Consider the following 60,948-nt stretch of genomic DNA (forward strand, 5'->3'; position numbering starts at 1 on the left):
TCTCTGTGATGCATGGTTGGAAACTGCACCTTTGTGCTTGAGCCCTGGAAATGCTTGGTTGATACTTTTCCTTGGTAAAGTAACATCATGAAGACCTTTCTTATTTTCCTCAAGCATTTCACAAGAGAGGATTCCTGCCTGACCAGAGTAATTACAAAACAAGTCAGTAGTGGTTGATGTTCCACATTTCTTAGTTAGATAAGTAGTATGAAAAAAAAAGAATAAGAGAAGGGTGAAGGATAAATTTGTCAGAGAAATAAAACTGCAAGGAGCACAAGGTTTCATAAAGACTTCTGGTGGACAATGAAAGAAGGGGGTGAATAATTCTCATAAGAAGGAACAAGGATAGACAAAGAGGATGAAAAGAATGAAAGAGGAAGTGAAGAGTCTGACAAAAGAGACAGAATAATTGGCAGCTAATGTTTTGAGAAAAATATAATAAAAATTGAAGGAAATATTATGCAAATAACTATTTTACATTTGTAAATTTTCTTAGTCTAGCAGTGCATGTTTGACAAATATTCTTTAACCCCAATTTCGGAAAATTAGAGAACTTAGTTTAAATTTAAATTGATGGATAACAAAAGTTAGGATCACTAAAGTGCATAAAAATGTAGGTTCATTGAATTAATGAAGTTTGAATCAGATTTCCATTATTCTGGCCACACCAGTTTTCAGTGATAGTTTTTTCAAGCATAGTTTTCCATGACCACTATCCCTGATACTTTAGGGACATTCTTCCTTTTGAACAAGTCAATAAAGTGACAAGTGGTAACAGTGGGTAGCTCCTCTGCAACCAGTTGAGGAACTAAAATTGCAACCTCTCTGTCTTCTAAAATAAAGGTAAATTATTGGAGAATCGAGAGACTCACCCAGAGCTTATGCACAGTGATTGATAGGATCACAGAAAAGAGACTTCATGTATGACTGGAAGAGACAAGGATGTGTTTCAGACTATCCCAAAATACAATTCCAGCTCTGCTGGTACTAATTCATACATCTCTATGTAATCCTAATTAGAAATGAAAAAGTATCTGTTGTCCTGAAAAATCCTTGGAAGGTGTGGATAGCAAAGGCTGTCCTGAAAAATCCTTGGAAGGTGTGGATAGCAAAGGCTGACATGTTCTGAGTGCTGTTTTGATTGCACTTAGGCTACAAAGAAATCAATCAAAAAGAAAGTGATCTATGGAGACTTTATTAGTGTTCCCTTTCTTTGCCTGGAGGTAAGAATAAACTGCAATGGATTTTCTTTGTTTGCAGTACAGCCTGGACTTTCCTAAATGATGCAAAGAGAAGGAATTCCAAACCCAGTTTTGTTTGGATGCACCTACAGCAGGAGCAGAATTAATGTAGAATGTCTTATGAAGGCTGCAGAAAGCTTCTGGTGTTGTTTTGAATGAAAAGCAAGCCTGAACACTTACCAGTTTCTGATCCAGGATGGAGAGCTGAACTAGGGAGTATGCAAGGGCTCTAAATGCCTCTCATCACTCAGAATCCTTGATGTCCTCTCGCCCAGCTGACATTCTCCTGGATCAGTGACTGACTCTTGTATGTCTCACTGGTTTTATGTCCTACAATAATCAATCTAGCTGCTTCTAAAATAATAATGTTTTCCCCTTTATTACTTTGCTTTGCTCCTCAGGATTTTTCTTCATTTCTGTTCTCCATGCTTGGAAAAAATCTTTCCATCCTGAAGTATAAGCCATGAAGGCTCTTTCCCAATTTTTATTTTTTCTCTTTTTAGGAGCAGGTTGGTGACTGGGATGCATTTTAGTATTGACAGTTAATTACAAGCCATTTACTATAATAATAATTGCAATATAATATTTTTAACAAAATTCTCTGTGCTATTATCATTTCCTGTACTCCTGATGGACTAAGATGTGTGTTTCTCCAGCACATATCAAGTTTTAGCCAGAGTTAAATATGCAAGCAGTGCATCACTGGTGATGTTTTACAGTAATAATGACCGTTTCACTGGAAATCATAAAACCTGATAAAATCTTTTTGCAGGCTTTGAAATTTAATATCTGAGGAAGGACACAAATATTGATTATTTCTCTGAGAAGAGTCATAGAAACAGGACTTACTTGGAAAGCTGGAATTGTGATGGCTGTCATCTCATGAGTTGAGCTTTATCCATGAGACTTCTGTAGATTCCTGCCAAGAGGGTTATGGTTGGGAAGATGGCAGGGAATGTTTATTTCCATTATGATGAAGGAAGTTTGTGTACAAGAAGGACTAGCAAAAGGGAAAAGCATGGAATGTGCTTTTCACCTAAATCAGCAAATCATGGGAGAATGTCTCAACGTTGTTTTGGACAGTTCAGTCTCTATAATGTGCTGCCATTATGCTGTGTTTGTATGGAAGCACCTGGGCTCACTGCTTCCCAAATGCTTTATTTTGACCTTGGATGAATAATACACAATTCCTTGAATTGTGAAAATATGGATACTTATCTTATGCTTTTTTTCCCTTCCTTTTTTTTCTCCTTCTTCCTCTTGTCCAGGGAAGAATGTATCAGTCACACAGAAGAAGCAGTAGAGCTCTGAAGGATGGATGAAATGTGGTTTGGCCTGAAGGTGACTGCAGCTGCTCCGTTATGGGAAAAAGTGAGAAGTTGCCCTAAGTTGCCATCTGTGCCATTTTAGCCACCTGCTGTAGTGGAAGCTGGCCATGCACACCAACCCAGTGTGTGGTTTGAGTCTGAGTTTTGTTTTGTTTTCTTGGGATCTCAGTATTTGCATTTTAAAGCACTTACTAAGCACAATCTCCTTCTTCATGGGTCTGCTTATGTGGATATGCAGTATCTTCAGCCTTGTGTGGCTTTGAGCATTCCTGAAAGAGCCTTTGATCTGAGTTGGGATGTTTAGTATATCTGAGGATGTGGTACTTGAGGGTACAAACTGTTTAGCAAATGAGACAGAATGGCATTTTTACAAGGGTAAGTTGGAATTGGGAATGATCTTCGTGTGTGCTGAGAGGCACTTGGAACATCAAAGTCCTCTGTCCTAATACTCTGAGTATTTCAACTTACATGAATAGGCCACACTGAATTTAACTTTCAGATAAAGCACTTGCAGGCACACATGCTTCTCCTGAAAGAGGCCTTTTGTGCACTCTGGTTGGCAGCAGCACGTATGACACAAACACATTTTGCAACTGTGCTGCACAATACAGATTAAACACCACAGCCCCTACTATTCACCTTGAGAGCCCTTTGGGAAGGCAGGCACCAGACCTGTACCTAAGGAGTCCTGTGGGTGCCTCCATCCATTCTGTAGCTAGAGGCACAGAGCACTATTGAGTCACTGGCAATACTGGTGCTGACCAGAATGGCAGCAGCTGCTCTCAAACTCTTACATTGTGATGCACTTTCAGTTTTGATAACTGCTTTATGTCTTGTATTTCCCTTTTGCTTTTCTAATGTTGAGCTAACTGCTAGGATGTGCTGTCTTTACAATGTATAGTTGCCCAGTAATGACAGATATCCTTTTAAAGGGAGCAGAAGAAGAATAAACCGTGGAATCCCAAATCAGATTAATGTAATGTGCATTTCTAAATTACAATTAGTAACAGGATGACATGTTGTCATGGTAACATGTGAAGCTTAACTACAAGTTCCTAAAATAAAGCAATGACATATGTGTAGGTTTCTATCCATTTGCATACTATCCACATGAAAACATACATAATTTCTACAACACTCAGGCAATTAAACCCTACTTCTTTCTTCTGAATTAAGTGTTGAACTAAAATATCAGGCCTCTTTCCTGGTATTTATGCAAAATCTCCCACTATCAATTACAAATGTTTATGATGAAGCCATTCATTTTGTAACATCTTAAGCTTTCTGCCTTTGGTTTCATTTTAGAACAATTAGTGTGAGGAATGTAGAGCCCTCTTCGCTCTTTGTGGTTTGTACCACATTGATCTTGAAATTCTACCACCTCCTCATACAAAAATTGTCCAACCAATATTGGAAAAGTCTGCTTGTTAATTATATTGATAGACCAGTGGATGTGTTTCATGTGGCTGAGGATTGGAAAGTAAAACCTCAACTTTACCTCAAATCACTGGAAGAAAGCAGTAAACTTTTCATGTGAGATTGCTAGCTAAAACAGAAAGCCTAGTTATTATTTGCTAGTTGCCTTATGGTGAAAAGTGTTGTCTACTTGTTAGTGAGTCTGAGTTTCTTTCACTAAGCAGAAGTTAACTTGTTGAATGTGCCATCTATGGGAGAGTTACCAGGACATGCTTTACATTTATTGTCATTTCATGGTAAACCTTCAGAGAATGAAAAATTGGCGCTTTGTTCTGATTGCTTTCTATGCACAACATTGTTTTGGCCAAATTCTTTAGTCAAAATTAAGATGCTGCTAAGTTCTGTGAGTAAATGCAATCTCCTTCTGTCACCCTAATTAGACAAGATGGGCAATGTTACATGGAAAATATGGTTTCTTTGGCAGTTCACTTATTTATGTATGCTTTACTGTATAGACCATTGGAGAATATTGAAAATGCAGACTACAGGTTGCTCCTTAAGCGACCTTTAAATCCCAAATTCTGTTCTTCACACCACTATGGTTGGCAAATGCTGCAAGTACAATGATTGACTCTGGCGTGATAATCACGTTATATTCAGAATAATGCAGTTGCTGGGAAATGTGTCACATACACAGCGGAGTTCCCAGGATAAGCCGCCTGCTAAAGCATGGCTGATGTTTGTCCTTGTGGCCTTTTGAAAAGTAGAAACTCTGATTTTTGTGTTTCATAAATCTACCTGTATTTCTCACTTGCAGATGAAGGTTTTTAATATTTGAATTTACTGTGGTTATGGGGTGGAGGGAGGGACATGTGCATGCTGGGTTTTGCCACTAATCCTTTGGAAATCCTTTAGTGCCTTAAGGAGGCAGAGGGGTAACAGGCCCTAGGATTACAGAAATTTGTTCAAACCTCTTTCCTGCTTTAGAAGAATTCCTTTAAAATATATTGTGCCTTTGGCTCTAAATATATTTGCATTAGAAATCAGTAGCCATGGGATTATGGACAGGAATTTTTGCCCCTGTAGAAATGTTATGAAAGAGAGTATACAATTTCTTGTATAGGATCTCATCTAAAAATATAGCTAACTTAAATTCTACAGTTAGGATCCATACTAGGAAAGTCACAAGTTGCAGTTAAAGGCAGGAAAAAAAAGAGAAAGTTTAAATATACTGGATTAAAAGCTTGTATCATTGAAGTGACTGGCAAATTTCCATGGGCTTTCTTGGGACCAAGATTTCATGCTTGCTTCTACTTGGCTTAAGAAATTCTCAGATGTGGTAGATATGTGGGTATCATGTTCTCTTTAATGTTGTCGGAGAGGAAAAGAGAGATTAGTAGTTTTGGACACCTGCCTTGATTTGGAGTTGCTGGGATCTGTGGTATAAATCTCTGTTCACTATTGTTTCTCTGTGTACCATGGACTCTTGCTTTGGGAATATGAATATGCAAATGTAAATTCCAATGTGAGAGGTTCCTGTGCAGTGTGCACTAATCAATGCCAAACAACTGCATTTCTCTACTCTCTGAACTGTGGTCTTTTTCAAAAAGAGGGAAAATGTAACAGATGAAAGCCACTCCAGTGCCAAAAAAGCCCACATGAGGCAATTCATGTATCACTCACTGATGGTCCTAAGCAGCTCTTAGGAAAAGCTGAATAAGCTTTTAACTCATGAGTGAATTTTATCGTCTAGGAATTAAGAATAATTTGTTAGTACAGAGCTAAATTTAAAAAAAAAGAAAAGAAGGCCTGAAAATCAGACTGGTGGTGGTCTTCTGTTCTGCTCCCTGTGATGACAAGCAAGTTTTAAAGAATTTGTAAATAGTTAAAAGAAAATCATTACGTGGCTCACAGTATGTAAGACAAGGCCCAGCATGAAACAGATTTTTATAGCTTATTTATAACTTTACACTTCTGTCTTTTGTTTGGAACTTGAAAAAGGAAACCATGTAAATTAAATAAGGAGTGAAGACTTACTGCACATATTAATTGAAACAAAAATATTTACCCACCTCCTGAGGTATTTATGACTAATCTGGGATGAATAATGTACAGAGATCTTGCCTTTTGAACTCTAGTGCTGTACAACTGTTTAACACTTTTGCACAGCCAACAGAGGAGTGGTAACCAGAAGTCATGAGGAGCAGCTGTGAGGGCCACAAATTTGGATCCATTTGAAGAGGTACCAAAGAATGCACAAAAAAAGCTGGGATTTATGTTGTGATATTTATTAAGCAGGTGTAGCAGTTAGACTGGGGGAGGGAGGGGTGTTTGTAAATAAATGCAAAAAGTTTAAACTCTGACCCATGACCACCCTGTCACTGGGTGTCACATTAGTTCTGGCTATGTGAGAAGCTTCAATAGTATAAAAGAGGCCACTCATATTTTAACTGTTTTAAAACATTCTGGATAACTCTTCAGCAAAGATTTCCACTCTAAGACATTTCCATTGATATCAGCTGTACATATGTATTAATATTTAGTGTAACTAGGAGGATATGGAATTGTAATGAAGTCACAAAGTCTACTTGATGATCACAGATTTGTAACTCTCACAAATTATGTAAGATATGTTGACATTTTATCTTGTTAACAAGATGTATTTTTCTATGTTAGCTAAATGTATAATTTGTATAATTTTGTATATTAAATGTATGCATATTTTAAATTAAATACATTATAATTTTATTATTTTAACTTTTAAATGGTGACAGAGCTTCTGAAATACAGTTTTATATACAACTGTATCCATGGATAGCAACCCAGAAAGTCTCAGTTTGAGGAAGGGGCCACCTGATCTTTTAACAGGGTAAGGAAATTGTTACACCCGAGCTCTTGCTCCTTTTGGTGGAGGAGCTGCCATTCAGCTTCTGCTGAGTTAGTGGAATTAATATGAGTTGACAGAATACTATGGGCTGTATCACTGCTCACAAAGTGGGTAACCTGAGCCATCCCCAGCTTGTAGCTGTGTTTTGGATTGCCAGTTCCTGTATGTCAGTTCAGATCACCGATCCGTGGGATGGGGTTGTGTGGGGGGAGGAGGACCCTGCTGGCAGAGATACAGCAGTCCCACAGAGCACACAGGGAGACTGACTCTGGGACTTGGCAACTCCAGTCACACTCCCCTGGAAGAAGGAGAACTCGTGTCTCTCACATGCATTCCCTTTGGACAGTTCGTGCCTTTTTTAGTCTGATGATTCTGTTGTAAAATGCACAATAGCAAAAAGTAGGTGCAAAATGAACATTTTACATTCTCTGAGGCTCTGCACCAGGGAACTCCTGTTCTAACTCATGATGTTCACGCTGTTGGAAGAAGAACTCAGCTACAAACGAAGCCAAGGTATGTGACACCCTTCTGGTTGGGCTTTTATCCAGCAAGATGTTGTAGGTTTTGTAGTGTGAAGAAAGTATGTCTCTAGGTTTGCTGCTATCACTCATCTAGTCTATTTGGAATAAAGGTCCTATAGGAAGATGGTGCACTTTCAATCAAGTTCAGTCCTCTTTTCATCAAGCAATGTCAAAACAGGATGAGATGCACTGTCTGCAACAGAATATACCAAAGCAATATATTTCTGCAAAGCTGCATACTTGCTTTTAGGCAAACTCACAGGGTGCCAGGGCATCAGGATGCATCTGAGTCTGCTTCTGTAGCACCTAAAACTGCAATTTGATCTCTTACTTAACAAAGGAACAGTGTGCATCTGGCGACTGAGAATAGTTTTTAGTAGACTAAGGGCTATGGTATGAAGAAAACACAAAACATTTAAAAGCAAAGACAGACTCTGGTGTTATTTTATGCTTATTTCTAACTAGAAAACTTAATGCTGTTTTATAAAGCATTGATCTGACATGTTCTCTGAGTCTTGTGATCTCCTTAAGTATCACAATTAATATGAATCTCCTGACTTAATACTTAAAAATAGCATTATTCTTTTTTTATTATTATTATTTAAAAAACCCTGAGTACTCTGGAAACATGAACAGTATTATCTAATTAGATCCCAAGTGTAAACAGAGTCCATCTTTCTTAGCTTTATGGATGATAAATAAAAATGCTCTTCATTTAGCAGATGTATGCACTATGCAGCATATTGGACCTACTATGGGACCTTCAGAAGTTTTTATTCTAGAAATTCAAATTAATCTTGATTACAAAGAAATAACTCATAAAATGAATATTTTTCCAATACTTGCAAAGACAGGCAAGTCATACATCACACTCCATGTAACACCTTCCATATTTCACTAACTGACAGGGTTTGGTGTCCTGTATAGGAAAAAATTGATTTTTTTTTTCCCCCAACCTGATCAATAAATCTCAATGTTACCATCAGGAACAAAAAGACAATATTTTCCCATACAAGAGAAGACTTTAGGGAAGCAATGAAGCAATGTCCTACAAGCTATACTTTTTTTTTTTTCACATGCACCAGTGAAGCCTCTGTATGATATTAATGTGTTAATGTGGAAATATGGTTTATGAAGTGAGCTGTAGAATCCTGGGCGATATACACTCAGAAATGTCAGTTGACTAAAATCAGTGTGCTGATAACCAATAATAAATTTTGACTATCTTACTAACTCCCCTCATGTGAACAAGACCTATAGTGTTGAATGCACACACAACACTTAAGACAGCAGGTCCCACTGGATTATAAATGCAGAAAAGAAAGATGTTTTCCTTGATGTATTTTGGCATTGCTCAGGTATGTAACATCGCTGCTTTTTCACATGGTTTGGGTCCATGGATAGTTGTTAATGAGAAAGATGATTATCTGGACTCATTTCTGATGAAATCCAATAGACCTCTCTCTTTAACCTACCACTTTTCCTGTTTGCAATTAGTAACTTGCAATTTTTCTCATGCTGGGACCACCAGGTATACCTGTGGACCAAAGACAACAGTGCAGTGTGGTTGGGTTTGTATTCAAACATGACTTTGTCCATGAGCAGTAAACAGGCCTTGTGATTGATCCACCGCTTCAAACTTGCTTAGTCACGTAATCAACCTCAGACTAGTTTGTTACAACATATTATTTCAGAGCAAGAGCAAATGTCCCTTATGTAACTGCTGGCATAGTCAAAGCCTGTGACAATTGCAGAGACTGCTGCAGGTGCAGGAGAGTGTCCAAGGACTTGTGAATTTGGTGGATGATATCGGCACCAAATCTCAGGATGATTGTAAGGCAGGACTGTCAGGATAGACTTTCTGAAGCGGGCTGTGTGGAGAGCTGAGGGGAGCACACTCGCCACTGCTCCTGCCCTTGCTTTTGGCAGCTTGGATCCCTCACAGTGAAACGAAGCCCTCCCTGGTTTGCCTCTTTCCGCCGAGGCCAAGTCAGGCAAGCACCATGCGGGCCCGGGAGCCTCCCGGGGTGCTGAAGGGACAGCTCCGGGGGGCGAGCCGCGCTCCAGCCGCCCTGAAGGCGATCCGCGGGGACACGCTCGGCTCCCCGCCTTCCTCGGGGCTCGGCGGACACTCAGGGGCCGTGGGCCGCACACCCAGGCCCGCGGAGCCTGCGCCCCATGCCCGGTGGCGGGGCCGGCGGCTCAGGCAGCGCTCGGCGCGATCACTTCCGTGTCAGGGCCGGCGCCGGCTCCTGCAGTCCGCTGCCTGTAGCCCCCTGCCTTCAGCCCCCTGCCTTCAGCCCCAGCCTGCAGCCCCCTGCCTTCAGCCCCCTGCCTTCAGCCCCAGCCTGCAGCCCCCTGCCTTCAGCCCCAGCCTGCAGCTCCAGCCTTCAGCCCCAGCCTGCAGCTCCAGCCTTCAGCCCCAGCCTGCAGCCCCCCTGCCTGTAGCCCCCTGCCTGTAGCCCCCCGCCCCCGCGACATGCGAAGGGGTCGGGCGCCCTCCAGGCCGCCGCAGCGGGGGAGCGGCAGCCGGGGGCGGCGGGGCGGAGCAGAGCCGCACCACCCCCGCGGGCGCCAGCTGCTGCGGCAGGGGCAGCGCCAGCCCCCCTGCCCGGAGGCTGGTTCTACTTCCCCCCACACTCCGGCCACCCCTCGCTCTTCTCCCCGCCGCTCCCCCTGCGGCCGCAGACCGACCCCGAACGACGCTGGCCCGTCCCCCGCCCGTACCGGGGGCTGCCGCGGCCGCGCCCCCCGCCCCGCCCGGGCACCGCCGCAGCCTCTCCCGCGGAGGGGGGCGGGGGCAATGCGAGTGAGCAAAGTGGGAGAAACTCCCTCCGGCTCGCCCAGGGGGGCTGGGGTGGTTCGGGTTTTCTCTTCTTTTTCTTTTTCTTTTCGCCTCCCTTTTATTCCAGTCCCGAAGCCACGCAGCGGCGGGTGACCGGCGCCCGCCCGCCGGCAGGGCAGGACCCCGTTAGCACCGGCCGCGTGTGTCTGCGGCGGGCTCCCTCCCTGCCTCCGCCCCCTGCCTCCCGCCCCCCGGATCATTCTATACCGGGGGAGCTGTGCACTGCGGTCCCTGCTCGGGGAATCGCTGCTGCTCTTCCCATTCGTCAGGGGCTTTCCAATCACCTGCCTCTGCCACCCTCTCCGCTCCGCTCTTTGTACTTTATTTTCACGTGCTCTTTACTAACACGGCTATTTTTAAATCCCGCTCGGATTTATTTCTCTCTCTTTCTTTCTTTCTCTCTAATTTTCTTTTTCTTTTTATTTTTTCTTTTTCGGGGGGGGTGGGTGGGGGAGGGAGGTTAACGTTTGCAGGTCCCTAACGCTTGCAGGAAAGATCCCACCAGCCAACCCAGCTCCGCCACTGCTGCATCCATCCATTCATTTTTATGGTCACTAACAGCCTATCCCGGTAGTGGAAGGTGCAGAGAAGTGGGAGGCAGAGAGAGAGATAGAGAGAGAGAGATCCGGACAGCGAGAATGGCCGAGAGAAAGAGGAACTGGAATAAAGAAGATGACCTGCCTGTGTATCTAGCTAGGCCGGGCACGACAGCCCAGACACCGCGACAGAAATACGGGGGAATGTTCGCCTCCGTGGAGGGGGCCTATGAGAACAAAACCATCGACTTCGATGCCTACAGCGTGGGGAAGAAGGGGTCCCGGACCCCGCGGAGCGGCAGCCGGCACGACATGCTGGACGGAGGGGACAACTACAGCGAGACCGCCAGCGACATCAGCGAGATCTCCGGCTCCGTCATCAGCTCCCCGGGAGACCGGGAGGACAAGACCCCGGGCGTGGAGATCAAATACCCCATGGGGAAGGAGCTGCTGCAGGGCCAGGACAATGGACAGGTGAGCGGGGCCCGGGCTGGGGAGGTGGGAGCCGCCGCCCCCGCTCGCTGGGCGAGCCGAGCCGAGATTGCTGTACCGAGCGGAGCCGTGCCGTGCCGCAGAGCCTCGCTCGCCAGTGCAGGGGCTGGGGGCCGCCTTCGCGGAGGAGTTTCGGCACGGCAGGTCGGGGAGGCACAGCCCCCTCCTCCCGGGCACGCTGATGCTCTGGGAAGAGCCCGGCTGGCCCCCGAACTACCTCACTTGGCAGAGCTTAGCGGAGGCGGGAGGGGGCGACCCCAGAAATCGTTTTCCTTTGTAAGTGATGGCGATGAGTTTTCTCCGTTTCCTTTCCTGCCCGTGCCGGGGGGCTGGAGGGCAGCTCGGGTCCCTCAGCGCCTCCCGACCGCCCCCCGGAACAAAGCCGGGCCCGCTGCACTCCCGAACTCGCCGGGGAAACTCCACGGAGCCTGTCCCAGGCACAACTCCAGGATCTGCCCCGACCCCCCGCCCTGTCTCTGCCCCTGCTCCCCCCGGCTCCCTCTGCGCCTGCATTGTCTCCCCGGCAGGGAGCGCGGAAGGCGGGAGGATCGGCCGAAACCTCTGCCCCGGGTTCCCCTTCCCTGGCTCTGGTGGCTCAAGGAAGAAGTGAGCCGGTGGGCCGGCCGGCCCCTGACGGCTGTGCATCTCCATCTTAGCCCTGTCGGTGCCATGCAGGCTGGAGGCAGACCCGGGGGGATGGCTCTCATGGGATCCCGGGCTGTCATTGATTTCCCCTTAGAAAGAAATGCGGCCTTGCAGTGATGCTTCTGCATGGATACACCCTGTTCCTGAGTACCCAGCCTGGAGCCTCTGTGGCTTTTCCGCACTCTGCTCTTTCCACAGGCTGAACTGAGAGTTTCCATTCTCTTCACCCCTCTTCAATTTGAGCATGAATGGCATGCTGGTTTGCTCTGGCCTGGGGATTGTGTGCAGGTGCCTGTCTGCTGTGGTGGGACACTGCAGTAAGCAGGCAGGGCTTGGCGGGACACTGTCCCTGGGATGCTGCTGCTTTCTCTGCAAGGACCCCAGGGTTGCCTTCAGAGGCTGCCAGCTGCAGTGCAGTCTTCTCTTTTCTAGCTCACCTGAACTCCTGAGTTTTTTTGATCAGGACCCTGGGGCAGTGGGAGGGCACAGCACACCCCGTCTTTTAGCACATCCATGGTGCTGCATCCCCATTTTTCCTGCTTCCTAGCTCACCGTGGGACTCAGGATAGTGGGCACACACAACACACTACTTCTCTGGATCCCACTGTGCTTGCAAAGTTGACCGAAGTGAGGTGAGGATGAGGTTAGGGGTAAAGCAGGCAAGATTTGGCCACTGGCTTAGGAAGGTGCACTGTAAGCGGCAGATACATGTGACCCCTGTGCAGTGACTTCCAGAGTTTTTTACAAGCTTCAAACAATGACTTCTGGGCAGATGTGTTGGGGATGTGGCCTGTGTGCTCAATGGCTTTTATCTATGTGTGTATCACAGGAGTGGGTGTGCTAAGAGCTCCAGAGTGAGTGTGTGTCCTTGGCGGGATGAACTTGGGCACAGCTTTGCAGTACCTTTTACCCTCAGGCACCATGGGTGGAGGGAGGCATTCTGTGAGACCCAGAAAAGACCTCTCCAGCAGCTGCTGATTTTGCGTCTGCCTGGCCTGGCCTTGTTGTGTAATCCCCCATGAGCTCCATGGCACAGGACAGAGCAGGTGTGTGACAATGGGGCAGTAAGGAGGAGGGCAGAGCATGACAGTGCTGTTGGGGTCAGAGATGCTGGTGAGGACAGAGCAGGCAGTGCCACCTGAGTCAGTGCCATCAGGGACAGAGCAGGCAGGGCCATCGGGGCAGTGCAAGGCAATGCCATCGGGATCAGTGGTATGGGGACAGTGCAGGGCAGTGCCATCAGGATCAGTGCTATGGGGACAGTACGGTGGGGACAGCCCAGACAGTGCCATCAGGCAGTGGGAACGGGGCAGGCAGTGCCATTGCCATGTGCAGCACAGCAGCACCGCCGGGGGTTATATCCCCCGTCCCCACCCTGCGGCAACCCACGCGTGGGATCCTGCCGGTGACCTCAGCGTGCGAGCGGGGCGGTGGCGGAGCTGGCGGGGCGGCGTTTCCCAGCGCCGGTGCGGGAGGGAGGGAGGCTCCGGCTGGATTGATGGGCTGTGAAGGGGGGCCAGGCGGAGGGGTGGGGGACAGGAGGGAAGGAAACGCTTCCTGGGTTGCGCTGAGCGAATCCTGCTCCGACCTGCAGCCGGGAGGGCGCTGCTGCCGCCGGCAGAGGCAGCGCTCGCCGACCCCCCCGGGAGCCGCGTCCCCGTTTGATTGCAGGCGGAAAAAAAAAGGTGCCGGGTTTGCCGGGCTCCCCTTCCTCTGGGCGACGGAACTTCGCCCCCATTCCACCGCTGTGCCGGGTCGCCCCCGCCCCGCCCCATCACCCGACCGGGCTTCGCATTATTATTCGTCTCAGCACCGCCGGTGTTGTTCCGCTGGGCTCGGCTCGCTCCTCGGGTTCGTTGCGTGCTCCCGGCGCTAGGGAGAGCCGACATGTCTTACCAGGGCAAGAAGAGCATCCCCCACATAACGGTAAGCGGCCCCGGGCGCAGCGAGCGCTGCCCGCGCTCCTTTGTTCGCGGGGCGGGGAAGGGCGAGCGGCGGGAGCGCAGTGCCCGGGGCCGCGGGCAGCCCCAGACTGCGGGGCCGGGGGTCCCCGGAGCGGCGGGGTGCGGGCGCCGCCACCCGTCCTCCTCCCGCCGGAGCTCTGGGCGAGGACTGATTTTATTTAATTTTATTTTAAAATTTCATTATTACATTTTTACTTTATTTCTTTATTGTATTATGTCTCCCTTTGCTCGCCCGCCGCCCAGCCGGGGCTCAGCGCTGTGTGCTCGCTGCAGCCCGGGGCAGGGCGGGGAGGGAGGGCTGGCGGGGGACTCGTCCCGGCGCTGTCGGGGCCGGGGCCAGGGGTACCGCCCTCCCTAGGAGCCGGGCCCGGGGAGGCTCGGCCGCCGGGCGAGGCAGAACAAAAGAGGGAGGGGACCACCGCAGCACAACGTGCCCCTGCCACCGCCCCCCGCAGCGGGCAGGGGCAGCGCAGCCTCGGCGGGGCAGGGGCGGTGGGCAGGGGGGAGGCGCAGGGTGCGGAGAAATGGGGGGTGGGCGAGCGTGGGCGTGGGGGGGAAGCGTGGAAAATCAAAGAGCGCCATGATGCCAGCACCAACACCTCTGCGCGCTATTAATACATCAGGCGTGGTGAGAATCAGAAGTCAAAGAGTTAATCATAACCATCCTCTTCCTATCGGTGCCTGTCTCCCGCTAGATGCTTTTGTACGCGAGCAGAGAGAGCTACAATAGGGTGTGCTTTCCATGCTAGAAAGAAGGGACTTGGGTTCTTTCACAGAGTATATGCTTTCCCTTAATACACACGATCGGGGGATATAGGGGCTGAGATAAAGAACAGGCAGAGCTGGCGGATAGGGGTGTGGTGGGGGAAAGCGCGCCCGGAGCTTGCTCACACGGCGGAGGTTTTCCCCAGCACCGGTGTTGGTCTCCAGATTGTTGCTTTCCTCTTGGGGGACTGGATCAGTGGATGATGGGGTCACTGTTGCTGTGGCACCTGGGGCAGAGATGAGCGGGGAAGCTCCCAGATTGCTTGGGTTCGTGGAGCTTTCCCTGCAGAGCTGGCACGGTGTGATGCGGGGCAAGTTTCGGTGTCTGAAGGAGCGGGCTGCCGGGTGGGTGTGGCACCTTCTTGAGCAAACCCGGCGCTTATCAGCATTAGTGGAGCCAGTGTTACAAAGCTTGTAAGCTCCTCGCGGTTTTCTCCCTGTACAATGAAAGCATCCTTCAGTGAAAATATTTGATCGGGAGAGAAGCAACATCCTTCTAAAAGCTGAGTTTCATGATACCGAAGTGCCGCATTTATGCAGGTTTCCACTATCAACAGGCAGCAGTGCCTGGTGGCCCGGGCTGAGCCTGGGTGCTGCAGTGGCTTTTTGGGTGATGGCTCCTCTTGCCTCGTTCACCAGTGCGTTGGGTGACTTACACTTACTCAGGGCATGTCTGGGTCGGGGGAGACCCCGGTTACCCTCTGGGTGAGTGTCAGGTGCTTTGTGCATGTCTCAGTCTTCATTTGAAGCTGGAGTTAACAGGGTCACACCCATAGCTAGTTCTCTGCTCTCCAGTTCGGAGTAGAATGAGAAACTGGAAGGAGTCTTTGCCTTAGAATCAACAGTTCCTTTTAATTTCATCACTTCTCACAAAATTTTTTCTCTGTACTGTGGAGAGGATTGCTGTGAAAAAGAAAGCCCAAACTTCAGCCTTTTCTCTTTGAAATGGGATGTGCTGAAGCTTCTATAAATGAATATTCATTAACATTACTGTTGAGTTTTGTGACCAAATCAAAGGCATAAATTAACATTAGTGAAGTTGGCAGGCATCAGGGCTGGACTGTTTTTTGGTTTTTTTACACTTCTGGCCCTTCTCCTCCAACAGTAGTAAGTCAGGCACTTTGTGTCAGACCTTGTACACACGCTGGCTGTCCCACAAGAACCCACAGGGTCTATCTGTATGTATCTTCTGAAGCCCCATCTCAGTGTGTTAAATTAGCTATCCACTAAGGAAATACATTGTAGCTTCAAGTCCTTTGGGCTCTGTGGAAGTGTGCAACAACAGTGATGATGATATAATATAAAAATGTCATTTGTTACTGTTTTTAACACTCCCCTACTCACACTCCTGATTTTTGGAGCTACACCAGCTCCTGGGTACATTGGAGAAGTGAGAAACTAGTTTCTGATGGTGTCCTGGGTGCTGATACTTTGCTGTGGATTTTCCAGTACCAAGTCTGTGTTACTTGCATGGGCCAGGAGCTGTCCTGAGCACACAGCAGCAACACCCAGCAACAGCACCCAGCCACAGGCACTACAAGCAGCAGTCAGTACCTGGCCAAAACTTCCCTCTGGGATCAGGTCTGCAGCATCAGGAACTGGGAAGGAAGAGGCAGCATCTGGTTTCACCTCTGATTGGTGTGGAAGCAGATACCACAGGGTTGTCTTCCCAAGAGTGGTATCCTGCCTGGGTTACTACTCTTGGTGCATGTGGCCATAGCTTCCTCCTTGTGCTTAGTCTGATTGTGCCTTGTCTCCTGACTCCTTCAGACAGCAGGGCCTAACTGATAGCCCCTGCACCTTTTTTACCCAAAGCAGCTTTATTCCTGCTTTCCCTTCTCCCCCTGCTCATGGTACACTGTTGCACACAGCCCTCTTTGGCACTGGGCATCTCCCTGCTCTCATTTACCAATCTGCACTTTTTTTAAAAATTTCATCTGCCTCTTTTTTCCTTTCCATTTCAGCTTGTGAACATTCATGCTTGCATTTTATCTCATTTGTGGTTGTCCTGATGCCTGTTATGTATCCCATGCAGCATCCAGGGTTGCTGTTAGTGGAGCACCAGCCCTGTGCCAGTGTAAGGTGCCATTCAGTTGTGAGTCAGACTGGAGAAACTGGGCCCTTTTGTGTAACTACTGTGGGAGGGGAAAGGACCTCTGTATTTGAAGCACCAGACCAGTCTGGGGATGTATAATTGAACCAGTAAGTGTAAGCACTTCAGTCATGTCTTCTGCGCTGTGTTGAAGGCCTTGGCAGGTGGGTTTCAGACCCCTGGTTCAGGAGTGTTAGCTGGGGATGGAGTAGGGTGTGCACGATGTAAGGGTGGCCAAGAGTGCAGGAGCGCTTTTCCCAGCCTCTGCAGTATGGACAGCCACCATCATCCATTGCCAAGGTGTTTTTCTGCATGAGGTGGCAATCTTTTGTGCTTTGGTTGTGCAGGATGTTCTCATGCTGACCAGATTTTTCAGGGTATACCCCCCAGCCCATTGCTTTTAACATCACTATTATATTCCTCTTGTGCAACATACTGCAGGGAATCAATGGAGATGATGACATGGAAATACCTGTTACAAATTATTTTGACTTCTGTGTTTTGGTAGCAGTTGGCAATTTTCAAGCAAGGCCTGAGCTTAGATGAACTCAGAATTGTACCACGGTTTAGAAAAGGCATGTGGCATGTTAAATGCCTGTGACAGGATGTGTTTGTTCCAGCAGCAACTGCACCCATTAAAACATAATCTGTGTGAGCTCAGTGAAGAGGAGGTGTGAACACAATTCTACTGAGCAAAGGCAGAATAGCTAGTCACCAAAGCAAATGCAAGGAGGCATTTGGAAGAGGAAAATGGTGCCTGAATCCCTTGGGAAAAGAAAAGGGAATCATCTTTCTGGGTATGGTCCAAGGGTTGGCATATGAGTGGGGAAATGCACTGCTGGTCCTGAGCTGACAGACTCTAAGGCACAGGGAGACAGAGACCACAAAAATGTGGTGTTACAGAGGAAGGATCTCACTACTGAGCATAACAAGAAGAGAACATAGAAGATCTGCCACTACATGAAAAAAAAAAAAAACCCAGATGCAGAAAAATGGGGAGACTGAAGAAATTCAGAGGAATGGGCACAGAGAATAATTTTACTTGTTACGTTTAGAATTGGTATGAAGAGAGATGAGAAGCAAGTAGGCTTCAGTTAAAGATGGCAGAATACTTTGAGAGAGAAAAAATTCAATCATCTGGATTTCTGCTGTGTGGCACACTGGTTCAGGATGCAAACTTTCTGTTTGGTTTGAACAAAATGCTGGGATAATGTGTGGTGTTCTGGTGTGAGACAGCAGCAGTGTGAGAACTGCCAGCCAATTTATTTTGGACACCAGAGGGGACATATCCTACAGATGCAGAACATGGTGAGTACCTGGAATGGTGGACCAAGGTCCTTGTCTAGGTTTGGATCTATTCTGTATCTCCCCTGAGGATGGTTTTTTTTACCACCCACGTTTGTTTAACATAGCTACATAGAAGCGACGCTCAGATTGCTCTGTTACTTGCCAGAAGTGTTTGAAAAGCCTGCTGAGTGCTGGCCATGGGAACACTGCCTCATGTTACGCTCTTGGTGCAAGATTTTGGATTATTTAGACAGCACTTTTTGTCCTGTTTTAAAGCACCAAGGCCTGGGACTTCTGGATGCCTTCCTACTCTTGAACATTTGCTTCATCCTCGAAATTACATGTTCCCTTGTGTGTCTGTCTAACAACTTGTCCCCTCCCAGTTTACTCATCTGTCAGTGAACATATGTGAATTCATACCGTGTAGTGGAATGGACTTCAGCCTGGCAGCTCTGGGGATGCTTTAGCTGCTTCACTATAAGTTTTTGGACTTCCAACCACCATTTCTATGACTCTGTGACACATCTTTTCCTTTCTTTTTTCTATAGGAGAAAAAGTGGCTACTTTTTTGTATGCCAGTTCTATATGGTGACATCAATTACATTCAGAGTAGGTCCTTCTGGGGACATTTCTATGGAGACTGAAACCTTTGGCAGAGGGACAGAAGGAAGGGTTTGGGGCAGTGATTCCTTTAACTGCCACAGCAAGTTCATCAGTCAGTGCCTTCAGCAGGGCATCATAGCTGGTGCCACCACAGAGAACTGAGCTGTGCTTTGCTGGAAGCTGGGCAGGCTTGGAAAGGGGACAGTGGCTGTCTGGGAAGACATCTGATCCGGTGGGGTGGTGCTTGTCTGAATCTTCTTGCAACTGCTGAGAGCAGCTGCTGCCAATGAACCACTTTTCTGATGAGAGGTCAGGATCTCTTGTCTGCTTTGCTGCCATTTCTTTCAGAATCAAGAATTCATTGAGTGGTAAAAGCATGAAACTTCCATTTTCATTTGAAGGAGCCAGCAGAAGCCACTGGCTTGTGAAGCACTTGGGAGTTAGTTGAGATAAACTTGGGGTTTGTACATATGAGAGAGATAAATGCTTTTGTGTGTATGAGAAAGAAGGAATAGAGATGAGCAGCAAAATAATTTGCAGGTTTCTAATCTTGCTACATGTGCAGATGGTGGCCTTGTCCCTTGAAGCAGAGATACTTTGGGATTATGTTTGCTTGTCACAAGACAAAAGTTTTCATCTATAGTGCATGTCCTAATGAATTTTAAGATGTAAGGTATTGTTTGTGAATAATAAATGTTCCTGCTGACTTCAGTGAAGTCTACACTCTGTAAAATCCCCTATGTGTAATAGTGAAGGTGGCTGGCTCAGAGTGCTCAGAGTGAAGAGACTGTGGAAGGGAAATCAGGGCTGATACCTTGTGAGGTGAGGCAGCAAGCATCACAACCTGCTCTCACTGGCAGAAATAGTGGGTGCACAACATGACAGCAAAAAGTGTCTGAGTGCAAACAATACACATGGTATCCACTGCATTTAGCTGATCATGAATTGTCATTGCTAACATCATCTTAAAGGCATTTTCTACTATTCTGTTTCCCTTGCATCCACCTGCTCTGTCAGAGAAGGAATTCCATATTTTTAGTTGGATTTTGATTGTGATTGGTGCCAAGTCAGATATGTCCCAGTAACCTGATGCAGGTTTCTGATTAGAACTTAGATAAAACACATTTTCAGTTCAGTGGCCTAGAGAAGTCAGCCATTCTGTAAATGACTGTTATTTTCTTCCCAAGTTTAAGCTTTCCTATGAATGGCTTGCTGGGATTTTGAGATCCCATTTAATTGACATAACCTGTGTGTAACCCACGAGATGGATATAGCAACATATGATGCAATGGTTTCAGCCCTCCAGCCTCAACTTAGACAAAACCCCTGCTGATGCCAATGGATATTGTCATCAATAAGATGTTTGTTGTGCTTCCCTTCTAAAAGCAAAGCAAAGATGACATTTTCAGTGAAGAAATCCCCATGGAGTTGGTAGCTGTAGGAGTAGCCCCTTTAGAGTGGGTGATTAAGCAATGAAACTGCTAGCTGAATAGGAAGCCAGGTCTCAAAAGGGGAAACAAAAGAGCATCAGATCTCTTAAATGAATAAAGATGAATGAATACATTGGCTATGGACCAAGATACAGCACTACTACAATCAGCATAATCCTTCCTAAATTAATTGTCATGTAGTAGAGTGCATCTATTAAGAAAAGAACCTTAAAAGCAGGATTCTCCATTAGTGGCCTATCGGAAATGATGCCTCAAGGATGGAGTGTTTTACAAGGAATTCCCAAAGTTGATTCAGGGTTCACCCTAGCTAAAAGCCACTTCCTATGGAGGGTAATCTAGATGTGAAATTCAAAAGGAGGGATACTGCTGATTAAAAGCAGATCTTTTATAAGCAGACAGTACTTCATGAAATCCCATTTACAGCTCTTTGATCCTTATGAAAGGATTTTAAGCAAACATTCCTCTAGGGAAAGATATCTTTCTTCTTTTGCCATTAACTTTAAAAATGTTCCTTATTTGTAAGTACTTTGTTAAAAGTGAGGTAATTTAACTGTGTTGTATCACAGCTGGGCCTGAATCTTAGCAGCTCTGACAAAAGACAACCAAGTATATCCACACGCACTCAAAAAAAGTAAATCTCTTTTATATTGTGGGAAATAAGTCTGCAAGAATGAACGCATGGAAGCACAGAGGAGCTCTGAGTGTCTCCTTCCACTGTTTGCTAGTGCGTCTTCATCCTTTGAGAAATGTCTTCCTTGCAAATAGTCTTCTTGTGGAGATTTAGATAATCAAGGAGAACACAAATTTCAGCCTGTGTTTCTTGTACCTTTTCTCTGAACTGAATTCTGTGTCTTTTGTAACTCTCAGTGGACTCTTTAAAACCTTAGAAACAAAGAATTCTGCCTCTCAAATGCTAAAAAAGTAATGTCTAGGCTGCAAGTGTGATAACATAGCGTAATGCCTTTTTATGTATATTGCATTTGATCTGATGTCTTTTAAACCACATGCCTTTATAGAGGACTGAAGTGCAGGTGGATTTAGAATTTAAACTGTTTTCAAATGGCTGTTTAGCATGAAATCCTTAGTCATCTTCAGGGCTCTTGAGTAATCTGGGTTTTAGAGAAAACAGCCATTGTTGCTCTGGAGATGTATGGACAATGTTATATTCTAGTAAGTCCTTACAATTACACAGAGGGTGAAATCACTGCTGAGTGCTTCCTCCTCCTCTAGGCATGGAAAATCTGGGTTTGAGTGTTGAAAGGACTTTTTCGGTTGGCAAAAGCTGCAATGCAGCAATTGTAAAGGTCCAAACCAAGAATTTAGCAGCACACCACTTAGACCTGTATGCTGGATAAGTTATCTGAAGTTAATTGTATATAAATGGTAAAGCAAACTGTAAATAGTTAAAAATATATGGCTTACTTGATTTAGAGATGAAGGTCTAATAGGAAGATGTTCGATTTGTAGAAGAAAAGCAAAAATGTAATAGCATGTGTTGGAATTGCAGTCTGGACAAATGCTGCTATTTGATGGAAACACTACTCTTGGATTTTCTTGGATTATTTTTGTATGGCAAAAATACATAATGGCTTTTTTTTTTTTAAACTCCATCTTGTATCACAGAAGTGTGGTTTTCTCTGAAAGGTTCCTGCAGATGCAGTGCATAGGTATCTATGCTGTAGAGAAGTGTGTGGTTTCTATAACTTGTGCTGCATTGTATTTTGACACACTACACCAATTTGAAATAATGTTTGGTAAATCTTATGGCAGTTTTATTTTTCCTGTTACTGTGTTTTAGTAGTCCCAAGAATCAGATTTGAGAACTGCATGTCTAAAAGCTATTTGAATTTTGTTGTGTATTTTTAGATACCACTAGCTCTGAGGGGAGTGGGTGAATGGGGAAAAGGCTAATTTTAAATTTCTTTGCAACTGTTCTTGTTCTAACATTTGGTTTGTAATTTCAAATAATCCAGAGCAAAGTGATTTTCCACCCAAGGGAATTTGGTTTCATGTATATTTGCATGGAGCCATGGGGACCATGGCAGGGCTCAGGCTCATGGTCCTGAAGGTTGGTTAGATGCTGCTTCTCTCTGCTGGCCTTTTGCCATTGGTGTGCATGAAAATGTGGACCCGCTTCGCAAGAGCTGAGCCAAGCTGATTCAAACCCCAGCAAAACAGGCAGTTAGTACAAAGTGTGCCAGTCACCAGCTTACAGATGTTTTATGTTGCTCTTGCTGTAGTGGAAACAATGGTTGTGAGGGAGCGACAGCCGCCGCCTCCAGTCTGAGCAGCCAGCCCCTCCTCCTGCAGCAAACGCGCAGTGTTTGTGGCATCTCCTTCTGCTGCCATGAAAATTGCTGTCATGTCACAGACTAAGCTCTGCAGCTTTGCTGCCAGGTTAAGCAGGAGAAGCTAGACTGTGATTAGGAAGACATCCCCAGGGAAGCAGTGTGCAGGGTTTAAAGGTGAAGGGCTGGGAGTAGCAGGAATGGCTGTGTCATACTCAGCAGTGGGCTGAGCCAGCAGGTGCCAGAGCACCTGCAAAATGGAGCTGCAGGGCACACAGCAGATATGCATCGTGGCTGAGCTGATGCTGTGTCATGGCCAGGCACAGAACTCAGAGGCAAGCAGCATTGCAGCAAGGCAATTGCATCATTGTGATAGTGATGGGTGGAGAAGAAACACCTTGGTTCCCACACCCAGCAGTGACTGAGGAGCATGGGTTTATGGTGTGCTTTCTGCTCCTCCCTTGTCAATGAGAGCAGGCCTTTTTACCCCTTGCATCTGGGTATCCCATGAGCTTTTCTAGGTTCTACTCCCTCTCTGTTTTGCTGTGCTCCTGCTGTCTGTCCTTGGCAGCCTACAGGGAGGAGAGGGCCCCCACAGCTTCTTTTGGCTTGCGGTGGGAAGAGGTGGGCTGGCAACTTCTCATACCAGGCAATACACTGGAGGCTTGGTATGGAGCCCTTGGAGCTCAGCAGGGAGGGCATCACTGCCTGAGGTACCTGTCAGCCAAATAGAAAAGTGGCAGCCACCCTAGAAAGGCTGGCAGTGCTGTCACCTTCTGAGCTGAGTGATGAGCCTGTTGCTGTTTGCATTGTGAGAGCACCTGAGGGTCAGTGACTGGCTGAGGGTACCTCTGTGAGCTGGGTATTCTTCCTCATGGAGATTACAGCTGGGAAGGAGAAATACAGGCCAGCACTGCCTGGATTAGTTCAGGAACTTCAGGTCTCTCTTCCCTTCCTTCACTGCTTTCCCCAGGGCACTGCAGTGTGTCTCTTCTCCAGCCTGAAACTGGTAGAAGAGGACTCTGGTCCCTAGTTTACCTGGACATTTGTCACTTGGTAAGAAAATTGCAAGCAGTTAGGACCTGACATCATGCCCCTGGAAAATAATAAATCACCCCTGGTCACACACAGCCTTCTGCATGCCCAAGAGGGTTAGCCCACTTCACAGAGCCTGTGTGTGTCCAGATTTCTGTTCAGGATTTCACTGCAGCAAGGACCAGTGATCTAAACCAGTGCAGGGTCTCCCAGGCTCCAGTGGCTGTCCCTGAAGCCTGTGCTTGGGTTCTAGCAGGGAATGAATACTGCACGTGAACCAACCATTTGTATGAAATCTTGTTTCATGAAGAATACAACAAATTGCTTGTCAATATTAGTCTGTGTCTCCTTTCTATTAATATATTTTTGTGTAATTTTTCCAGCCTATTCGTGGAAGTACATCCCTGTTATCTGTGTATCCAGGCTTTGGGTACTGCTGCTTTGGCTAAGGACAAGCCAGCCCTGGTCTGGAGCAGGGTGTTTGAGGCAGTGCTGGTTTGCTTGGGCACAGTGCGCTACTGAGGTGTCCACAGGGCACCCAAACCTCACCTGGGCTGCTGTTGCCCATTAACACCATCTGTCTCAAGGTGCTCTGCTTTGCAGCAATCTGTAATGTGTCCTACACTTGGCAGATCAAGCTGGTTGGAGATGTTCCAACAGAACTCTTTTTCTTCTGAATTTGCTGATATGCTGGAATGAAGCATGCTAGAGATGCTTCCACAGCTCTCAGATTCTGATGAAAGCTGGGCAAGGCTCCACAGCACTGTCCCCAATGGCTTGGCAGTCTACCTGGAATTGTGTGGTTTTTTGGCAGCCTAGTCTTCCATGACTTCCTATACCCAGCTGGGGGAACCTTAGCCTCTTGCAACAATTCTGAGTTGTTTGTATTTTCTTCTGAGGTGTAAAGAATTAAAATTTTCAAAGTCTCCATGAAGTGCAGGTTATTTATTCTCTACCAGAATTTCTTGCAGCCTCCAAAATTCTGAACAAGGAGAGACTTTGTAGCTGAATGTTCCGTAATCCTTTATAGGATATGAGGCCTAATTTAATGGCTGTCACCATAATTGAGTTCTTTCTTAAGACTGCATTTGTATCTTTTTTAGATTAGCTTATTCTAATGCCTAATTTTGTTACTTACATATTTATATCTATATGTAAAAGCATTTAAAATCCTTATGTCTACAGTTATTTTTCTGGACCTGCTCTTCAGCTTTTAGTCTGTTTTATTTTCCTTGCCTGTTACATTTGTTTCTAATTATTATGCATCTTCTCCTGTTTTAAAAGAAATGAAATGTAGAACTTCTTGATGAGGGTGCAGATTTTTTCACTCCTTAGCAGTGACAGATGCAGTGCTCTGGGAAAACTGCCTGCCTCTTTTAGTAAGCTTGTGCCTCTTGTAATTGGACAGTATTAATGTTTAGGAAGGCAATTGAATGAGCTTAAAAAGAGCTCACAAGATGGTGGGCCCTGCAGGTCAGCAGGCAGTGTAGTAAATCATCATAGTGAGGAGGTGCAATTGTCAGCACGTGGCAAAATAACTTATTACTATTCTGGCTGCTGATTCACAAGTCCTGCTGCAATTACAAGTGACAGTAAAGAGGCTGGGGAGAAAACAGGGAGCCTGCTCTGGCAAATTCCAGATGGAGGACTTGTATTCATTTCCATACTCTAATGAGAGGGTGACAATGTCTGAGGCAGGTCCTGGGGACATGTCATCATAGTTCTGTGCCTTGGTTACCCCCCAACCCCCAAGGCTGCTGCTGCATCACATGGAGAAGAGCTTCAGACCTGCTGTGTAGATACTCTTTTGTTGTGCACTGTATTTAAAATGTCCTTTCTCCCCTTCTTCCTCCCTTAAAAGTATCTGTTTCTCCCTTTTTCCTTTTCCTAGAATGATACAGAGGGCTGTAAAAGCTTTGAACCTGCAGAATTGTTCAAGTACAAGCTAAAAAATAAATGTGCATTGTATAAGAGAGGTTACATTGTAACACCCCTAGCTCTGTCTTACCACTTTTCATGAACAGTTTTAGAAATTTATTGGTTTTGTTGTCCTGGTTTTATAGATTAAGAATATATCAAGTTGCTTGCTTTCTAAAGTGGGAACTCAGGACATTCATAGTTTATATGCCTGAGTCATGCTGTAATTAAATCAGGAATTGAGTCTGGACTGAATAGTATAAAACATGGACAAACTGGAGATTCTGAGTTATTGTCTGGTGAGCCAAGGAAATAATTTATAATAAATGGCTATTTTTATGTATGAATGGAAAAATTGTTCTGACTTCTTTAAGAGTTTTCCAGCATTCACAGTCACTTGGCAAAATTCTTTCCAAAAGGGTTATGGTCTTGTCATGGTTTAACCCCAGCTGGCAACTCAGCCCCACACAAAGACTTGCTCAGTTCTCCCCCTCCCCACTGTGGGGTGGGGGAGAGAATTGGAAGGGTAAAAGTGAAAAAACTTGTGGGTTGAGATGAAAACACTTTGATAATGGAAATAGAATAATCATAATAATAGTAATGATGATAATGCAATTGGTAGGAAAATAAAAAAGAGAGATTAATAAAACCACAGAAGGACAAGTGATGCACAATACAATTGGTTACCACCCATCTATTGATGCCCTGCCAGTCCCGAGGCAGTGCTCCCCCCATCAACCTCCCCCTGAGTTTTATTGCTGAGCATGATGCCATATGGTATGAGACATCCCTTGGGTCAGTTGAGGTCAGCTGTCCCAGCTAGCCCCTCTCCCAATTCCTTGTGCTCACCCAGCCTCTTCTCTGGTGATGAACAGGGGAGACATTCACTCTCTAAGCTCTGCACAGCAGTAGCTAAAACATCCTTGTGCTATTAGCACTGTTTCCAGCACAAATCCAAAGCAGCCCCATACAAGTTGCTGTGAGGAAGATTAACTACCCCAGCTTAAGTCAGAAGAGCACTGAAGTTCTGGACTTGCCCTGTCTTTGGGTAGGTGGTAGGGGGCTGGCATTTCCAATATGACTTCTTCAGTGAGAGATTAAGTACTGGTTTTCTGGAGTATGCACTGGTAAAATCTGTTTTCTGTAAAATGAAGTTTTTGAGAACAGAATATAACCATTTGAATAGAGAAGAATATTAAGCAGACAATTGTTGTGAACAGTAACTCTTGCAGACTTGATATTTTGAACCATCCTTCTTGGGAAAAAAAAAGTTTTCTTCCTGGCACTTTAGCAAATACCAGGAGGTGGTGGGTCTTTGTGCTGTTTGTATGATTTTTCAGGTGAACCAAGCTTTGGAGGCTGCATTCTGTTCTCATGCATGGAGCGAGTGACATATGACATGGGCAGTCTCAGCACAGAGTGCCCCCAATTCATCAACAGCCTTTGCCCTGCAGAAATCACAAGTTGATTACAATTAATTCTTCATGCCCATAGAAACTCTGTGTTCAGCTGTGGGTCTGTACCACAGTATAGGAGACACGAGATGTGGGCCCTGTCCCTTGGCTGCTGCAAGGGAGTTGCTCCTGCTGAGCTGGTGTTGAAGGAGCTTCCCTGTGAGGAATTTCTAAGTGGAAGGGCTAAGCAGCCTCTTAGGACCTTGTGCCTCCCCATTCAAAGCTTTGTTACTTTTCCAGAGGTGCCAAGGGTGCCAGGTGAGCTCAGCTAGGCCATCGCAGTGTTGGGCAGTTTCTTCTGGGGGCTTCTCTTTCCCTTTTGGCCCTTGTGCAATGGGGTTGGTAAAAGGGGGATGTAATGGCATTGCAGGTATTACTATGTGCAGTGATTGCTGCTTTGAGCAAAATGAACTGTGATGACAATGAGGTCTCATGTTCCAAAAGTCAGGAATAAACTGAAACTCTCCTGAAAAAGGATAAAACTATCATGTCCACTGAAACTATCAATGAAACTATCCTGTCCACTGTCTGTGTACTCACAGGAACCCACCTTTATATAGAATAGGGTTTGATATTAATGGCTTTCTTTATAATATGAGCATATTAATTATAATATATACGTTATTATGTTTATTTATTTTGACAAACCCACATTTTCTCTTTTTTTCCTCCAGAGTGACCGACTGCTCATTAAAGGTGGAAGAATTATCAATGATGACCACTCCTTCTATGCAGACCTGTATCTTGAAGATGGACTTATAAAGTTGGTTTTATTAAATATTGCTTTTTTTGCGTCCGTGTTAACATAGACTACTGTGATTTCGTGATAGTGCTGACTTAAAATATTTGTGGGCAGAATTTCAGTGACCTCTAAATGTGAGACTGTAGTTGAGGAGAATTTAATTATTAAATTCTGCCATTTTATCTTCACTAAGATTAGATAAGTAGAAAATTTCTTTGCTGTAAATTGAAGAAATTTGCTTTTTGAACAGTTCAATCACAGTTTCTTCCAAAATAGTTAAGGAAAGTAGGCACTCATGAAAAGAAGTAGTGGTAAGGACAATGAATACCTTTTGAGTCCATGAATGGCAGAAAGCTCTCTACAGATTTTCTCCCTGTACCTAGTCAGTGCAATTGCAGCCATGCTCTTAAGGATTGTAGGGCACAGAAATCTGAAATATGCCCCATGTTGCATGGTGCAAATGAGGACCTGCTGTGTCTCAGTTGCCTGTTGGTTAATGCTGAACCACAGCATGTTCTGTTCCTATAATGTTGTTATGCATTGTTTCACAATTAGAAAGTCCTGATTTATCAGGCTATAAAATACAGGAATTGGGAAAGTAGTTGTTAGGTGAAAAACTTGAAATATGTGTTACTGATAGCCTGGGAAACTGTAACAGAGATGTCTGTGTGCTCTGTTGGTCCCGCCTTGGCTTAGTGGGGATGAGGGTCTCTAAGGTTTGCAAAGTTAGGTAGAGTATGAGCTCTCTGATGTATACAAAGATCAAAGCCTTTTCCATGGTTGCTGTATACTTCCACTAGTGACCTAGGAAGCTTGGTCTCCAGCGGCTACAATTTGGTGCGCAGAAGTATAATTATGGTTATCTGGTAAATAATTAATTGCCAGCTTGTTTTCAGAGCTCCGTAAGAATGTAACATCAGATTAAAAGTCCAATTCTTTATATATCTGTGACTGCATATGTTATTATGATTCAGGTTATTATAACAGAAGAAAATCTGAATACTTTCATCCACAGACTGTGCAGTTTTCTTTTTAATACTTTACTCTGCCTTTCCATTTGTAGTGTTAATTGAAGGCAAAAGTGGAGAGGACACAAAATTTTGAACATGCATCTATTTTTAAAGCAGCAGTTAACCAAGTTGTGCTCTCTTTGATGGGTGTGTTTGTTGAGTTTTTCTGTGGCTTTGTTAGTTCAGATACAAGTCTTCTAGTAACACTTGTAAGCATCAGAACAACTTAAACAACTAAATGCATGAGATGCTAAGAGCCTGGAACTGCTGTGAATTTTTGGCTTTGATTCCAGAAATGCAATGGTAGTTAATAGGCAGGTTAGCAATGCCAAGCTTTCACCTGCCCTTATTAAGTACATAGAGTCTCTCTGAAATCCGTGTGTGGATCCATACCTCCCGGAAGTATCTCAGCTGCCCAAGCTAATTAGGGTTAATAATGAACAGACAAGCAAGATCTTAATTTTTAAGAAGCATTTATCTTTGCCCAAGGAGGCAAGTTCTCTATTTAGCACCCTGAGTTATGCCTGATGCCCTAGATTTAGACAACCCAAGATTTTTCTTTGTAAACTGTGCAAGAAGTCCTGCTCTGAAATAATTTGTGAGGGCAGCCTGCTGTGAGATGGGGTTGGGTTCTTACTGTGTTCAGATGATTAATTTTGCAACCTAAGAAAGCTCTGGGTTTGTCTGATCTCTCAGTTTCTTCAGGTAGAACTGGCTATTGTGTCTGAATATTTAACATCATTGTTAAATCTGGCTCAATCTTGTTTGGAGCTGGACCTTGAAACTCAGTCATCTGCATTTCAGTTGATGCTATAACTTTCCAGCTGCAGATCATGCTGATAATACAGAATTCTAACACAGAATGGAGCAGACAGCAAACCACTCAGCCCAGAATAGGCACTAGTGTCCTGGTTTTACCGGGCTATAAAAGATCTGGGTTATTTTTCTCACTCTGAAATGAAAACTGATTGGAAAAGAGAGGGTTGGGTTTCTCCTGCAGCCTAATGGAAAGATTTGGGTCTTTTAATGCTTTTAATGCAGATCATTCTGCAGAGAGGGAAGCAGATGTAACCTTGAGTATGTTTGAAGATCAGATATAGTTTGGAGGATGGTTGATCAATGCTCAAACTGGCTCCCTAGGCAAAGGAGCGTCAGTGTATGTGGATTTTTCCTACCTGAAACTTAAGCCCTGCACACTCAGATGGCAGGAGAGGCAGTTCTCCATTATCTAAATAGTATTTTAAATATTTGGCAATTTAAATTGGCATATAAATAATATATTTTGCCTACATCTGTCCTGCCTGGGTTATCACATAAGGAAGTGAGCCCTGTGCCAAGTGACAGGTCGTGGTCTGGTGCTTGCTGTACTCTGCTCCATCTCTGCCAAGGAGAAGGGTTGGGTCCCTCTGGGCTGGAGGGACAAACAAGTGGCAGGGTGGGGGACTGGGGGCATGGTCTCCAGAGCTGGGCAAGTGATGAGTAAAGTTAGGGGGAACCTCAGATGCCTAAAAAAGATCTGGGCTTGATAACTGCAAAAAGCACCACCACAGAGTTCTGGGAGAGGTTTTCAGCTTCCTTGGATGAAGCTTAGGAAGAGCTGAAGCCTGCTGTTTCTGTTGTGCTTTAATCAGCTCATGTACAACAGAATTTACCAACTTGTTTGACTGAAAATGGCAGACAGCATGAGCATCAGCTTCCTGTGGGTCTGAGTTTTCTGGTTGCTGACATATGAGGAAACCAGCTCAGTCATTTGTACAGTGGCTAGAATGCAGTTATCTGCACTGTTGTATTTTTTCACCCACAAGTAATAGAACTCCATTCTTACATGCACTTTGCATTAATGAGTCAGCAATTCAGGAATCCTGTCACATTATCTCCTACTCTCTGTTCTACTTGGACAGAATAAAAATAACTTGAGCAGTAGTGAAGATCAGACTTCTCCCAGCCTTAATCTTGATGCCAGGGCAATAGATGAGACAGGTTTCTGACAGATAGTAGTGCAGCATCATTCACAAAGGCCGTTTGGTCCCATGTCACTTCAGCATGGATGATTTCAGCTGAATAAGATGTTACTCAACCATACACTGAAAATAATGAGCATTGAGTCATCAAAAAACTTCAGTGTATAGTTTGCACACTTTCACTTTATTAGGACATATGTCTTCTTGAGGAAGAAATTAGTAGGTACTGATTGTGGAAAAAAATAAAAATAAATTGCTTTTTTTGTGAAGGTTTTCATTAATATTATTCACAGAGGGTGTGTTAGTACTTGAAGTGCAATTACTCCTTGGACATACTCAAAGGAGATGGGTCATAGTTAATTTTTGTTCCCAGTTCAATTTCTTAGCCACATAAATGCTCTACAAAGGTGGAAGGTTGTTCTGATTAAAATCTTGGGAATAGATTTGACTAATGATAATTAGTGCAACCCCATTACTACACACGGGGCTACCTAATTTTATGCAGCCATTGAATCTGTTCGTGGGTGCAGTGCCTTATGCCTTTGTGAGGCACATTTTAAAACAGAGGACCTGATTGCAGCTTTTGTTTGTGCAATTGGATGTGCTGGGCAGCTGCTGGTTTTTGAATCCAGGTTGGTTTTGTCAGAACAGGTGTTCTTCGCACTCTGCAGCTGCACACAGGTTATGACAGTGCTGCACATGTTGATGACTGTTAGGTGCCAGATGTGCAGATGCCAGCTCTCATGAGTAAGCCCTCCTGGATTTGTTAGTGCTGTGACCCCATCCTGGGATGCCCACGAGAAGTTTGCCCATGGAATGGCTGTGCTTCCCTCCAGCCAGAGCCCAGGACACCACAGGAGACGAGTTGCTGGAGGTGACATTTTTGCATAGCATATGAAACAAATTCTTGACCTCTTGTGGCTATTCATTAACTCTGCCACTTTGGCCAGATTCCAATGTGAATAATTATCCCCCTTTTTCTTATTTCCCCCCTGGTTTTAATGAAGAGCTGTATTCACTTCTGGTTCTACCTTATCACAGTTGGCTGTTAATCAGTTGCTGCGTTTTGAACTGTAGGTGGGAGCTGCATTTTAATACGGGGAAACAGATTGAGCAGCTCAGATGTCTGAGGTGTTTATTTAGCTGCGGATAGAAGCTATTTTATCCAGAGAAAAGAAATTTAGGACCAAGGACTCTGTGTCTGTAATATGAGATAAACTAAGTGAACTTCAACTACCTTACAGTAACCTCTAAGCCCAAGTATATTGTGGTGTAGCAGTGCAGAGACACGGCTTCCACATAGACCCCTCTCCCTGTTTGGTGCCAGGCAAAGTGGACAGTAAATTCTAGTGGGGCTTTAAAAGTTAAAGTTTAATTTATTTGTAATCGAGTCTATGAATAATTCAAGTATTTTGATCATAAGTATCTGGAGTTTGATACTGGTATGGGGAACAGATTCATATTTTTAATAGTAAAAAAAAATTCTTGCTTTGAAGACTGGAAGGGAGAAAGATGGCAACAGCTAATTATAATTTTTCCACGCAGTTATGCAGAATGTTTCACTGGCTTTTAACTTCAAGAGGAGGATGAAGGATATGGGACATGGTAGATTAAACATGTTTAGATCTCTTAGATATGTATTTCTGTATCTTAGGTTATTTAGATTTCTTTTTAAGGATAAATTTGCATTGCATGATGACAAAGTAATTATAAAATTTTCTTATATGCCTTTTGCTTCTGCCATATATTTTTAAAATTCCAGCTTGCTCCTGTATTTGATCTATGTTTTCCTATTTTTCATTTAAGAACCTAGTATACAAAACTGGAGCCCCCAAGAGACCATTAAGTGTACATAATTTGAATTGTTTAAAGATAGAAATCATATAAAAATAATCAATTTTTAATGCTGGTGCATTACAGCTTCTTTATTGGCCACTAGAGCCATGCAAAGCAAACAGAGCTCACGGCTCAGCGAGTCAGCTCTCCTCTGCTTTGTTCTGCTGTGCGGTGCAGGGCAGAGGGAGTGTGTGCTTGAGCTTCACCTTGCCTTTGGGGACCCACCTTCTGCTGTATGGGCCCAGACTCCCTCTTCCCTACATGCCTCAAATAGCTTTGTCCTCTGTGCTTGTTCCAATAAAGTAATACTGGCTTTCCTTGCTGTGCAGGCAAATAGGAGAGAATCTGATTGTTCCTGGAGGAGTCAAGACCATAGAGGCTAATGGGCGCATGGTTATTCCTGGGGGAATAGATGTCAACACTTATCTACAGAAGCCCTACCAAGGGATGACTGCTGTTGATGACTTCTATCAAGGCACAAAAGCAGCACTAGCAGGGGGCACCACCATGATCAGTGAGTACCAGAAGAGCTGTCTCTGTGTGGGGATAGCTACCAGAGGCTTCATTCTGATTTTCTGAGATCTTCTGCAATGAATCTTCAAATTTCTGGGCATTGTGTTTGAGATCCATTCATCATTGCTAACCAGGGTTGGCCTGAAAATAAACCTATCCTCAGAAAGAAATGTCAGCATGTGGAATTGTCTCTTGGATTTTCCTCTGAAATATAGAACAAGCACTGAGGGACAATGTGCCTAATCTTGGGATTTTTGGAAAGCAGTGTAGGTAGCACTGTAAGTATGGCACAGAAAATCTGACAAAAATCTGCTGTTCCCACCTACTGCCATTTCAAGAGGTTTGAAAATAAGAAGATATGCTTATTTATGAATTTGGATTTGGCAGAAATTGTAAGCAGGGATTGAGGAAGACCTTAACAGAGATGTCCCAGAGGAACATCTTTGTTGGTGAAAAGATGAAGTGTTTCTAGTTGTTAAAGACTCTTCTTCTGTCTACAGAGGGTGGGACAAGATTTATCTCTTTCCTTCTGGCCATGACTTGACTTTGGTTAGATGCTCTGAGGCAATTGTTCAGGTGCCATAAATTGTCTTAGCTTCCTTGTGGAGAGGGGCTTCCCAGCGGAGTTTTATTCCCACTGAATTGGGATGTGGATTTTTTTTTGGTGTTACCTGTTACCTATATTCAGGCATCAGCTGAAAGACTCTTTTGGCCATAGGCACAAAATGCACTGTTGTTCATTCCTTTTGTTAATAGTTTTTTTCAGTCTGTGTTCTTCAGTGGAGTATTCCTGTGTTGAGTTAGGCTTGCAGATGGCACTGGTAAGCCCATCTTGATTTAGTTTTGTACTAACTAGCCCTGCAGGGAGAAGTACCTATGCATAAGTAGTCATACCTTTATGCCAATGGATGGTGTGGCACCATTGGAGGCAGAAAGCCTTGAGGCAGGGGAGAGGCAGGGCATTCAATGGACTGTATAGTGTGACAGTGTTTGTGTTCCACGTCACCCCCGTTCAAACCTTTGGCTGCATTCCCAGTTTTGGCAGCTGAGAAAACATTGAACATCTGCACTGATGTGTTGGTGGGGCAGAGTGGGCCAGTTCAGTGACTGTTTAATTCTTGTGCATACTGTGAAATACATAGAAATGGACACATCAGACAAGAACTACAGTGAAGGCCAGAACCTATGGTCTCTTACTATACAGTAAGGGGAAAGACAAGTGTTTCCTAAACTGTGAGGTGTTTGGCTCCCCCTTTGTGTGTCTATTGAGGCTGCACCAAGCAGGTTGTCAGACTCATCTTTAGTATAGACTGTTCACAAAATCTGCTGCACCTGGGGCAGCAGGACCTGGCTGACACCCCAGAGTTACAGTCAGCGCACAGACTGCCTCCAAGGCTGCTCTTCTGGCTGAGGTGCTGGAAGACTGCTCACACTAGGGAAATTGGAACAGTGTGCATACTGTCCTGCTAACAGACACTCAGTCTCTTTTTCATCTCTTTTTCAGTTGATCATGTGCTTCCAGAACCTGGAACTAGTTTACTGACCTCCTTTGAGAAGTGGCATGAGGCAGCTGATACCAAATCCTGTTGTGATTATGCTCTCCATGTGGACATCACCAGCTGGTATGACGGGATTCGAGAAGAGCTGGAAGTACTTGTGCAAGACAAAGGTTAGTGAGTGAAATGTACTTTTTTTTTTTTTATTTTTTGAAATATCATATGGAGATGAAATTTTGAAGTATTTTAATGAATGCATTGGCACTGGCTATACTGGCTAAGGTTCTTTACTGCCTTGAACTTGTATTTTCACTTGCTGCTGTGTAAAATAGACCTAAAACTTTCTGCATATATATGACTTTATCCAGTATAGGCATGGAAGGTTAAGATGCTTACATTGTCATAAAGAAATGTATTACTTTATCCTTGCTTATATATGTGGAAATAAGACATTGCATAGGTAGGTTTTTGTTGAAGGTAAAACTCAAAGATCAGTATTTAGGATAATCAGCCCAGTCACCTTAGATCCTCTATTTAATAAATTAAGAAAGTGAAGCATTTCAAAGTACTGGTTCAGGTTTTAACTAGACTGAAAGATTTGATTCAGCTGCCTCCAATTAAATCTGAATATGAAAAGCACATGGGGCTGTGAAAATGTCACTATAGGCTAGATCTCATTTTGCAGTAGTGACTTGGAATAATTTACTTTCTGAGACTTGATTTTGTAAATTAGACATGCCTGTATTTTTAGAAGATTCCAGTTATTAGAAAAAGAGATGCTAAAGTTAGGTATGTAATACTGAAAAAATGCCCTGATTATCTCAAGTGCTTCTCTCTGCTGGCTTTCCCTGAAGTTACTAGAAGATGCCATATTTCAACACTTGCAAAAAAACAAAAAAAAGTCACTTATTTAGGAATCTAAGACACTTCTATGGGTTTGACAGGCCTACTATCCTGTGAGATGCCATAGGTTACCTTACCTGGACTCCAGCTACCAATTCAGAATAGCACAGATGAAACATCTCCTAAATGCATTTCCACACGTACAGACCCAATGTGGCAGTCTCATATAAAGAGGGCATCTTTGTGGCACCAGATACCTCTGTGTGGGCAATGGGATCTAGCCTTCAGAAGAGCCTAACTTAGATCTTGTTCCTTGAAATTGTGCCTGACAGCTTGTATTGTCTTTGCAGAATCATATATTTTCACATATTTTTCATTTTCTACTTTCCTTGAAAACATGTGGATATTAATTGGAATATTTTCTGAAATGGCATGTGATTTCCTTGGCCAAATCAGAATGTCTCTTCTGTTGGGAAATCTAAGTGGTGTGTATATGCAGCATCCTTTGCAATGTGTAGAGCTAGTGTTGGTTCAGATGTGAAAGGTTCTCTTTATAGAGAAAGGTACTATCAAAGTAGAAAAAAAAGCAAAATGCTATTTTTGAGTGAACAGTTGTTTGCTGAGATGCCATGGAGGTGCAGTCACCTGGGAGAGTTTATTCCATGTCACAGGATGCTAACAGTACATGTGCTGCATAACCAGATTTTAGGCAACAAAACACTTCCATTAGTAAGACTGCACATAATTAAACTGCAGCTGGTCTTGCATAGGTCTCTTGTATAGGGGATTTTTACAAGGTGATGACATCTGTCAACACAGGCTGTGCTAAATCTGTGCTGTTTCCCTGCTATCAGCATTAACATGAATCTGCTGCTGTGCAGTAGCTGACTGTACTCTCAAGACACGTATACTGTGCCTTGTTTCAAAGACTGGATATTATTTTCCAGAGCTCCCTGACCACAGATGGCTCAGCACTCCCAAATTTGCCCAAGGGTTTACATTAAACGCCTGGTGCAGACAGTTAGGTTAATAGTCTTCAACTATTGAAATGTGAGTTTTCTATGTAAATCTGACCTGCCTTTGAGTCATCAGGGGAAGCAGAAATCTGTTCATTGGTTCCTGAACTGAGATTTATGATGGAGCCTTGGTGGCCTCTTCAGTGATGGGAGCATTAGGAGGTCACCTTTGTTCTCATGTATGTCTCAGGCAGGCAGTGTGAGTTACTCTCACGTGTTGGAGACACAAGGTAAGGGAGAGTAGGAATGCACAAGCACAATAGGAAATAATTTAGCGTGGCAAGGGCTTTCAAATTAATGGGTAATATTTCCTGATAATTGGAAACATTTAAGCCAGCTGGTGCAAATAGACTTGATGTCAGTGGAGTGACCCTGGTTTTCATCAGCTGGGAATCTGGATTGAATTGGTTCTCAGCTGATTGTGGGTGAGTGAGCTGAGTGACAGGGCTCAGCTCATTGTGTTTCAGAGCTACATGTGCCTAATGCAATCAGCATGAGTAACAGGGGAGCTCACAGAGTGGCTGTTGAGGTGCCTTGTCATGGGGTCTAATTGAACAATTAATCACTTTTAACTTAATACAAAATTTAATTTAAGGAGACACAGGCTTTGGAAGTGCCTGAAGATTTTGTAGAGCCACATATTGATTATAAACACTCAGACTTGTATAATTTCAGCAGCTATTTTGGGATTGATCTTCTCCAGTGTATGCAAAGGAGCAAGCGCCTAAAATTGCTGATGGGGGCCTCACTGGTGACTTTGTCACTGTTCAGAAAGTTCAGGAGTATACTGTAGTCCTGCCTAAAATTTGGAGAGGATTCTGTTGAGTACCCCTGGTGCAAGAGCAAGTAGGACATTAACAGGAACGTAGTGTGTAACAGATGTGAAGTATTCAGGTCAATGGGCCACGCACCAGGGCTTTTGAAAAGCTGCATAATTCCAATGAGTAGGTCAAGGAACCAGGCCAGGGCAAGGAGACTAATCTTGGATACCTGTATATGTAAATTTGTGTTATTTATCTTGGTATCTGGTATAGGTGCTCTCTTTGCAAGGCAGGATTGTTCAGACCCTCCCACCTGTTAGCTGTAAAGGCAGCCCCTGAAATGCCCTTGTGTGTGTGTCTGGTGGCTGTCTGTGTTTACATGGGAGAGCTCTGCTTCAGCACTGTGGTAAGGAGCAGCCTCAAGATCCTATGGCAGGTTCCCTACTGGGATCCCTTCTGCTCCCATTAATTTCAGAGAGAACATTAAACAGAGTGAGAGCAAAACTCAGTCATTTTATCAAGGTCAGAAGAAGGCCCAAGAAGATAGCAAGGCAGTAAAAGAGAAAGGATGAGAATACATATTACTTGGGTCAGGGGATGTGTTTTTCCCCCCACAGCAGTCAGGGAAAGCTGCCTTACCTCCTGCAGGACTGTGATGCAATGAATCCCCTGGAGGATGAGGGAGAGCAATGGGTACCCCAGGCCTGGCCGCAGGGAGGTGTGAGGTGTCAGTCCGCGCCATTGCTGAGGCAGTCAGCGTGTCTTGGAGCGGGCCCAGCACGTCCTCCTGGCTTTGTGTGGGCACGGGCTCCCCTGCAGAAAGGTGGCTCCTGGGGGCAGCTGGCAGCTGGCACGTGGGGTGGGTTTGTGGAGAGAAAATTGAGCTTTGCTCTGAGGCGGGTGGGATGGGTGTGCTGGGCCCTGCCGTGAGCGCTCAGAGGGGCTCAGGGCACCAGGCTGCAAGCATTGGCCCCCGACAAGGCCCAGCCAAGCTTCGGTTTTAAAATAAGAACGTGCTGAGTATTTTGTAATTGTAATGAGGAGTAGAGGGAAGGATTACAGTTAGTAAAGGCGATATGTACCTTCTGAGAACATGATAAATAGGAAATGGGAAGAAAGGATGGGCTTACAGGCTGACAGGCTCCCACCGTTAAGGCTGGATTTGCTCAGGGTGGAAGTCAGCAAGGAGGGGCCAGCTCCTGCTTTGTGTTTCTCTCTGAGCTGCCTGGACTTAGCAGGAAGACATAATGCCAGGGATCACTTCAAAGTTTTATCTTGCATGTATCCTGGGGTATTTTAGTCCTGTAATTGTAAATAAATAAATTCTGTGTGTGTGTGTGAGAGAGAGAGAGAGAGAGAGCAGGCATACCCTCTTGTCTGCTTGAGGATATATTTGCTCATTTTAGACTCATGAAGGAGTTATATCTTCATCAGAGAGATTTATTCATTTTATTCATTCATGTAGACAACATGAACAACAGGAACATTTTCTTCTTGCCCCAGGAAACACAGTTTTCATCACAGCCATTTTGAAATGCAGCATACACAGCTTAGGTAGCTTAGAATTTACTTTTTTTAAGCTAGAAAACTATGATTCTGGTCCTTGGACCAAACTGGGGATCTTGCCAGTAGACTAGAAAGAAAGATTTATATATACACTAATATGAATTCATATGTACAGAAATTATGAACAGAAGACATTTGTAAGTTGCATTCTGTAAGAATACAAAGCTGTGTAAATAACCAAATCTTTGAAATAAATAGCAACGCTTATGGGGATTTGAATACAGGGGGTTATTGACAACTGACACTCAACACTAGCGTTTCTTAGGGATTTCTGAAATTTGAAACTGTTGTATTTCTTGGGTTTTTATGGCTGCCAGCATAAATCCTTCCTCTTTGGAAGGCAGAAGGAGAGGTTTGGTCACCTGCTGTGGTTTCAGGATTTGTTTCCACTCCTTCCCAGTGTCTACCATCAGCTCACCACTTTGAAGTGTAAGGTCAAGAAAAAGCAAGTCTGTATGTCCATTCAGATACACATTTCCTACACCTTCTCAGCACTTTGGGGGAACCTAACCAGAAGTTTTATCTACCAAAAATCACAGTTTAGATCAAGCTGAAATGTTTTCCTGAATAGCTAAAGAAACCTAAAAAGAAAAACACTGATTCACAGAACCTTATACAAAGTTTTTTAAACTTCACAAACTTTACATGCTTGCTTTAGCCACCGTTGCTTGTCTGTGATTTGGCTACAAGCAATCCTCTTTGCAGTGGTGGCTGGGTTACTCCAGGGATGAACACAGGCTACCCACAGCATCCAGAAAATTCCCCCAGTGTAGAGGGCATCCAGGCTTCTAGTTCCTAGCAGCTGTAATGTAGCCGTGAAGTCATGCTTGATTTTTGGCAATCACTGGTGAAAAGCCTAGTCCAGACATACTCTATTACTTACTTTTCCTGAAGTTTTTGTTCAAATGGAATTTAAGAATACACTTACATGGCAACACCTTTGAATTTTGTCTTGGAACAGGTGTGAACTCTTTTCAAGTCTACATGGCGTACAAAGATCTCTACCAAATGTCCGACAGCCAGGTATTGCTCTGAATGCTTTTCTTTGCTGTGATCTGTCCTCTTGTTCCTCATCTCCCAACACTTGGGGAGTTGCTGGGGTTGAATCCCAGAGAAACATTCTCACTGGCCTGATTGGCACTGGGAGGAATGTGCAGTAGTGGTTTACTCTCTGGAGGGTCAGTTCTGAGCTGTGCAGAACACCTGCAGGTGTTTCTTCAAGTGTATGATATTCACCTTCTGTAGAGATCTTCGGGTGTCTCCCAACATTGCAGCCACTCAGCTCTGCTCAGGATTTCACTCATTTTATTTTGCAGTAACCTCTCGAGGACTCTAGGTCAGAGAGTGAGGAAAAGATGAAGCACTCGAGGCAGTGGCAGTTCTGAGGCTTCAAGAGTTTCTTGGTTGTGTAAGCAGCTAAATGGAGTTGCTCTTTGGGGGAGGTGGCCTTTTCTCATTAGGGCTGGAGATAACAATGGGCTTGTTTGGCCAGAGCTCATTACAGATTCCAGACTCTTCAGCTTTCCCATTCATACATATCAGGCCACTGTAAATTGACAATGGCATCTGTTAGTAATAATAATGTTTGCTTATTCAGTTGATAAAATGTTTCTTTCTTACTTAATCCCAGAGCTACAGCTCCTGGTCTCCTAAACTGTTGTTACACCTCCAGTACATGTGGTTTTAATTGGAATTTTGGACATAATAATTTATAAATATTCTCTGACAGGCAGTGCCTGTTAAATTCAACTCCCTGTTGGAATTGCCAAGAGGATTGCATCAAAATGTTTAATGTGTGGCTGGACTAATGGTTGTTACCTTGTTTAAATGTCTGTGTTGCAAGCTGTGTATTGCAGCCCATTCAATGCTGCCTGAAGTGCCCCAGTGCAAAAGTAGACATTGAAGAACCTTTGTCTTCTATATTTAATCTGTGTTTGAAAACTGGGCTCCCAGTTACTGAAGTCTGGTTTAAAAAAGGGACACATAAGCTGAATAGCTTTTGGAAAGGAAACTGTGTTTCAGTAGATGTGTGCTCAGAAATTACCAGTAAAAGCAAAAGGATAGTTCAACTACTGCCCTACTTTAGGGATGGCTGTTGAATCTTAGAAAGCAATTAAAAAACCAAGCATGCTCTAGAGAAAATATTGCAACTTTTAATATCTGAATTAAAGACGTTGCTGAAAGCTCAGCAATGATGGCTCTAAGAAGATGGCACAAAATGCCTGCACTTCAGCAAAGAGATGTTCTAGCCATTCAAAAGTGCCTGTAGTACATGGCAATAAGTCTATTTTAAATTTGCTAAAACTACAAAACTACAGGGCTACTTAAATTAGCCCTGTGTGGGAGGGCATGGGGAGGTGGCCCTGCAGTGGGCTGGGGCAGACTCTGTCCCAGGGAAATCCAGCCCTGCTGTTAACCCTGTCTTGGTGCAGCTGATGTGTACAAGGGTGGGTAAGTCAGCAGCAATCAGTGAAGCTTAAGTTCTGTGTAAAAAGACACCATTTGCTATTCACCAATATAATTACCAGCATAGAAGGTACAAAACTGAGGTGAAGACAGAGGTCTGAGTGTTAAGTAATGTGTTTTCCTTATTCAGCAGTGTTTCCTTCTTTGTACTACCTGCAGCTTTATGAAGCCTTTACCTTTCTAAAGAGTCTTGGGGCTGTTATCCTGGTCCATGCTGAAAATGGAGACTTGATAGCTCAGGTGAGTGAACCATCATTTTTGCTTCACTTTGTGAGATGGTAGATATAAGAGACGAGGAGTTAAATAGGCCAGTCAGAGAATGGGTAGGGAGAAGGGAACTCCTGGAAAGAGCCTTAATTGAACCTGCTGCCCTGCACACTGTTGGTATAAAGAATGGGGGTCCTTCTGCATTAATTGGCAGAGCATCCTTGAGATAGAGCAATGATCCAGGCAGCTCCTTGCCTTGGCAAAAAATGAAAAGTAGATAAGGAGGGCAGAAGGAAGCAAGATTTCTTCTGAATCCAGCAGATACAAGTGAAGCAGAATAATATAAGGCCTTGTTCACAGATTTTGGGTACAAAAAGGGGTCTGAAAGCCTTATACTAAAGTCTTTTGCTGCAGCTATCAGCATAAGCAACACAGTGAGTTTGGAGCAGGTATTAAAGCTCACAGACCTATTTATTTTTCTAGAATATTCTTCTAAATCTCTGAAGTTTGAGAATAAGAACTACTGTGTTTAAGTATAATCCATGCTCTTAGAAGATGCATCTCAGAACCAAGAAGCTGAGCTCAAGTTCAGAATGTTCCATTAAAGTGCCCTGCATCTCCAGTGCAGTCCTTGCAGGTCAGATGCCCTGGGAGGTGCTGTCCTCCCACTGGACTGTACCATGGCTCTGATCAGTGCCACAACACATGGAAACATGGAAAGAGGCAACCCAAGGACACCAATTGATAGTAAACCTGGGCTTTCAGAGGCCAGGCTCCTCCTCTGAAACAGAAGGGGCAGGTTTGGGTGGGTGTTATTTTGATTTTGCATTTGTGACAGATGAATCTTTGGAGGCTGTTGCAGAGATGTCTCACTGCCCTGATCTCTCGTACGTGCGTCAAGCCCCTCTTAGGTCAGTGAGGCTCTGAGTGAGCCATCTGATTTATCTGCTGAGCTGCTTATCTGCTGGCTTATCTGCTAAGGACTGGGCTGCAGAGCTGACAAGGAAATTACAGCAGCTAAAGCTGTCTTTGAGATCTGGACAAGACAACCCACCTTGTCTCACATCTAAGGGAGAATGTCAAGGGAACGTTTGAGTTGTTTGGCAGTGTGTAAGAAATCTTGCCTTGGGTGTATTTTGTTTTTCCTTCTGGGGAAAAAACATATCTCCATCTGCCAGTTTAGAATTTACCCCCTTTGAGATCTGACTTTAACTTTGACCAAAATAACCACTGGGATCAAAAGTTACTAGTGAGGAGTCAGCAGGCACATACAGTGTGGTTCTATCCTTCCCCTACTGAAACTAGGTGACAACCCTCATTTGAATTCAAGAGAGGAAAAAGCTGATTTGTCACAAAGTTTAGCATGAATAAAACTACTTAATACATAATTTATAGCTTTATTCCAACATAAAATATATAGTAGAATTAAAATGACTATTAATAAGCACGATTAAGTCAATATTACTATAGGAATGGCAAAATAAAACAAATCAAATCAAATGGCATCTGTGGTGTTTTGATACATTGCCCATTAAAATCAAGACTCACTCATGGTATTGCATATTTGATAGAAATCTATTTCAGATTTCTATTTTTCTATTTCATTTTTCTCTGATCAGCCTTAATATATGGCCATCAAATATGAACAACCAGGACAGAAAAATTATTAGGAAAAGAGGAAGTAGTAAATAAATGTAAGTTACGTTATACATCAACATATTTGTTCACCATTGCCATGTTTCATAAAATCAGTCTTTCTCTATGCTTTTATGTAGAAGAATTATTTGGATAATGGAAAGAAAGCTGCCTGCACATAGGTTTTTTAGGACTGTCCTGTGTGAAAATACAAATTGGATCTTATCAAACAAATATTCTAGTTAATTAGCACTATCAAGTCCTCTTACAGGGGGTAATTTATCATATGATCTGATTTTATTCTTTCCTTCAAGATGCAAATCTGTCCTACTTTGTGTGTTTATTCTATGCCAATGTGCTATTTTTTACACAGCTGTAACTTCATTTTATTGCTGTATTTTAATTATTTGAAGCCTTTAACTGGCACTGTTCAGAGTCAGTGCATTAGTGATCCAGAATAGCTGTTTTTAATAATACCTATGAAACCTTATGTTTTTCTAACCAAAATGTTCTTAGATTAATGCATTCCTGTTAATGCCTCTTCAGCCTTGATTGGTTGCAGTGAAAGCTAAAGAATATATGAATGTTAACTTTTTCAGTTTTACCAGAGTATGTTGGTGTGAGCTTTTCACCCTGAGGGATCAAAAATTTACTAGTTGACACCTGGGATCAAATATTCACCTGGGATCAAATATTTATTAGTTGACACATTCAAATATGTTCAGTAACTCATCCTGGTCTCTAGGGGACATTTCTTCATGCTACAGAGACCTTACATTGTTGAGCTGGGCTCATTAGAAGCCCGTGGGCAGGGCAAGGCAGGGCGGGGCAGGGCCAGACCTCAGATGTAAAGGGGTTGATCACTAGTTTCTGCAAAAAGGGAAACTTAGTCCAATAACACTGCTTGCCCCTAAATTAAGTGAACCTTTTCTATTAAAAAAAAAAAAATCACTGCTGCAAAGCTGGATAGCGCAGATTATTTTTCTGAAAAGCCCCCATTGGTCCTGAGATGGGGTCTTTGATGAGGACACAGTGCCCTTGCAACTGGAGGGCACTGTTCTGTTTCATAAAAGCATCATTTTAGTGATTCACTGTATAGGAAGAAAGCGTTACAGAAAATGAAAGTGTCAGCAATGCTGAAGGTTTAAGAAAGTGCTTTGTGGATTGCAACCAGAGAGGAACTTGAGCAAGTAAATAGGGAATGGCAGGCTGGAAGTACCCATAATTACCATTTAGTGTATTGGTTCAAGCCCATTTCCTAGGCTGGTGTCGTGGTATCAAGTAGGACTTTCTGGAGGGCAGAGGAGGTTTCTGATGGTGCAGCCCAGTGGCTTGGGGCACAAATATGCTCAATCACACAACAGAGAGCACTGCTGGCTGTGCTGGTGTGGCATGGGACCAGCTTAGAGCCAGTGTTTTCAGTGTTCAGTGGGCTTTGCAGCTGCATTTACGCTGACACTGAAAAGGGCAGTCAAACTATGTGGCTGTTATCTCCCTGAGGATGCTGGGTGCACAGGTCTCATCCTGGAGCTGGGTCAGCATTTATCTCTTACATTGCAGGAACAAAAGCGTATTCTGGAGATGGGAATCACTGGACCTGAGGGACATGCCCTGAGCAGGCCAGAAGAGGTAAGGCCAGATATCTGATTCTCCCATTGCCTTTTCCAGTATTACCCAAAGTCTGAAAAGTCCTGGTCCTTTTAACTTGTTTGTTTGCCTGAAAAGCCCTTTGGATGCTGCAGCCAGGTGCATTCCCTTAGTCCAGGGATAAGCGTGTACACTCCTTGTACACTCAGGAGTCTCAGCTCCTGCTGCCCCCGGCATGGATGTCCATGTATTTTTTTAAGCGTGTCCTTTGTGTTTTGATTTGTGATGACAATAAAATGGACTCATCAGGCTAAAAATCAGCAGTGCAGCTTGAGGGTTAGTCCTCAGAGTAACTGCATTTGTTAAAATGCTTTGGCTGAAAACCTCCTATAAGATGCATGTGCACATCTATACTGTGCATAGGCATACACCCACATATAGATCTACTTTCATGCTGGCAGATATATTGGTGTCAGAAATGCAGGCTGTAGAGATGCAAATACATGAGAATGGAAAGTTGCTGTGAGGCAGCTTGTTTTAAGCAACTCCCTTATAATAAAATCTGAGCTCTGGTGTGGATCATCTCAGGCATCTGGAAAGGGTTTATTTAATGCCAAGGAAAATGTGGAGACATGAGAATGCCCCCTAAAGTACACAGCTCAGACCATTAATGGGGTGTGGAGGGAGGCAGTGGGAAGTGACTGCTTTCCTAGAAGACTAAAGAGATGACGTCCCAGGGGTTGGAGGCTGAACTTGAAGAGATTGTTGTGGTTTGCAGATCTTTATTTAACTTCTCCCCAAGGCAAAAGGAATCAGCTTAATTGGTCACATTCTTCTATTGAACTGTTTCTGTACTTTTTCATTTTGCTGTTCAACTTCTACTAAAATTATTCTAAAAGCATTGAGTTGTTTCCTTTTAATGAGAACAAGGGCCTAAGGAAAATCTGCATCTGCAGTTTCCAGAAAGGAATTTTGCTCAGCTCTAGTGCTGAGGGCAGAGGCCGTGCCACCTTCCCTGCTCTCTAAAGGTGCATTTGGGGTTTCCAGAGCAAATGTTTTGATACAAGTCCTAGGACAAACTGAAGCAGTCTCATTTAAGAAAAAATATTTTACAAAACTGTAAAGGATTAAGCCATGTAGTTTTGAAGGTCTAAGAAGCTCAACTTTTCCAGAAAAACTCTCGCACAGAAATTTCTGTACCACTGAGTCACTATTTTCAGTTACAACCGGGTTTTTCGTATTAAAATGCCAATACTGCGAGTCCATCTGGGAAGGATCTGGTATAAAACTGATGGCTGGGGAAAGGAGTCTCCAGAGCTGCTGGGAAACACTGCTCCTCCATCTGAAGATGCTTTCTTTGTGTGCCTACGTCCCAGATGGCTCCCTGGGAGGAGATTGCCTTGACGCTTGCTGACAGAGGGGACTTACTGGGCACTACTTCAAAGGCTTCTCTGGATTATGGGCTAAATTCAGTCCATAGTGCTGAAGTTGCTGTTTGAGCATTCTTTACATTCACTGTCACCATTATGTAAAGATTAGGGAAAGCTGCCAGGGCGGCTCAGAGGTTGTCTCCAAGCAGGGGCAAAGTTTTCTTGCTTTGTTCTCCTTTCAGCTGCAGGGTAGGAGTCTTAAACAAAAAGGTGGGAGGAAGGTAAGGAGGAGCTGCATCAGCTGCTTGGACATGACCTTTCCTGGGGAGCAGGGAGCCAGGGAGCTGCGTTTGTACTGGGCCAGCTGTACTCTGCTAGTGAGTACAGCCTGGCTGTGGTTACTGCTAGTGCCGAGTGTTTGAGGTTGGGTTAGCTCCCTGTTTCCCAGCACTGTGTCTCTCTCTATGGAAAAAGCAGAATCAGCCCCTGAAGAGTTGTTGCTGAACAATTAGAAATATGGCGCAGTCCTCCAGCTGATTTTTTCTTCATTTGAAGTTAACTTTTCCCTCCTTGTTTTGCTCAGCTTGAAGCAGAAGCCGTTTTCCGTGCCATCACAATTGCCAGTCGAATAAACTGCCCAGTGTACATCACCAAGGTGATGAGTAAGAGTGCAGCTGATATCATTGCACTGGCCAGGAAGAGAGGTAAGTGACTTCCTTTGCTCCCCCAAGCTTTTTTTTTTTGTTGAATAGAAGCTCAGTGAAAAAACCTGTGTGTCTTGACCCAAATGACAGGCTATAAGGAGAGGTTACCAAAGAATGGCAGCACCATTGCAGACTAAATATTTGTGGCTGGGAAGGATGAGGGGAAATCCTTTAATATTTTTAAGTTGAGAAGCTCTCCCCACAAACTGTACTCTTGAAGACTGAATTGTAACTCTTCTCTATCCTGTTTTCCCTTTTACTTTTCCCTTAGACTGCTATATCTCTGTTCATGGGAAGGAGATACTTTATTCCTAATGGCACATCCTCCGTGCCAGTATTTCTGCTTTTCTGAGAGATGGCTTGGGCAGTGATCCTGCTGTTAGAGATGCTCAGAGCTCACTCCTGGCCTTGCTGCTGGGATCTGAAGCCCTCTGATGTGTACTGCAGGTCAGCCCTCCTTGCTGGGGCTGTGGTGGGATCCAGATTACAAAGCACCCAAAAGGGCCTTGTGAGCCTGAAGGCAGCTGCTTCTGAAGCTGCGTTTGCAAGTCAGGACTGTTCTGCTGGTTGGGACTACAAAGCTTGTGAGCAATATGGAAAAGCCAAAGAGCAAATTATTGTCTTGATGTTTGTATTCTTGGAGACTTGGAGTGTGGTGCAGGGGACCATATGCTGCTGTCTGCTGGTGCTGTGCCCAACCTGGGAGTAGTAAAAAGGCATCTGCCTGCTGAAGTGATCCACCATCCAGTACACTCCAAATTGGAACAACGTGCCTGTGATTAAAACAGTACAAATTAAAACTGGGTCTGAACTGTCTCCTTCTGGATTAGAAAGAAAGATTTGTAAATAGGCTGATCAAAAGCATGTAGAGCTCAGAGAGACTCCTGATTAATTTTTTATCATACAGACAAAGCCAGGGCTGTTTAATTTCCTGGGAGCTATGCTAGCCATGTAGCAATGTGTGAATTATACATGGCTGCATGCAGCAAGCAGTGTCATGTGCTGAAGAGAGAGTGGGTTGTACTTAGCTCCTGTATATCCTTGCTTTCTCCAAGGTCCCCTTGTTTTTGGAGAGCCGATCACTGCCAGCCTGGGGACAGATGGGACACATTACTGGAGCAAAAACTGGGCCAAGGCTGCAGCTTTTGTGACCTCACCACCTCTGAGCCCTGACCCTACCACTCCAGACCACTTAAATTCACTCTTAGCATGGTAAGACTTCCTTTTTTTTTTTTAACAGGATGATGGTGAGGCAAGTGCAAAAGCCATATGGCATGAAGCATCTAGGGATCAGCCTGGTTTCCTTTAGACCAGTCTCATACATGAAACAGCAGAGAAAGGACATAGAAAACCAGGGATAGTTATATCCTTATGCTTAGGCTGCAGTGAGCAATCATGGACACTCCAGTTGCTGGTTGGCTTGATAGAGAGGCAATTGCTGACTATTCAGGAATTAATTCTTTTTCTTTCTGCTTTTCAAGTGATTCCTAGTTGTACAACTAGATTGTCAGGACTTCAAACTGGCCTTCTCCCTAGTTTTCAGTTTTCTTTAGCTGAATTGTTGATATATGATTGGGTGGCATCCTCACTGTCCAGCATAAGCAAAAGCCAGGTGAATACATCCCCATCTTTGAGACCGGGATCAGTTTTAAGCCCCAGTCATATTTGACAAGCACAGCTCCAGAAATCAGGCCTGTTCCTGAATGCAGAGATATCTAGAATCAAGAAAAATTTCTTAGGGCAATTTTTGTCAAAGCTGATGCAGGGCTCTCAACTGTGACTCCTGAAAATTAGCTTATTCTAAACTAACTTGTGTTAGTAGCAGAGTTTGGTGGGTGTATCTCCTGCATATTGAAAAATTCTGATTTGGTAGTTTGCTTTCATCTGGGAAGGACCAAAATCATACAAGTTTCCTCGTATCCAAGCTTCTTATTTTAGCTTCCTTGTGTCTTTCTGGGCTCTGGGGTCCTCCAGCTGGAAGAAGGCAAAGATAAGTGGCACATGTTGAGCAGGAATGTCAAGAGAAAGAGGCCAGAGTGAATTACAAAAGAGAGACTGTGAGGGATTTGGGTGGAGACAGCAGGTCATCTTGACAGGATAGGCATGTGAACTGACTGCCTTCAGGTTGGCAGGGAGAGTTTAATCACTAGGTAGGTGAAAGGAATGTGGACAGCAGAGGAAGAAGTATCTTATATAGAAAAGAAGATAGCAGAAATGCCTTGCCAAAAACCCAGACTGTAAAACCCATCTCTGAAAGTATTTCCTGCCTGTAGCCAACTGTGGGTCTTTAGCTTAAGCAAAAGACCATCTGCTCTGAAATGATATAGAAATTCACAGCTGAAGCCCCACCAGGACAGATTGCTAGGGCTGGAGTGAGGAACTCAACTTACCATTCATATCCTCATTGACCTTCTTGTGGTGGCACCCAGCTCACCTGGCCTCCCCTTTCTGGGGTTTTCAAAGCCCTAGACAGAACAGTGAAATCTGAACCTTGAAAGTGACCATCTTCAGAGCAGCTGCCTGGGAGCTGGGTGGGCACACACATGTGACAGGAAGATGCCATCAGTCAGTGCCATGTCTCCCCTTGCACATGATGGGTCAGGCTGTGCAGCCAGAGCCCACCCAGGCTTTAACTTAACTGCTCTAAAGATGCTGCAGTTGAGCTCTGAGTAATGTGTGGCTCTGGTAAGAATTCACAGCAGTTCTCTTCTGACAATCTGATGGCAAAAATGTTTTTTCCATAACTGAGATTCTTGTTCCAAATAAAGACTCAGAAAAAAATTACTTTCTTGGTCTGATTCATCACTATCTGCACTGTAAATGGTGAAGTTCACTGTGTGAGGGTAAGGCTCTTAGCCAGCACATGTAAATGTGTATCAAAATGTTTGACTCCTTACTCTGGTAGAGTGGCTATATATGCTTTCTAGAAGAGAGTCCCAAAATAATAGTATGTGGGTCAAAGCAGATTAGCAAGAACATTTTTAGAATTGGAATCCAAATAATGACTTCTTAAAACTAACATCAGAAAGACAAACCGAGGACTTACAGAACTTTTCATTATTCTCCAAGCATGCAAAAATGGCTTTTTTTTCCTCGTGGCTTAAAGTCCTAGATCTTAAATGACAGCAGCTTAGCCTGCTTTCAGTTTTAATACTTAAAATCCAAACTGTGAAACTAAAAAGAACTGTGTATTGGTCTGCTCAGCATTCATGGGGAATTTTATGCAAGTATGATGGTAAAGACAGTATTTCATGTTTCTATTGCACTGTTGATTTGGATACCATTATTTTACATTCATTAAAAAATCCCTACAACATCCTTCCATTGTAAGCATGCAGCATACTGCTTGTGCTCTTCTCCACAGAAAGCTGAATGATTTGATTTCTTGATTTTCCACTGAAGAGCTGAATGTGTAAAACCCCATCATGTCTCATGGGATTTGCAGATTGAATTTGCCTCATGAGATTAGGTCCTTGTGTCATCTGTGGGCCATGCACTTGAGTTAGCTTTGATCTTGCATGGTGTGCTGCTGCATTACTGCAGCTGGGATGTGCCACCTCTTGTGACCCAATGATCTTGGTGCTACACAGAAGATGCAACTTACCATGAAAACCTTGTTTAAGGGGAAGAATAAGATGACAAGGTATTGATCTGGCATTTATTTTATGATGATCCCTTCCTGTCTCTCAGTTTTTCAGTTGATGTAATGCTTATCCCCCATTTGACAGTAGGGTGTGTCCAGACAGTAGGAGTGCTCTGGGTTAACCAGGGATGTGATGATCTCAGGTGACACACTTCAGTTTTGGAAGTCTTCTATTGATTTGACTAGGGAGTGCAGTCCATATCAGTAATGTCATTAAATGTCAGAGAAGAGGGTGTATGGAGTTAAGAAAGCAAACCCTTGTTATCTTCCAGGTGTAGGAATTTGTAGTGTGGTGTTAGAAGCACAGCATAACCTCAGGGAAGTGGGCAGTGATACAGGGCCTGGCTGTGACAGTCAGGTTTTTATGTTATATCAGTGTGTGGAAAGGAGAGATGCCACAGGAAGCTTTGCTGATTAGAAGAGCATCAAAAAGAAAGAAATGGCATTGCAACCTTCTGACTTTATTGTTGTGTTAAAATAAATGAATGTTTAACTGATGAAATTGGCTTAATCCTATGGCAGTCATTAACAATCAGGACCAGCTAAAGCACAGCAGCCTTTTCTGTACTGAATTCCTTGGGTAAAAACTGGATGGATGGCTTGTGAGTGTGGTGAAGAACCAAAAAAGAGGCCAAAGACTATTCTCTGTCAGCAATCATTAGGGCTAACAGCCTAGAAAATGGCATTAGAATTACTCATGTGTGACACTTTTTTCCTCTGTACTTGGCTGTTTGTTAGCTTGTTGGATATAGATTTGTGGACCAGAATAATTCAGTTGTTTCAGAGCTGGAATTTACATTATCAGTTAAAGAAAAAGATGACAGGCTTTCGGGAACTTAAGGAGTGATGGAAGGGAAATTATAGTGAGTTCTAATGTTCTTGCCTCCTGTAAGTTTAATCAAGTGCTAAAAATATCATGTTTCCTGTGGATATTGGAGAACCTTCTTTTTTGACTTTCTATTTTGGCAAGATTCTGCATATTGATTATGTTCTTCCTCCTTATTTCCAGAGGCAGCTGTGATCCATTTCTGCTCTCTGCCAAAAAAAAAAAAAAAAAAAAAAAAAAAAAAAAAGAAAATTCTCTAGGCTGCAAAACCCAACCTCTTAAATAAAAGCATTATAAATGGTAGCTCTTTTTGCATTTTTCTCCATGCCTTTTCCTGTGTAAGACTCTTAAGTTAGTTAAATCCAGAGCCTGTGTTTGACTTGCACTATGCCTTTTGTTGTTTAATTAGAAAACTACCTGATAAAAATGTTTTTATTTTCTTGGTTTTTTTCTTGGTTCTGTTTTGGAAGGTCAGAGGAGAACTATTCATGTAAGTTTTGCAAGAAACATACATGTGTAGGAGAGAAATGCTGGGGAACACGTTTGAAGCTCATGACTTTGCACTGTGAAATTTGCCATTATTTTTTAATGTGGTTATGAATTCATTTATCTTGAGAGTGGCAGACATTTCATACAAGCTTCTGATCATTTCCTTAATCCTGGAATAATCCTTTGTCCTGGTTAGTGGGCTTTTGCCTGATCTCTGTCGATAAGCAGCCTGGAGCCAGAGGGGCTGTAATCCTGGAGTCCAGGGTGCTCCTGGGGGAAAGTGGAGATGTCCAGTGCCATTGTTACTCTCAGTGATCTGTAGCCAGCACAGAAAGGCTGCTGGCATGATTTACAGCCTGTGCCTCTGGTGTCTTGAAAGGCTTGAAAGGTCCATTCACAGCCTGTCTGAGACCAAGGTCACCTTGGCGATGCCTGGTCTAAACCTTCTGTGTGTTAACTCCACAGTGGGGACCTGCAGGTGACGGGAAGTGGACATTGCCCCTATAGCACTGCCCAGAAAGCCATTGGAAAGGACAACTTCACTATGATTCCTGAAGGGGTCAATGGAATTGAGGAAAGGATGACTGTTGTCTGGGACAAGGCTGTAGTAAGTAATTACTTACTTTTATAGACTAAAAGGAAATTGAGTGTTGGCTGAATAATGAAAGCCAAGAGACTCTTGGCCATTGCTTAAGTGACTTTCTGCTATATTTCTGAGAATTCCCTGAGAGAATGCTACTGTGAGGTGAATTGCTTATTTCAAAAACCTCTTCCAGTTTTTTAAACTCAGGGCTGTATTTCACTTCTGACACTGCAATAGTATTGGGTTTCATTAGACTTGAGGCTTCCCAGATTCCATTGCTCTATTTTCCCTTAGTGTCAGAGCGGATGCTTCTGAGAGATGTGATATCTGGAGCAGTTTAATGGTTTTGAAGTAGACCTCACATAAACGTGATGAATGAATTGTTTGAATTTGGGAAGTGTCTCATCGTTTTTGAAAAATTACAAATGGATGGCAGCTGAGCCTGAGGCTAAATGATGAAATGCTTTGAAGGAGAGCATTGCACGTAATTCATACTGGCATACTTTGCAGTGGAGTGCCGGTGTAAGTCAGGAATTTTTTGATGGTTCCATGGATTCTCATGTATAATGATATTCTCCCTCTACTGTCTGTCTCCATGTGCACACCCTGCACACTCACACACACTCACTGCATTGTGCTCGAATGCAGACTGGGAAGTGGCAGTATTTACAGCGCTATGATGAGCACTTGTCCCAGACTCTGTTTCATACCACTTTATTCAGGGACAGCTATTGAGATTCCAAGCACAGATCTGAAGCAGTTTCAGATACCTGCCATGTAGGAATGAAGTAGGGAAGCAAGCAAAGCACAGCCAGCTGATGATATTTTCTTTTGTTACTCCCTCAGTGGGAAGGAACTGCAGGAAGGGCTGCAACATGGGATTTATAGGTGGTAACATTCAGTCCTGCACCACTGAGTAGCTTATATTTTACAAACCTTATATTTTACCAGGCAGGAAATAAGTGTTAATCTAATATTAAAAGGCTTGGTACTGTTGTTCTTCCTTAGAACATTGTTCTTGCTCATTTCCAGGGAAGACCCCAAAATACTATACTGAGAAATCAAAATGCTGTTCTGTACAGTTGCAGTTACCATCACTGACTTTATGCCAAGTTCTACTGGTGATGACATTTCTCCAGGCAAAGACTTTATAATTGGTTGTATTACTTAGATGTATAGATCTGATAATAATGGTAGTAGAACGGACTTAATTTGCAAGAAGTGTTCCCAAAGTGTTGGAATCTTGATCTTTTGTTATATCTTGTAATACTCATATGAGTTTCTCTGATTTAAAATTGCTTAAATATTTAAATAGAAATTACTAAGACTAGCAACAAAACTAAAAGGCCTCAGCTTGTAGAGAAAGGGATCCCAGATAGCTGAGCCCCTTGGTCGTGTCCTGAGCACTAAGGTTTCACTGGCTGTCCTTTGAAATGCCTGGAGTAACACACATTTTTTTTTGAAACTTCCAGTTAAAGAGCTGTACAGAAGGTCCTGTGTGATACTATCACTTTTTCATGCAGCATCACCATATCTATGAAGGGATGCCTTCCAATACCTCCCCTGCCTTTCAGTAGTCTGAATAGTAATCCTTATTTCATAAGCATGTTTTGCTCAAATCACATTGTTTTTTAGGCCACAGGCAAGATGGATGAGAGCCAGTTTGTAGCTGTTACCAGCACCAATGCTGCCAAAATCTTTAATCTGTATCCAAGGAAAGGCCGGATTGCTGTAGGATCTGATGCTGATGTTGTTATTTGGGACCCTGATAAGGTGAAGACTATAACAGCCAAAAGCCATAAATCGGTAAGGAGGAAATGAAAACCAGCAAGAAAAAAGAAATGTCACTGTTGTTTTTCATCTGTTGATCTAAATCATGTGAACACAAATAGCACAGGATACAGAGGAGTGGGGTAACAGCCTACTCCTGTTCTGAAATGGGTAAATGTTTCAGGACATGGGAGTATTGAAGTCCTATGTTGGAAGCATTGTGATCAGGAAGGATTTCTTTTCTCTCTGCATATACCCTTGCACTATTTATTTTTTGCATGCTTGCTAAAAAGCACCTGAAATTATAAATTTCACGATTAAAGTATTCTAAACTATGACAGATGATTAAATGTTTTGATAATACAGCTCTAATCAGCTTGATGGATGGAATTTTCTGTTTAATTCCAGAGCTTTGCTACATGTTTCTTTGCCCTCAGTGCAGAGAACCAGTGACTGACAGTTGCTTTCATTTTGATTCTGATAGGCTTTGAGTTTTCTATCCCAAATTTTTTGTCTTACTGTTTCGTGCTTTGGCCCTTTGTATTGGGAAATTTTTCCAAAAGTTTTACTGAATATCCAGTATTGCACTTTTACATTAAAAGACCAAAACATTTTTAAACCTTTAAAAAGTAAATTTGGGTGATTCAGTTTCTGTTTCTCTGTCTTGAGAGCTTTCTGTATTTTCAAGAAAATAATAACCACCTGCCCTGTCATTTCCATTTAGATTCAGGCCTTCCTGGGCTTTTCTGGGCTTTTTCAGACAGAAATATGTGTGCTGGCCTCTTCGAAATTTGCTTACAGAGTAACAGCAGATGCACAGTAGAACCATGTCCTCTGGTTATCCAGCACCTGAGTCACAATTTTCCTTCTTATTAGGGCTATCATTATTCTAAATGCTCTGGTTTGATACAGCAAACTTTCCAAAAACAAGTGAAATCCTTGATGGAAAATGAAAAACTAGAAGGATATGTCTTATTTTAAAGGAAAGATCCTTTAAAATCATTTCATATCAAAATGCATTGCTTTTCCTTCATACAAAACAATTTTATACACTTTTAATGGCAGTTGTCTAAAACTATGACCACAAATGTACACATCATAAGTTACTAATGGAAAGAGGTCTTGGCAGTGAATATGTTGGTTGATCCTCAGGCCATTGAGTACAACATCTTTGAAGGAATGGAGTGCCATGGTGCCCCACTCGTGGTCATAAGCCAAGGGAAGATTGTGTTTGAAGATGGAAATCTGCACGTCAATAAGGGAATGGGCCGCTTCATCCCTCGCAAACCTTTCCCTGAGTATCTTTACCAGCGCATCAAAATCAGGAATAAGGTAATGTCAGGTCCTAATGAACCTTCTTTGTAGCCAAACCTTCTTGGAAGCACAGTAGCATCTGTTTTTATATTGTTGTGCTATTATGAGTCCATATCAGATGGGGACTGTATATGACTCGCTCAAAAAATGACCACAAAACCGGTTGCAATTGTGAACTTATTTTAGTATTATCACTGTGAGCTTCAGCAGGTAGAATATATAATTGCCAGCTGACATAATTGCCTTATGTCCAGTAATGCCTTATTCCACTTCTTTGAAGAGAGGTGGAATAGTGATAGAATTATTTTCAGTTAAAAATTCAGGAAAAGAAAAAGATTTTTGTGAGGGAGGGTTAGGCAGAGTAAAAACAGAATTTTAAATTGCATACTGAACTGCTACACTGCAGAGAAGAAAAGCATGTCAGCCAGAGATTCTCATTATATTGGGCATTATGGTTAGTGCATTTGCTGAGCTGTGTATTAGCAGCATTAATGGCTCAGAAAACTTTTCTCTTTTGTTTAATAAAAAGCTTGGGAAATGACCAAGATTTCACCTCTGTGTCACCTCTGGTTTTGAATTATATCAGTGCTTATCTGTTGAAAACCAATTGGCTGGACATCAGTTTGGAGTTTGGAAATTGCTTCTTGTCACTGTGCTGGAAAGTCACTGTGTGAGCACAGGTAATGAGAAAAATTGACTGAACCTCATATTTTTTTCAGCCAAGCATATACCACAGGCTGTGATACTGACAGCTGAAATTAAGCCTACAAGCAGGTTGATAGCTTTTATCTTTCATAATTTATTATACAAATTCTATCAAGCTGCAGAAGAAGGGCCTGAACTTCTTAGAAGAAAAGGCATTGTAAAAAGCAAATGCACCCGCAAAAATTTTGCAAAATACCAATCAGTGTTGTATTTTTTTTACATTATCTATATACATGATACAGGCCTTCTCTTTACACTCACTGCTTAAGGCTTCAGTGCCTGGGAGTGTGACATAAATTAGTGACAAAACCATCAAAATAGTGAAGCCAGCACTTTAGAAACAAGTACCACAGATTAGTGTCTTGTAGCAGGAGTTTGAACAAAATTACCTGGGCTAAGTAACCTGGTAAGTAAGTAACCTTGCAAGTAGGCCTAGATTTTGGGAGACCTTTGATCCTTGGGCAAAGTCTGCAGACAGACAAAGGGACTGGTATTTTTGCTCCTGCAGCTCCCTCTGCTGCCTGCCAAGAGGGAGAGCAGATTCATGTCCAAATTTCTTTTCCCACCATCGAATTTTATTCACTGTAAGTATTCAGAAAAACCCATTGATGGTTTTATCAGCTGCTTTATGAACATGTCTGTGCACAACAGAGAAATTTAGAAAAACTTTTCAAGCAAGGGATTGCAAAACGGTTGGCACAGGCTGGCAGTATAAATTTATCCCTGGAGCAGGGATTGCAGTATAAATTCTTGCCTTTGTGGGTCCCTGGAAGATGGATTCATTGCTGTGATTGGCAATTGCTCTCTTCTGGGCATTCATTTTGGCTCAGCCTGCAAGACAGTGGCTCTTCTGAGCCTGATGTCCCTGTCTTCAAAAGCAAGGAAAATGCACTGATTGCTTTGAGAGCTGGATCAAACCCCTGTGAATAGGGTCTTTCTATACAATATTTTAATTTCACTTGTAACCTGTTGGGGGAAATTCTCTGAAACTATAATCTTGTAAGACACAGATTTCTGATCTCTTTGATGAGCTTTGCATTCTGAATTCAATGGCTTCGGGCTCTTTCTGAAAACTGGAACTGTTCTTATTAAAATATTATTTCCTAGATTCCTGTGATTTTAAGGCCAGTGAAGTTTTTTTTTAAATTTTCTTTTCTAATATTCCTTGTAAGAAGCATACAGGGAAAAAAATCTAGAGACCTAAAACAGAAATCAGAGCTCTAATGACAGATACTTTATTGAGAAATATTGTAAAATAGATCCCCTGCCACAGTCCACTGTACAATTGCTTTTCTAGTTGATGACAGGAAGCAGAAACTTTTGAAATTTAATTTAAAAATTGCCACTCCTTTTCAAGGAGTTCTAATAAAGAGAATGAGACCTATGAAGGGGAGGAGCAGAGGAAATCCAGATAGGAGAGAAATTGCTGCAGTTGGTATAGTGGGTATCAGCTGTGCTCCTACCCAAGTGTGACTGAATGGGGAGAGAAGAGGTGATTGAGACGGATCTGATGTAAAATAAGCAGGTCACACATGTTCGTTTGAATTCCACTTCTCCCCTTTGATTGTGAAGGAAGCCTGATAAGGAACTCTTTTGTAATTTATATATATATAAATGGAGGGAGCAAGCTTTACAATTTTCTTTATATATAAAGCAGATTGCACTTTGCTTTATATATAAAGTATAGATGCATTGTTAATTCAGCCAGTGCAGAATATAGCTCTGTGCTCGCTGCTGTCTTCCTACAGGGTCATTAGGCAGCATTATCTGAACATTCTGTGTCTGGATTTTTACTCTCCTCTTGTTTTAGGTGGGAGGACTGCAAGGAGTCTCCAGAGGAATGTATGATGGACCTGTGTATGAAATCCCAGCTACACCAAAATATGCAACTCCTGCACCCTCAACTAAATCCTCCCCTGCCAAAAACCAGCCCCCACCAATCAGAAACCTCCATCAATCCAATTTCAGCCTATCAGGTAAGTCAGCCTGACTAATGAGAAAACTTTTAAAGCTGTGAGTATGGATTACTGGTGATGAATTTCAGTTATAATTCTTTAGTCAAATATAAAGGGATTGTATATAGTCATATACATGCATATACTTACATATATATAAGTATATACATGTTTTTACTCATTCATTGCCTAGTGATATTTTACATACTGCCAAATATTCAAAATGTTTTCAATCTGAAATTTTCTCTGTGTCAGTCTTTCACTATTATTTACCTGACCCATTGCAATTAGCTGAGTTCTCTGGTGGATGTGACTGAAGCCCCTTGGTGGTGTGCACAGCTGATGGGACTTGGGTCTGGTGCAACCTGTGAGTCTCAGACATCTCACAGGCTGGACATGGAAACTGCTAGACATGGAAACTTCAACTGTCCTTGTCCATGGTCATAAACCATGTGCATAAGTTGTTCATAAGCAGATTGGAGTATTTCTTATCCTCTGCTCTTGGTTCCAAAACATTTTCCATGGTACACAGGAAACAGACTGGAAAATCATCCTTTGGGGTTGCTGGAAATAATTCTTGTCATCTGAAGACAATTACAAGTGTGTCAAATCCTTATTCTTCAAAAGTCTACAGCCCCAGTGGTGAATAACACATTCATACGATGCTGTGAAAGTCATTGGATTTTCCCCTTGTGGGAGCTGATGGTGGAGTTTTCCTACTTTACAGATCCTCTCTTCAGAAACTAAATGAAACTTTTGTAAGAAAGTCCTAGGAGAGCAAAAAACCCTTCTAATAAAAAAAAACCAACCTTCTAAGGAAGTGAAGTTAAAAACCCTTCTAATGAGGTGAAGTATATTTTTGCCCATACACTTGGGGCCATGGTGAGCATATACAGATATATATGAAGCTATAAAAAACAGAAAAGGTGCTTAGAAAGTCCACATGTTAGTAATAACCAATAATTGGAATTTTCATAAGCATCTGAAGCTGTGGTTTCACAGTGCAGTGCTGGATCTGGGTACTACCAAGCCATCTAGAGGTACAAATTTGATCTGGATGATGCAAGCATAAAACGAAGCAGAAGTAGAGACTAAGGTAACATTTTAAATGATCCCACATATTTATTACATTGCCTTTAGGAAATTGAGTGTGATCAGGCAATATTTAGCCTGTCAGAAAGCTTGTTGTCCACTTAAGCTTAATCTTTCAGCATTTAAAATGCAGTATGAAGTTTACATCAGCTTGGTGCTCATTTCTTCATGGATTTATGATTGCTAGCATCAGATTTACTGAACTGTTGTCCCGTGGACTCAGTAGGGACATATGTTCTAAGTCAGTGAGGCAGGTTTGAAAAGTCCCTTCAAGTCAGTGGAAAATAATTCTCCAAGTAAGGTGAGCATTAATCTGATCCTAAGCATATAATCTCACACTTCTCAGTGAAGACAGAAATGTGCCTTGAAGGTCTGTTCAGTGCTTCAGTCAGGCTCAAGACAGTCTAGCTGATGGTGGTGTGAGGGAAGCATAGCCAGGTAGAACCTCGCTCCTGATGTTTTAATCCCTTTCATAGCTTTGTTTCCTCATTTTCTGTTGTTGCAGGAGCTCAGATTGATGACAACAACCCACGTCGTACTGGCCACCGCATCGTGGCACCTCCTGGTGGGCGCTCCAATATTACCAGTCTTGGCTGAGAAATGATGATGGACAGAAACACAAGGATGAAGGATCATGGGAATAATGTCCATTCCCTTCAGTATCTGTGTTATCGAGCCCACAGTTTTATTTGGTACTAACAGAAATAAAAAGGAAATGTCTTTTTTTTTCTTTTTTTTCTTTTTTTTTTTTTTTTTATTGTATAGAAAGAGGTGATAATAGTGTGGTGTGTTTGCTTGGAACTACTTGCCTCACAATTGTGCTTTCATGCCATAGTCACCTTAAAGCATGGTGCTTCCATTGCCCCTTTAGTGACTACAGGTTTTAGCTTTGTCTCGTAACTGAATGATGGTTCCTTTGCACCCTTTCGCTGTATTAGAGTAGTTAATGCATGTTACTGAGTTATTTATGCAAGTTGCATTCTGTGAGTGAGTCCCTTTAGAACACATTGCCAACAACTGACTAGACACAATGCCAAGATTAATGTCTGTATTTGAGAAACACCACCAAAAACACTAATGAAGGAAGAAAATGGCCATCTGGAAAGTAAGCAGTAGAGTAGTATAGGCAGCTTCTGTTTAATCTTTAATTTATTATAAACCCAAGAAGCACTTCTCTCAAGACACAGAAACTCACTGGGACATGTAATGACAAATGGTCTCCGTAGCACCTGTCTGTTCCCACTCGGTACATTCCAAGTCTGTGTCCTTCTTGTTTCCATTTTAGACAGAGCCATCAGTTTTACATACCAATGCCATTGCCACCCCTGCAGGGATTTCTCCACCTGGGCAGTAGTGCTCTCCTTCTGCATGAGATTTTTGGTACTTACAGATAATCCAAGTTGCTGTCGGATTTTTAAAGGTTTTTGTACAAATTTTTTCCTTTGTAATCACACACATTTTTACTTACTCTACCGTATCAAGATCTACTAGTCGTGGTTCAATTTCTGAATTCAAAGCTTGTGAAATAAAGGAAATTAATTGATGGGTAAGCGTCTTGCTCTGTGCTGTGACTCAATGACTGAAAATTTGGAATGGAGGAACTCAAGAGAAATTGTTTTTCAGCTTGACATCATGCAATAGAAGGAACCTCCTTAGATCACAAGTGTTGAGAAGTGTATAGGTCTGCATATGCATAATATAGCATGATATAGTATGTCTTATTAAATAGTGCTCACAGTAAAAATGTATTTACTAACAATTGTACTTACTATTGACTAAAATGTACTTACTAATGGTTGGATTCGATCTTAGAGTACTTAACAAGACTTAATGAGACTTAACAAGTCTTTTCATAGACTTAACAAGTCTGGGGTTCTATGACATTGCAGCTGCCTCAATTTTGCCAAAATGAGACACAAATTAACTTGCTGACAAAGACCTTAGATCTACATCTTATTTGCCTAAAAAGGGATAATTCACTGCTGTCATCTTCATCTGTAGTACAGAACCAGTACCCAGTGCTACACTTTGACCTAGGCTGTATTTGACTTCATTGTGGTTTTCTCTACTGACTGAGCTGTGTCAAGGCAT

At 43.3% G+C, this 60,948-nt stretch overlaps 1 protein-coding gene across 2 annotated transcripts; it reads left to right on the forward strand.

The window, feature by feature from the left end:
• Positions 1 to 10,699: 10,699 nt before the first annotated feature.
• Positions 10,700 to 59,802, forward strand: CRMP1 (collapsin response mediator protein 1; the record flags this gene model as incomplete). Of its 2 annotated transcripts, none has more annotated exons than XM_084203764.1 (14): positions 10,700 to 11,248; positions 27,442 to 27,530; positions 32,646 to 32,830; positions 34,334 to 34,498; positions 39,473 to 39,534; positions 41,137 to 41,217; positions 44,380 to 44,448; positions 46,360 to 46,480; positions 47,536 to 47,692; positions 51,904 to 52,045; positions 53,657 to 53,827; positions 54,944 to 55,123; positions 57,621 to 57,786; positions 59,363 to 59,802. In XM_084203764.1, the coding sequence occupies 14 exons, from the start codon at positions 10,877 to 10,879 to the stop codon at positions 59,452 to 59,454; spliced, it is 2,052 nt and encodes a 683-aa protein (XP_084059890.1). In that variant the 3' UTR covers positions 59,455 to 59,802. The 2 variants fall into 2 exon arrangements, with proteins under 2 accessions (XP_084059890.1, XP_084059891.1); XM_084203765.1 differs by lacking the exon at positions 10,700 to 11,248 and adding an exon at positions 13,799 to 13,837.
• Between the last annotated feature and the right edge of the window lie 1,146 nt (positions 59,803 to 60,948).

The sequence above is a fragment of the Fringilla coelebs genome, assembly GCF_963513975.1.
Source record: "Fringilla coelebs genome assembly, chromosome: 4".
NCBI lineage: Eukaryota > Metazoa > Chordata > Aves > Passeriformes > Fringillidae > Fringilla > Fringilla coelebs.